The sequence below is a fragment of the Athene noctua genome, chromosome Z (assembly GCF_965140245.1).
Source record: "Athene noctua chromosome Z, bAthNoc1.hap1.1, whole genome shotgun sequence".
In the NCBI taxonomy this organism is placed as follows: domain Eukaryota; kingdom Metazoa; phylum Chordata; class Aves; order Strigiformes; family Strigidae; genus Athene; species Athene noctua.
This window is the reverse complement of record NC_134077.1, coordinates 45,579,740-45,651,828: the sequence shown is the minus strand read 5'-3', so window position 1 is coordinate 45,651,828 and position 72,089 is coordinate 45,579,740. Positions and strand designations below refer to the sequence as shown.

General features: G+C 41.9%; 1 protein-coding gene across 1 annotated transcript; it reads right to left on the bottom strand.

The window, feature by feature from the left end:
- Positions 1-22,590: 22,590 nt before the first annotated feature.
- Positions 22,591-66,409, bottom strand: RAD23B (RAD23 homolog B, nucleotide excision repair protein). The gene is made up of 10 exons (XM_074932260.1): positions 66,213-66,409; positions 45,096-45,177; positions 42,290-42,369; positions 39,934-40,178; positions 36,374-36,429; positions 32,764-32,891; positions 28,005-28,128; positions 26,777-26,904; positions 26,230-26,406; positions 22,591-24,377 (listed from the first exon to the last, which is right to left on the bottom strand). Exons 1-10 carry the CDS (start codon positions 66,276-66,278, stop codon positions 24,264-24,266), a joined length of 1,200 nt encoding a protein of 399 aa, XP_074788361.1. The 5' UTR covers positions 66,279-66,409; the 3' UTR covers positions 22,591-24,263.
- Between the last annotated feature and the right edge of the window lie 5,680 nt (positions 66,410-72,089).

The window sequence follows — 72,089 nt, the reverse complement described above, 5'->3', positions numbered from 1 at the left end:
CAAGCTCCTGGGCAGCACTGTGACCCATGCAGCCCATGCAATGGCAGAGGGAGGCAGAACTGGTCTTTGTGGCAGGCTTCTGACCATGGTGACTTGCTAATGAGGGTGCCTGCTGAGAAAAAGATCCCCACCTATATTCTTACATCTTTCATTACCCAGGCACCACAAGAATAAGAGAGATTACTTCAACATCCCTCTCTGCTCAGCTGTTTCTGAGGTACATGTTAACTCAGGTCCATGTTTCACAGAGCCATCCCATGAACAGAAGCCCAAGCAAAGATGCCACTGTGGGAACACTTGCATTGAAGCAGTTTCCTACAACTTTGTACCAAATATTCTCATGTGTCTTCCTTTTTTTGAGCTCCTCAAGCATCCCTGGATCCTTTCCCTGTCTCCAGATCCCTTTTGCTATGAAACCATCCCCTTTTTAAACTCCTTTATCCCTCAGGTTAAACAAACAGAAACTGAATCACAGCAGGCATGCTGATTCACTCGCCAGTGGGATAAGAGCCTGTTTCACCAGCCTTTCCACCGCCTCCTGTGAAAAATCAGTTATGATACAGAGTTCACATGTTCTAAGGCCATTTGCTGCTGGGTCACCTGTGGATGCAAATGGATTCAGAAGTTATTCAAAGACAGAGATGGGCAGAGGGGGACAGGCAAGGGGAATGCCTAACCCCTGATTTCCTTAAGAAACCATTTTAAAAATAACTTTGCATCTAGTAAGTACTTTGGTTTTCTAAAGAGCTAAACTCCTGGGAGAATTTGGCCTAAGACGCTGCAAAATGCTGATCTCTGCAATCAGCCAGAAAGAAGATACTGGAAGTCCTGGGGTATCACCACCTACCTACCTTTGCCCTTAATTATGTATCTTACATCACTTATTCCTTGATAAAGAATCACAGAATCATCTAGGTTGGAAAGGACCCTGGAGACCATCTGGTCCAACCATTCTCCTGGCATAGTTCCCACATACAGCATATCCTCTAAATCGACCCTACTCTTGAACACCTCCAGGGGTGGGGACTCCACCACCTCCCTGGGCAGCCCATTCCAACACCCAACAACCCATTCTGTAAAGAAATGCTTCCTAATATCTAGTCTGAACTTTCTCTGGCGCAACTTGGGGCCATTCCCTCTTGTCCTGTTGCTTTCTACTAGGCTAAAGAGGCTCAAACCCAGCTCTCTGCACCCTCCTTTCGGTAGCTGTAGAGGGCGATGAGGTCTCCCCTCAGCCTCCTCTTCTCCAGACTAAACACCCCCAGTTCCCTCAGCTGCTCCTCATAGGACATGTGTTCCAGACCCTGCACCAGCTTCGTTGCCCTTCTCTGGACACGCTCGAGTCATTCAATGTCCTTTTTGTAGTGAGGGGCCCAAAACTGAACACAGGAATCGAGGGGCGGCCTCCCCAGTGCTGAGTACAGGGGTCAGATCCCTTCCCTGTCCCTGCTGGCCACGCTATTGCTGACACAAGCCAGGATGCCATTGGCCTTCTTGGCCCCCTGGGCACACTGCTGGCTCCTGTTCAGCCGGCTGTCAATCAACACCCCCAGGTCCCTCTCTGACTGGCAGCTCTCCAGCCACTCCTCCCCAAGCCTGTAGCCCTGCTGGGGGTTGTTGTGGCCCAAGGGCAGCCCCCGGCACTTGGCCTTATGGAAACTCCTCCAGTTGGCCTCAGCCCATGGCTCCAGCCTGTCCAGGTCTCTCTGCAGAGCCTTCCTACCCTCGAGCACATCAACACTCCCACCCAACCTGGTGTCATCTGCAAACTGACTGAGGGTGCACTCGATCCCCTCGTCCAGATCATCAAGCAAGATGTTAAACAGGAGTGGATACAGGGTCATTACGAATAAAGGAAGGCTGCAGAAAGTGCTCATTTACATTATGCAGACTTCTCCCTCTGTAGTTTGGCTAATCGATGCATGTCATGGTTAGATATCTCACAGGACTCAAAGAGGTTCAGTAAGCACTAGCTGATGAATTGTATTTCCACTTTTTTCCCCCACAGTGGAGCTGGCAAATTACAATTGGAGGAAACTGGAAAACAAACAAGCACAAAAGCACTTCCAACGAAGGCAGCAGAGGAGCCTGAAGCCTGTTTGCTCTGTGAATGTTAAATGTGGCAACACTGACAGCATTAAGTGGGGTTTAACACCTCTTGTGACCTTGCATACATGCACGCAGGTACAGCCTACTGTGAGAGCCTGCAGACGAAGCCCTTCAGCCATCCTCAGGACACGCAGGAGTGTGCTTCACAACCACAGAGCCTTTCACAGATAATCCTACACATTCCATACCTGCAGCATGCACACAGGCACATGCACACATGCCAACTCCCTTGTCACAGAAGCAAGCACAGTGCTTCAGCCGTAAGAGCTCTCAGCAAGCTGATACAGTGCTGGCGTGAGTGACCTCCGGCCAAACAGACTGCTGCTGCCACGCATTAACAACGGGACGTCCTTCCCCCCCACTTAACTGTAGCTGATCGAAGGACATCTGCAGTAGATATGAGTGTCTGTTGTAGGAGTGTTTCTGCTTGCAAGGAATTACAAACATTTCTAGTTCTGGAATAATTTGCAAATGGCCAGCGGATAAAGTGCCACCACTAGCTTCAGACTAATGCCTCTTTCAGGGAGCAAAATAACAATTGCTTCTGGGATATACTGACAAGAGCTTAACCAACATAATTAATACCAGCCAGCATACCTTATGGAGTAAACTTTTTATTTCAATGAGATTACTCTGTTGACTTGATATACTTGAATTTTTCAAAGTATTCTACCTTACAGTCTGTTGTAAGATCTTACATTATGGAAGTTTAAGAGGATAGACATGATGTGAATAAACACTCTCTCCAGTGACAGGTCTTCCAAGTTCTGTGGGTTGCTAATGAGATCATGAGAAATGTGTGGGTCTGTTTTACCAACAGCCCCAGATGCAATCCTTGCTACAATATTGTTTTGTTTGACTACCCGCTATCTAGACAACAATGCCAGATCTTTGCAGGCAAGCTCTGTGGATGACTCAGAGCCTATAGGACAGTAAAGCCTAAGGAGGATGAGTCATCCTTTCAGAATGACCTGAAGCGACCAGTTAATGGTCACAAGACAAAAAACCGTATTTTTGTGGAGCTAAAAACTGTGTACCATCTCTGGGCACAGAGCATAAATCATACTAACAAGGTGGGATGCTATCCTGTGCCTCCTTATAGCTAATCCATGTCTGTCCTCTATCCAAGGAGCTTGAAAGACAAAGATAAGCAAAGAGGGCTCATAACAGGACAGTTACGGAAAAAAGGTGCAGAGGGAGAATGGGAGCCACTGTGACTGAGACACATCTCAGCTCAGATACTGGCACATCAGGTACTAGAGAACACGACATGCTTGCCAACAAGGATAGCTGCTAAAGTGGCTAGCAGCTGAAACTACACAATTCTTAAGATACGGGCTATAAGTTTGCATGTTACCAGCTATCAGTACTGGCCTATTTCACTCTGGAATTCTGAAAACACCACAAATTTCCTTTTTTTTTGCCCACGCATCTCCCAATTTTTTAACAAGCTTGTTAAAATGGTGCTTGAGTTCAGGTGAGGGAAGCACAGAGGGCATTAATACCAGCCAGGACTTGGTGCTGAGAAGAAACATGCATTCGTTATACTTTAAGAAGTAAAAAACCACCCAGACTGTTTATAGATATGAAGAAGAAATTACTTCCTTCTGCAGGTCACGTTGGCACAGCCCCAGCAAACAGGCTGTTTGAACTTTGCAATAAATCACATGGATTGCCAGCACAGATCGTGTGGTTAAGTCTCAGAGATCAAGTCACTGGGACTTCATCTTCTGTGCTTGGCATAATTTAATCTCCTAAAAAGGGTAATACCTTTGTTCAGCCTAAAATTCTTGGCAGGAGACCAGAGGTATTTTATTGCAATGCTGACAGTTTTGCTGGTTTCCAGCTCTGCAGATCTTACTGACAGAGCCTGCATGACAGGACAGCTGGGTGGACATGGAGATTCAGAACAGCCCAGAAGCCCTAAGGACTTACATTTTCAAAAGTAAAGCATGATTTCCAGGAAGTTAAATACACAAGGCCTTAGATTTTCTAGAAAGGTGCCTGGTACCTCCTGGTAAAGTCCATCCAAACAATTTGCTAAATGCACTGCTCCTTCCTGAGAATACGGCCCATTGCATTCTTACTTAGGAACTTCACTCTGTATCATGCAAAATGCTGTCCCCTTTCCCTTCATATGTTTTAAACTGTAACCCCCAACTATGGATTGCAAAGTAACATATCTAGGATGTATCTGTTTTGGAAAAAAGCTTTCAGACTTTCATAGCAAGTGCGATCCTCCAAAAAAACCCTCTATCTAGAAAACAGGTCACAGATGCTTAGATTTTTGTGGTTAGAGTAATTCATTATGCTGTTCAGTCTCACCCCCTACATTGCACAGACTATTGGAAAGAAATGTCAGGCCTCCTGGAAATGTTTCACTGGTTCAGCTCTGGAACTCAAACAACTTACAGATTTCATTTTCTATACAGCACTACGTGGTTTTGCAACTATTTTGAGACCCTAAAGGCCACTGGGCAATAAGCACATGACTGTTCATTCTTTTGAGGAATATACCTCACCCACAATACAAAATCAACAGTTTTCCACTTAAAAAGCATTTGCCTCAGGCTCAGAAACACATCATCAGTCTGTGTGCTAAGAAGGAAGAAGGGCTTACCCAAAAATGCACAGATCAGTAGTGAAGGTAAGCACTGGTATTGCCCCAGCACTGAACCAGTACACTACCTTTAAAACCCAACAGCTCCTCAAATGCTTTGTGTTCACCAGTATGCTCAGATTAGCTTCAAACTCCAATGGTGCTCTAAAGGTGTCTTGCTCTTTACCTGATACAGGCTACAGCCGAGGGCTGCAAGTCCAGCAGTGCATGGAGATGTTTAATTTCACATATGACTACAGCTCCAAGAAGGTGAGGATGGCCAAACCTGCCTCACTAGGGAGGTTCAAGCAAGGGGTTAATCCTAAACTCCCAGCTCTAGGGAGCAGACTGGTGGCTCTGCTCCTCACTCAGAACCCGATGTCAGCCCTTGCAGTATGTGTGAATCCTGCCCTCAGCCACAAGAGAGCAATTAAGACTACATTCACACACATGCTTTGTTGCCTCAGCTTATGAGCTCTCGAGGGGGAAAAAAAAAGAACCTTTTTGGATCAAAACTCTTTTCTGATATGACTTTCCTTCTGAAAAAACTTGGTTACCTAGCATTAAGGCCCTATTTTTCCTCCTCTCTACCTCCCTGCCCATCAAACCTAACAAGTAAGAAGCTTATGAAAAGGAAACCATGCCTCTGCTGCTTCCCACAGGTTAGGTGATATTTTGGTCTCAGTTCCGTATAATATTGTCTCCATTTTGGAGGGGTATTAAAACAGTAAATTAGCTATCTAGCAGTCCTTGTGGATGTCTGGAAGCTTCTAAGGGTTTCCTTTGGGAAGGCTTAAAACTTCACTTTTTCCATACAGTGCCACATCCATATCGTTTGACAAAGGGCATAACACCTTTTGCAGATGGGTTTATTAAGGCTCAGGAAGAACGAGTTGTCTACTGTCAAAGACCTGGAAAAGGTCTTTCAAACAGCAGCATTCCCACTATTTATACTCTCTTTTGGCTCAAAATATTCTTGAGCTTAAGGGCCACAAACCTTCCTTAACCAATGATGGCAGTCCCTGCTTTTTAAACGTTCAATCTCTTCCCTAACACAGCGATTTCTACAGCAAACCTCGGTCACTGCTGTACTCCAGAGATTATTTTAATGATCTCTTCCTGCCTGTCAGCCAAGGTTGCAAGGATATATTCCCATTAATCTTTCAAGCAATCATTCAGCAAAATTCATACGACAGCTATCATTAGCTGACCAGTCACATGCTTATCTCGGAAAACACCAGTCCTTCTCACTGTAGTCTTAGTGACTCAGTTATGCTGCAAAGTGCCCTGAAAGTCTACCAGTGTAACTGAGAAGGAAGTTTGGTCAAAGGGACACATTTTCTATTAAAATAGTGGTGTTTATTATGAAGATGTGCAGTCAGTATCTTCAAACTTTTCTTCTGCTGCTTCTTGCATTCTTACCAACATGCTTTAGTCTGTCCCTCATGTGGTTATGACACACTCGGGAAGTGTTTATATATAATTATTATTATTATACTTTCAACACTCAGAGACTTCAAAGATTCCAGGTGAAACGCTAGGTCTTCACATCTTGGGCCAGGCTTTAATGAGGGACTCCATTTTTGGAGGTACAACTAATTGCTAGCATAACTAATTCCTGTAGTAGGTATATCTGAGCACCTCAGAGCAGCCATAAACCAGGCAAAATCATCTAGGTAAGCTGAGAGCTGGAGGGTTGAGCTGTTTTATCAACAGGCAGTAGGACTTAGTTCTGCAGATCTCTCATCTGTCACATCTTAGTGCCTTCTGTATCATTCCTATATGAAAGAAACAAGTCACTGGGCTGCTTTTAACCTCTGAAAGCTTAGTCCTAGATAATGACTAAACACATAAGGGTCACTCTGTGAGGTTTGAGCCTTGCAAATATTAGTCTGTTTAGATTTCTCTTCAATCATGCAACCAGCTCCCTGAAACAAAACCTGATCACTAAGGAAAGGGAGAGAAGCCCTCAAACACTTAAACATGACCACAGCCACCATCACATACTGCAGAAGAGTGGCTTTTCCATACAGGGCTCCTCCCAGGTGTTTGCTGCTGAGATTTTTGCCTGTAGAGCCAGTGCGTGGTGAAGTCCAAGGCTGAGAAGAGTCTGTATTTCAAAAGAGAGAGCATTCAGAAGCAGATGTGTAACTAATGCCTCTTGAGCTCCTCTGCAACACACATTCCTTGCGACCTTTTTCAAGCTATTTAATGCTGAGTCTTTTCAGGATAGTTATGGGCTTAAAGAATCAGGAACAAAGTGGTAGTTTCTGAAGTTTCTAAATACCTTTGAAAAAATCACACCAGACTGTCATTCACATCTTGAAAATCTGGTCTTTCATTTTTGCCACTTATCCTCAGCTAAAGATGGGAACATGCAGAATAATGTAGACACTATTATTCCCCAGCTTCATCATGCAACAGAAAATAAGAGTACCAGAACAAGACAGAGTAATCTACTGCTGACTGAAGTGCTCAGACATGATGGGGACAAAGACCACAAAAGAAGAACAAAAAGGGATCCAGACCAACCAGTTTCTAGGAAGGAAAGATGAAAGACTCACTCCGACTGACACTGGGGTGGAAAGACTCTCATTGACTTTAATGGAAGTTAGATGAAGTACTTGTTTGTACTTGGATACAAACCTGCAGTAAGGCCTGGGAAGCATCAGAATCAGACATAAAGAAGGGTTCACTGCAAGAGCGGCAAGAACAGGATTTCTAATCCGATTAAAAGGAAAATGCTAGACCCCCAACAGAGCATACAAAGTCACATACTAAACTTCAGTGGGAGTTAATGGAAGCAACATTTGTCTCAACTTTGGTGGAATCTAGAGCATTTAGCACTCAGGACTAACTAGGCTGCATCAGGCAAGATATAGTGCCCCTTGGTTGGGTCACGTGTACCTACTCTCAGAGCTGTACCTGTAAACCAAGTCACTTGAGTCCTCTGAACATAAAAAGCACCAGTTAATATGCTGTACAATCAGGAGTGTTAAACGGGTTTAATTAGCTGTCAGCCCATCGGGCAATTCTACTGACCTCTCCTCCTTCCACTGCCCTGCCCATGCAACTGGACTGGACTAATATCGTGAGAAAAACAGCAGAGGCAGAGAGAAAGCAGATCACTATCAAATTCAGCAGCAGTAAGACACCCTGCCCCTTGCAAACTTGGCTGTGTTAGCCTGGCCTTCTTCAGACACCTGCCTGGGACTGAGAATGTCACCTACACATATAGATGTTGGCTATCCTAGAATGAGACAAGACATCTGTCATGTCTTTGACTTATGACTGACCAGTCTGCATGTTCTGGCAAGAGCATTACCAGCCAGAAACTAATTTCAGTCTTTCTAATCTACTATGTGAAGAAGGGAGAAAAAAAAAAAAAAAAAAAAAAAAAGAGTGAATTGTTTATTAGCAGGTAATGAGATTACACTAGGAATTTCCAGAAGACCGTAGTACCTTAGTCTGGTTTTCAGAATGAAGCACTAGAAATTACACTAGAAGACAGCAACCTAGAAGAGAGAGATGAAAACACAACAGTTCTGCATTTCATTTTGCTCATGTGAGTAACCCCTTTGAAGTCTAAGGACCTGCTTCATGAATATCTGAGCATTTGCAAGAGCAGGGCACTAATTTACACTTTCTTAACACAATTTCATCTGTAAAGGCAGTGATTACAACAGAAAGCCTCATATTTAACAAGACCACCTGCCCATACATTCACATTACTGGTATGAACAGTCACTAGAACCTCATTTCCAAATTAACTACAGAGTGTAAGCTGATTCTGTTTTGTTTTAAAGTAGGCCTTTAATGCCCCATATATCAACCTAAGCAGATTGCTTTTTTTAATGTTGCTTTTTTGTCTCCCTCACTAATAATCACTAATCTATCTCAGTGACACATTCCCAGCTGGGATGAAGGGGTATGAATCCCCTGACCAGTAAAACTATGATAATTTACATCAGCAGATGTTCTGGCCCTTGTAATATCCTTTGTTGCTCTACTGAAAAAAGAAAATAAATGGCTCTGTCAGTCCTCTGTACTCTAAACAGTGTCTGATTCTTATTTACACTTAACCTTCCTTACAGCACTCTGGCTTTGGAAAGAGGTCAGTCAGAGAGGGACCTGGGGGTGTTGATTGACAGCCGGCTGAACAGGAGCCAGCAGTGTGCCCAGGTGGCCAAGAAGGCCAATGGCATCCTGGCTTGTGTCAGCAATAGCGTGGCCAGCAGGGACAGGGAGGGGATCTTACCCCTGTACTCGGCACTGGGGAGGCCGCACCTCGATGCCTGTGTTCAGTTTTGGGCCCCTCACTACAAAAAGGACATTGAATGACTCGAGTGTGTCCAGAGAAGGGCAACGGAGCTGGTGCAGGGTCTGGAGCACAGGTCGTATGGAAAGCGGCTGAGGGAATTGGGGGTGTTTAGTCTGGAGAAGAGGAGGCTGAGGGGAGACCTCATCGCCCTCTACAGCTCCCTGAAACGAAGCTGCTGAGAGCTGGGGATGAGTCTCTGTAACCAAGTAACAAGCGATAGGACAAGAGGGAATGGCCTCAAGCTGCACCAGGGAAGGTTTAGACTGGATATTAGGAAGCATTTCTTTACAGAATGGGTTGTTGGGTGTTGGAATGGGCTGCCCAGGGAGGTGGTGGAGTCCCCATCCCTGGAGGTGTTTAAGAGTCAGGTCGATTTAGAGCTTAAGGATATGCTGTAGGTGGGAACTGTGCTAGGCGAACGGTTGGACGAGATAATCTCCAGGGTCCTTTCCAACCTAGATAATTCTGTGTGATTCTGAGGCCTCCAGGAGAACTGGAAGGAACCTCACAGTCTTTGTTTCAGTTCCTCCTGTTCTGCAAAGGACCTAGAAAAAAATTCATCTGAAACTCATGCAGCAGCTGGCATGCCATTGTGAAGACTGGAACATTTGTAATACTGCTTTCATGGACTGCTGTCAAAACCTGCAGAGGGGTTAATAGGAAACCTGTAAAAGTTTAAAATAAAAAATCCAAAATGTAATTATGCAACACAGAGCATTCCATGCTTTACCCTGAAGGTCACTGCATCTTTATCAGACACTTGAAAATAATAAAGACTTCTTAAAAAAAGTCCTGCTTGGAAGGGAAGTTGGGAAAACTGGAGTAACTGAGATACCCATAAGCAAATAAAAGAACTGTTCAAGAATGGCTATTCATCCAAAAATCTTTGATGGGCTCAGGCATTCAGTGTGGCTGAAAGTGCCCAAAACGGCACACAGGGAACTGATGGTGACAAGTTCATATGTCACTGAGGATTTGGGGCTCAGTTCTAGGGTTTGGAATTTTTGCTCTGTTTCTGAAGAGAGCCTTGTTGCCTGAGCAGCTGTATCAATGAGACTGATATATTCAAGTATGCTGTGGTCATATCTATCATATTAATCCTCCCCCAAACCTAGTCAGCAAATTTGACTGGGACACAGGCTTGCCCCCCTAGGAGGCCAAGCAAAGACAAACTCATCATGCTACAGAAATACAGACTGTTATGCCAACTCATCCATATGCATTTAGAAACCAAAAAATTCAGACAAGTAAAGTTTTCTAAACATCTCAACACAGGGAGAAGTTCTGTGAGGGCTCAGTGTATACTAGGAGCCACAAACTGGCACATAACCAGGCTTTCTGGCACTCAAAGAACTACTTGGGGTGTGTGTGTGTTTGTTATTTGGACAAGGAAAAAAAACCTACTTCCCTAGTTCACCATTTTACTGCAGTATGTGCATTCAACTTAATCAGATCACCACAGACAGCTTGACTTTTCAAAGAAAGACACATTCATGTTCACATGACAAGCAGTCTCAAAACAGGCTGCAGTGTTTTCTGAGAAGGGTAATTATCAGTCTGCCTTGGCTCTAAAGCAGCCTGGTAGTACTCCAGCACTGCCAACTCCTTCAGACAAGTGCAGAGATATGCAGGCTAACCTAGTTATAGGGGTACAGATTGGGCTACGTGTCAGTTGACCTGTTCTTTACAAGTGATCTTGTTCGTTGCTCTAGTTACTAAAAACTCCTGTAAGGGTAATTTCTAATTACACTTCTCAATTTTTTCTTGCTGTGATTGATGAAAGTCACCAGTGCCTTTCACAAATGACCCAGCTGCCAAAAATTCATAGGAGAGGTCCACTTTCAAAAAAATTTTCCAGAGAACTGAAGTCTTTCTGGAAGAAACCAAAACCTCTCACCAAAAGCCCCACAAAAGCTGAGCTGTCACTTGGGCACTGAAAGTCCTCCGCTTTGTATGAAGCATAAAACTCAAACTTCCATTCAAGCTGAGGTGCAATTCAAGTGTGTCATACAGATCCCCACCTAGTTTGGTACCCTACGCAATCCCACTGCAGGTGACAACTATCACAAGCAAGAATACCTACAGATCAGCTTGTTCCTCATGTGAGCAAGACTTCCACAATGATTACAGGAGACTTGCACGGACGATAGGAGATTTCACATAACAGAGGGTCCAGGGTCCTTTATGACACACTGTAGTGCAACAGTTAGGCCAACTGATGTAAATCACCCTTCCATTTTTATTTAGGTGCCACCATCTTTTCCATAAGGCAAGACCAAAATGCAACAGAGAGGTGGTTTGGGGGGCACCAGGGTTATTTTGGATAGGGAGGCTGACAAAAACTTCCTTCTTCCCTTGTTATATCAGGTACACTTTCAAGTCAACACAGACTCTCCATTTGTTGTCAGAGTGATTGTTTCAAAGGCAATCTCCAACACTGGGTCCAGAAGAGATGGAAAAAAGGAAAGCAGTTATCAGTTTTTAAATTTGCTAATACAGTCAGAGATGTGCAGATAACAGGCACCATGCAAACAAGCCACTGCTTTATAGTGTATAAACGTCTAAAAAGCAGACAGGAGTATTTTCAAGCTCTCAGACTGGCATCAAAGAGTAACCTAGTGGTGTGAATGATTTATTCCTGTACTGCCAGAATATCTGGAGTCTTTCACAGCGTTAAGTACATTGTTCTCACACAAACAACAGCAGCATTATCACTATTTGTTTTCTCTGTCAGAAAACCATTTACAATATGATACTGTCTGGTCAGCAGATGGCTCTTTCATTTGCACTGAGTACCCAACCAGTGTGTGGCTTGTTTCTTTCAGTTACCGCCTCCTTCGCAGTTTGCTCAGGCTCAAATTTGGACAGAGGCTGGGTAGGCAGGCACTCAAAATGCAGACCTTCATTCAATAACAGAGAGTACTCTCTTAGCCTGAACATTTATTTCCACATCCACTCCAGAAAGTACTGTTCATTGCTTTGTCAAGACACTTACAGCACACAGGAATGAGCGCAAAGATCTATAGGCTTGAGATAGCTCAGACTGTGCATTAGCAAGAGACACGGGCTTGAGAAGCAAATGCTTTATTCTATCCCTGTTTTCTCCCAGCTAGAAAGGTGCATGATAACTTCAGGACAGATAATGAGGAAGTCCTCTGAAGTGAAATAGTAGACAGACAGTTACAGCACCTCCTTTGGTGCTGTCTCCTGCCCTGTCATTCCAGAACAGGAACCTCTCCTCCTACCCCCAATCTGCTTTTAATTGTTCAGATTATCAGGTGACAGATCCTCTGAGAAGCTTTCACATGAACATACTTTTTCATATTGCCATTCTTCATTGAACAAAGTGCTTTAGTGGCATGGACACCAAAGCAGTTCAAACTTAAAGGATTGGGAGACATTTTAACAAGCATCTCTCAAGAAGTAAATGCATTACTTCTGTGGATGAAAAGGAGTTTTGACCTTCTGGCTACTTAAAGTCTTGATACACACCTCGTGGACTGACAGACTGATTCAGGATAACAAGAACCTAATTTTTCATTGTAGACAGCTGGAATGCTGAAGTTCCAAAGCATAAAAACCTGAAGAGATGTGACAGAAGTAGTCACTGCACAACGGGTAAGGGGTGAAAGACTGATTTTCGTTTCTAAATTTTCAGTACAAGCTGTTACAAGAAGCAGGACAGATTTCCACCTTTTCCCAACTTCCACTCAAAGAGAACTTGTTGACAAAGAAAATTAACCCTGTTTAGAAATGCCACTACGCTACTTCCCCTTCATCATCAATGTTACTAGCTGAATTTAAAGATATCCCAACAAGGTAAATTAACCCATCCTGGCAATCTGTCATGGCAGTCCCAGTCAGAGAATATTAAAGGAAACAACATCTAGCTAGACACCAACCCAAAGCAGAAAACAGGAAAAGAAAGCACTGGCTTGTGCAACTGCTTTGTTCCAGAAAGGTCTGAAAACCTAACATACTGGTACACTGAGAAAGATTACCCTGTTTCTTTTGGCACATAATTTTGAAGCACTCCCTATTACAGTCTACAGGGACTCCGTCCGCTTTGTGATTTTTCCCACCTTATGACAACTCACCCAAGTGACTCAACTGGTTTTCTCCTCAAGGCAAGCCTGGGAGTCTAGGTCACCAAAATCTGTATGATATTTATGATTTATTCTACTCATTTCTTTCTAATCCAGACAGAGTGTACAAGATCATTGAGCTGTATGGCTGATCTGAAAATAGTAAGGGCTTTCTAGCAACATTTTCTAAAATTACTTCAGTCTACACTTGTAGAAAATTCATGTTCTTATTCATCTGAATGATCTGTTTAAAAAAAAACTCACAAAATTAAGGTTTTTGGGAGGGCTTTTACCTCTTGAAAAGAAGCTTTTTCACAAACACTAATAGATGCTTTTAACTGGAAAAGGATAGATGGGAAAGTAAGATCATTGTGAAATCAATGTTTTTTGGAAATAAACAAATGGATAGTTGCTTCCATACCAGGTAAAAAAGGCCAGGCAATTTTACAGTAAATAATACAGAGATGCATAGAGCATTTATACTATACACCATTCAAAAATCTTTTTTTCAGTTTATGATAATGTCACACATCATCAGACAAGAATTGTCAGCTAACTCTACCCAATTCTGCAACTTGTTTTCTTCACACATCAGAACCTAAGAAAGAACTAAATTTAAGCCTAGTCTAACCTGCACTGATATGACTGATGAATTCTTAAAGAATTAACAGTGTCAAACAACCTTGCTTTGTTAATTTCTACGGGTCTGCTTGAAATATGAAGAGACACAGGATGAATGTGGAAAAAACAAAAAAAGGGCAGGATATGGAAATTGAGGGTAAGCCTTTACAGAAATTATGTCCCCATCACCAATCAGGGACCTTGGGAGATCCAAGCAGGTCCAACTTCCTGCATAAAACTGGATCAGCCATAGGATCATACCAGAATGCTCAGGACTTCCACCCATCTGGACTTGGAAACCTCCAAAGACATAGATAGCACAACCACTATGGGCAATCTGTTCCAGCATCTGACTCAAATCTTACTTCATTATATCGAGAACAACGTCCTCCATTACTCAAACTTCAACACAAATGATCCCAAAACCTAAAATAATCCTGTGTGAACAGAACACCCATCTGCCAACCCGACCGTAAAGCTAAGGCTGTCTGTATGAAAAACTAATTCAAATTCCTTCCTTTCATGGTTTACAAACAGTGGTCAAAATGACACAGACTTTCCACTTCATCTGAAGAAGCAGCTTCTAACTGTTATAGGATATTATCCTTCAAGCAGAACAGCCATGAGAACAAGATGACAGAAACTTTATTAGTAGCCTTCACAGATATTTGCTGACAGCAGAGGACAGGCAATGCTCCAGTCTTGGGACTAATTTCCAGAGCTGAACGTGTCATAGCTTGTAATTCATATCCTGTGATCTGCACAGTATCTACAAGCAGTCCCACAAACTGCTACCAAACAGAAATGGAACATCTTGAAATAATACATAAGCAAGGAGAAAAAAGTGAGGAAAAATTGAAATTAATAAAAATGCCATCAAGGGAGAGCTCATTTTACATACTTGTAAATGAAAGATACTGTAGCAGCACAATATAGTCTCATTTACTTTTGTTTGGTTTTAGTCCAAGTAGCTCAAAAACTCTGCCTCTTTTAACCAAAGCCTGATTCCCTGTGCTCCCTTCCTTTCCACATTTCAAGTGTTCTAACTTCTCACAGCAGTCAAGAACAGCCACCTTTCCATGCCTACAATGAACAAGTGGCCTGTGCATGAATGGCAAAATCAGCATAATCAGAATAGGTTAGGTAATTGTTTATGTGCAGACCAGAAACATTATCTTACTACATGCAAGCTCTCAAATTTATTGACATGAGCATGATGGATACAGCCATGACTTTCAGACTTCTTGCATCACAGAAGCTCTGCCTGGGCACTGAACATTGGAAACCAAAAAACCCACAAAACTCAACACTCCATTTTACCTCTTCCTGGCCCCAAGCACACAGGTGAAAAAAAAGAAGGACCACATCCAAGAACTAGATATCTAGATATCTAGTACCTCTGCTCAGTGAACAAATTTGAAAAATTAATGCATTCCCTTTACCCCCAGTATTATTTTCCAAAGCAGCAGAATTGTTTTTATCTGAAACAGGTAAAAACCCCCAAAACCTACACAAAATAAACCAGTCACAGGCAGATACCCAGCATGTAAAGTTTCTTTCCAGATCATTTAAAGGTGAAAAGTTAGAAGGAACTGATCAGAGGATCTTAGAATACAGGATGTAAATCAGAGTTTCAGTTAGTGAAGTTAGCTTTCTAAGTAGTCACAGAATGGCAAGTATTTTGAAAACCCTCATCCCACCTCCTTTGTAATCATTACTTATTTTGAGTGTAACTGTTAATCCTTTACACTAGTTAAGCTACTCAGATCTGCCAAAGATCCTGCACAGTGATCAAGAATAGGACCAAACCCTAGTCTATTTTGTCAAATGACTGTGTTTCCCACCTCTACACTCAAGCTCTCTGAAGTTTTATTTGGTCTCAGATTTACATATTCAGATTTGGGATAACAGACTCCATTAAGAAGTAGCACACATTCTGGCATGATGAGGTTACACTCAGTGTGCATGACAGAAGTCATGCAATTTTGAATAGAAATAACAAGTTGACTCCAACCCTGATACTGCCAGCTGCATATACTTTCATGTCTATAAAACCCCTCAAATCAGCAGAGGTTTCTTCAAGTTATCTACCCTCTCTAGCCACCTTGTTTGCATGTTGTTAGACTTAGACTTAAGTCCCAGCAGAGCTTCACAGACTGTTACAGTAACCTGGTAAACATTTTACCTTCTCTTGTCCCAAATGGAAAATGAGTAACTTTGTCCGTTTCTCCCCTCTTCTCACAGTTATCCTGAAACAAAGAGCTTCACTCAACAGTCAGAGCTGAGTGTAACTGTTGAGCAGGTATTCTTTATTCGCAGCATTGGGCAGCACTGGGGATCGCTCCACCCCAAATGCCACACTTAATAACGAAACACCCTAATATACACAAAAAGCATACACAGTCATCAGATTTCCTGGAAGAGGCAGTCTTATGCTAACGGGTTCTCAGAATTCATTTAAATAGTCTGAGCATGCGTAGTAAAAATAGAGCGAGGGTCTTCTCCCCCTCTTGTGGTCCACAGCCTTCCTCACACTGTCCCTTAGTTAAACTTCAGGTTTCCCGTGTGCATTTATGGACACAGAGTGACCTCATCCGTCCTTCGGCTCTGCTTTGTTCCGAGGAGGTTAGTTTAAACAGCCTTCCAGTCACTTGTCTTGACACTAGCGCCTTTTCAGACACTTGTTTTTTAGGTTCCTGATATTAGAGATATACTCAGGGAGTTTTTCAGATGTCAGTCCAAGGTCTGTCTTGTCTTCACTAGGCAAGGAGTTAAAGGTTTCAAAACGTCTTACAAGTGGGTAATGACTACAGAAGGTAGTTAGGAAAAAGTGTAAGTGAAATTACATACATTGCAGTAAAATACAGGGAAAATAAAAGCTAGTAAAACACAAGTGATGGTTAATGTTAAAACTAAATGTCCTACTTTACAGGTCCCTGTACATTAGCAATTTCAAGTATACTTGTAGCAACTTCCCTTCATCCCCCTAAATCAGTCATACAAGAAGACTGGTCAGGTTTGTGTGACCTCTACCTACACTTCTGTAGCTGCTAGTTTAATTTGACAGCTGAACTGTTCATTCTTCATTTTTATCTGCCAAGTGTAGTTCAATCCCGTTACAAAATCTGATCATTAACATGAAAACAAGCAACACTGTGGCTGAGGTCAGAGGTGAAGGGACAGCAGGATTCAAATTTAAGCAACCTATATTTCCATCTGATTAAGGTCACTGCATAATGACGACCCTGCTACTGTTTCTACTAAAGAAAAAAATTGCAGCTGTTTTCAGGGCACTGGAGTGTCTAAAAACCACACAAGACTGGACATGAGCAGAATCTATCAAAAGGTATGTATGCAGAAAACTTAATTTCATTTGTTTTAGCGTTCTAAATAACTTATTCTCTTCTCACCATAAAGCAAAACTCCCACGGAGAAGCTACATGAGAGGGACAAAACGATCTTCCAGTCACTTGTAAAATACTCTGGTTGTTCCATGCAAGCCATGACGATGATGTGACAGCCAAGTGGTGAAAATTTTTTCAGCTGGAATGAACAGTATGGCAAGCTTGCAGATTCTTCACCTACAATCCACAATCATGCAAGTAACATCTTCCCATTAAGACCTACTTATGTAACCATAGGCTTAATCACTTAGATAGAAGGCATTCAAAAGGCATTATTAGGGCATGTTAAGGCTTAGTAAGGCATAATACAGCAGTTAAAGACACAAACTCCAGCAGTGCAGCAATGAAAAGAAACTGCAGCATCGGTGTCTTCAATTTCATAATCTAAATACACAGAAGATGGCAGAATTCTGCCTATACACTAGAAGCAGCCCCATTAGTCAAACTTTTCTTGCCACGCTAGCTTCCAAGAGGGTATTCTCTCTCATTAAAAACACCACTTTATCTCCGCCACCTGATGGCATGAACACCAGGTAGAGTGCATCAAATGCATGACTTCCAACTTCAGCCTCACTTTGTATCAGTATGCTTAAGTAATGTGACTCTTCCCCAAAAAAGGCTAAGGTCTTATCACTTCATGAGTGACCTTCTCAGTTCTCCTCACTTGCATTCTCAGCTTTCAACTAGCCTCTCCTTTAAGGGGTGTAGGATATACAATTCACAAGTGACAACAAAGATAATGCTTTAATAAACTTGCAAAGCAACAGATCCTTTCCATAATTCTGAAGTGAATTCTGCATTCAGAACACAAGGCTACCCTCATCGCTAGGAGCAGCCAACAAAGCCGCCATGAAATACTATTTGCATGCCTCCCACAGATAGTCATGCCAAACACTTGTATTGAGCAGTAACAGCTCTCCATTCTGCTATCCTGCATGTGAGCAAAATCACCGTTCTTGTTTAGGGAAACAGATTCAGTTTTAGGAATGTCAATTAGCACTGATATTGAACAGCGACCTAGGCACTGCATGCACACTTTAACCAGGTGTAGGAAGTGATCTTTCCTGTATTTTGTTTCCTTAATGTTTGTGTACCAGTGAGCCAGTTACTTCAAGTTCTCAGAAATGTGAAAAACTATATAGTTATGTATTAATTTAGCAACAATTTAATTTCTTACTGCAGCTGAAAAAAAAAAAATGGCTCTGCTGATTTATGGTCTTATTTCATATATTCTAATAGTTTCTCATCTTAACACTGCTGCTTTTCTGAGATTGAGTATTCCCAGTTTTTGTGGCAGCTTCCCACAGGTCAGAGTTTACAATTTAAGACATGTACTCATGGGTCATGAATTAGATTCACACTGAATAAGCATAATCCCACCACAAACAGTTATCCAGATCAATTTTGCAGCACTACTCCATTGGTATGCTGTATAATCCTGCCCTTTGCCAAAGGGCAATTTTATATTTTATATGGAGATACAAATAAAGCAAACAGCAGTATTACTATGAAATGCACACTTTAGGTGGATCACTCATTTCTCTCACTTCAAAGAACAGAGGCTCCTGAAGAAACTCAAAGAGCACATCAGCTCTTAACAATGAAACATGTAGCTAGAAATAAAAATCAAATTCCTTTTTTTCTCCACCTTTAAACAGGAGCACCCCAGTGCAGTTAGACTATCCAAAAGTACATGCTGTTTGTGAGACCTATGCCAAAGTACGAACTGTTTTTCCTTTCTACTGCCCTTCATGTTCTGCAGCCTCTTTCATCACCTCTCAGAGCTGGTTTTAGAAGTGCTAGACAAAGAACCTGTTGGCAGGCTGAAAAGGAACCCATCATTTCTTTGTCTTTGAAGTCTCCTTGAATATGTTAATCCTGTTCCTAACTTCTGTATCAGTAACTCTTGCTTATTTATACATGCAAGCTCCCACCAAAAGCTTGCTCATAAGCTGTCTCTCCATTCAGTCCTGCCACACCACACCCTTCCTTTCAACCTTCAACATACTGCCTTCAACATACTCTTTCAGGCATTCCCTCTTGCAAACACTACTGTTTCTTCCAGGTAGAGTACTCACTTCAAGGTAACCTCCCTGCAGAGGAAATCTCTATCCCAGGTACTCAGCACTCATTGTTTTCTTTCATATCCACAAGACCGACCATTTCCTTATTCAACACCTCAACTCCTGGCTCTGAAATACTGTTCTTCCACTCTAACAGAGGCTGACAGCACTCCCTTTGCAGCTTGTATATTTTCTCCAATAGTGATTAAAAAAAAAAAGAAGATTTAGGGTAAAGACAAGAGGGTGGGGAATGGAAGAAGCATTTTTTCATCTTTGGTTGCTGCACATTTAGTCACATGCTTCCCACTACAAGGATAGCAACAAATCCTTCCCTGAGATGGCAAACAGAGTTGACTGCTAGAATTATCTGGTTACTCCTAGTCTATCACATCTAAAATCCCTATCTCTCTCAAGAATTTAAAGGACGTTGCTCCTTGACTTCTGCAGCACACAGTACTCCCATTAATGTGTTGAGCTATATCAAAATAGAAAAGTACCTGTTCTGAAAGGAAAAAAAACACTGCATTCTAGGTCTCCAGGCACAGCTGCCTAAGTATACACAACACAAAACCTTCACTTAAGTACTACTTTTAGTGCTAGACTTTCAGCAAATGAAAGCATATAGCAGATACTGTTTCGTAAGAGTTCAATGAAGAAAATGCCAAAGCAAAAGGATGAAGTGAGGATCTTCAGAGTCCACTACTATTTTTCCAGACTATTAGTATTATTAAAGACTATGCATGTGTCTTTATTAATTTCACTGCAGTCTGGACAGGAAATATCTTCATAATATGTACTTTGACTAGAAGCAGAGTTAAATTCTGTATTATTAATATTTATTTTTCTTGCCTAGCCAGTAAGTATTTCTCACTATCAGGAAGGAGGAAAGAAGTTGAGTGCTAACAAGAACCAAAAAGGTTAATGACCTTTTCTTCCTTGCAGGTCATATATTCAATGAGGAAATATATAAATACAGCACTGGCATCTGACATTTAGGAGTCAGCAACATCAGCTGCAGATGTGAATTCCAACCATCAGATGGAGTAACTCTACTTTTCTGGATAGTTTAGTGAAGTCACAATATTTTATAATTTGTGGCTTCATAACCTATAGCCATAGTTTTGTTGTAAGGGGTCCCAGACAAGGCAAGCATTACAATTATGAGTAAACGTAGAATGAGAATCCCAAGAAAATTATTGAAAGTTTCAAAAGGGGGAATTGTTGAAAGATGGTTACTAATTTCATCAGCAAGGACAGTTTGTGCCATTTAAGCAAAACAACCGTATCTTGGAAGGTACTTAAGAAAACTCCTCAGAACTAGATGAGTAATCAAGGACTGTAACAAATAGAACCAAGGACCAAGGCAATACCACTTAAGAAAGAAATAGTCAAAGGTTCAGACAAAGCACAAACTAAGTTCCTCTTCTAGAAGAGGACTAACTACCGCCAAAGACCCTCTATCAAGCGCCTGGAGACCCAAGCCAAATGCATAATGACTATGCAGATATGGTAATTAGTCCCTCAAATTCAATGCATATGCATATAACAGAGTGATGTAAGGTTTGGCTGTGGTAACATGCGGTGGACATGTGGAACGATTCCCTCAAGTCCCTGACCAAATAAAGTAATGCCTGCTCATTAATACGAAGCCCGGCATTAAGGAGTTTTACTTCCCGATTTCAGTGAGTTTCAGAACAATGTTTTTCAGAAGACAGTGTGTTGAATACTTTGTTGGCATCCCAAACTAGGCAACAAATAACTAATAATGTTACTGACAAAGATGTTCTCTCTTCACCTTGTTTCCATTGAATTATACAGTATTTTCAAGTGCAGAAACTATGTCAGTTTTTGCACAGAGCTGGGCTTTACAGAAATCAGCAAAAAAAATTAAACATGAACATGCCTGCCTCCAAATCTCTGTAAAATCAACTGAAATATCCAATGAAACCACCAGTGGCATTCTTTGAGGAGTTAAGCTTTGTGTCTACCAGTTTCATTCATTCACGTGTATTTCTGAAGTAAAGCTCAATCTGACACTTCAAAATCACAGCCATAGTTTGACTTCATAAATGATTATCTCACATTCCTAAAAAGTTCTCTTAGTGTGGTAAAAATAAAGCATGTAATCAGTTCAATCTCTTGAGTTTTAGCTAGATTAATGAGGCTTCTTATCGGTTAATGAACCATAGCACTAAAATGCAGCTGTACAGAGGACATAAGAACAGGCAACTGTAGAATGAATACGATTTCTGATTAATTTTTTAAAGTCCAAATTAAAAGTGCATCATGAACAGCTTTTCACTAAGTAGATTCTTAGAAGTTTTACAACAAAGGTAAGGACCCCAGTACCAAAATTTAGGAAGAAATACTTGATTTTCTTAGCTACTGTTCACAAGGCCCTGAAGAGTCTCCTCCCCAAATACCTAAGAGATCTGCAGCAAACAAGCTGAAAAGCACTCAGTGCAGACAGTCCTGGTAGTAGCTGGTAGAAAATGAGGCACAGCACACCTAGGCAACTCATGCAACTTGTTCCGGTCACACGTACCTTCTCAACACCATATGAGTTCCGATTATTCTTCCCTTTCAGTAGCAACTACAAAGAGACACATGATTCTTCGTGGCAAGTATCCCACTACTGAACAGGTAACTGTTTTTGCTACCTTATGAGGTCAGATACTTGTTGTTCATCAGAAGTCACAAAAACACTGTTCCACTGATGAAAAATGGGAACAGAATTACTAGTAAGGCTTCATCCATCCACAGCAGCTATAAACCTCTCAGTCACTCAGCATACACAGTTACTACTAGCTTTTCTTACAAAGACCAAACTCAACAGTCTTTAATTAAAATATTAAGTAAACATTTCAATCAAAATTGGAGGGAGTAGACTGAAACACCCACAGACATTCTTGCTTTAATCTCCATCCTCCTACAGAAGAAACGGTTATTTCCAATAGCAGTTTGATCAGTATATAAAACTCCCACAAACTAAAAGCTTTTGTCTTAGTTCAGTATTAGATATGTACTAAAGTACATTCAAGAAGTCACTCTATCAATTTGGCATTTTTCAAGTACCAGGAAGCTGGCCCTTTTACAGATAACATAGCCCCTTTTTGCAGGCAGAGTGTTAAATCAAAATCCATCTCTTCCAGTCCATAAATATACTGGGAATCCTACTTAGTTAAAGGTACTGTCTGACTTGGGTATTAGCTTCTCTAAAATGAAAGCATCATGAAAGACACATTTTCTATTGAGCGATATCACACCTCCTGCTGACAGATTTGGGTTGTGCTACTGATAACTTAGATGTTATACCCCTATGAAATTTTAAAGGAATAAAATCTGAATAATTAAAATACACAGTATCTGGAAAAACACAACAGATATCTGAAGATAGAAAGAAAAAGCAAAAGGCTTTAATACATTTCACTATTTTGTGCAGATAATTATTTAATAGACTATGGCCAACCAATGAAGAAACAAAATACAAATACAAACATTTCATTCCTTCTTGCTCTCTTTTCTCAAGACACTTGACTCGTACTTTGAGCTTTAGTAGTAGTTAAGTAGTTAATCCACTGATACACAACATAAGCAGAAAATAGTTTCCTAGTTGTCCTACTAAATCATTAATATCATTAGTGGTACAACAGCTCACTGCTGTACCACTAACAATATTTTCTTGGTTACTGTAGAGACAAATTTGTAATCTAGGTAATTGAAGTACAACAGTAAAAACTCAAAACATCCCCAGGCTGTATTCAGGAAATGCTGCACATCATAGCTTTAGATTAAATTAGAATTTGATTTCAGTGCTAGCATTGCAGTAATGAGCAAAATTGTCTCTAAAAGTCAATGTATATTAAAAGGAAGGTTGTTACATTTTATGATGACTACACAAAATAATGACAATTAGGTACCAAGGAGTAAGATTTAACTCTACAACCAGAGCTTATTTTCAACAGAAAGGTATGAGTGCAGATTCTTTTGGGTTGGAATAACTCGATTATTTGATTGATACCTCACGTTATGAGTTTCTCTTCTTCATAAAATGAATAAATCAAAAAAAGTCCTTACTGAACAGAAATAGTTTGATCATTACAATCTACTCAAGAGCAACAGAACACCAGTATGTTCAGACGCTTACAGCTATATTGTAAAAGCTGGTTCAACAAAGGTGAAATTTGGTTTGATAATGTCTCATTACAGCAGACAAAAATGAAGCTTTCGTTTTGTTTGCTGGCAGAAAGAATATTGAATTCACAAGACCACATATAACAAAACCAAACATGCAATCTATTGTTTTTAAAACTTTTACTGCAACGTAACATTGAAGTCAACAGTAATCAGATATCTATTATTTTTCTCAAAAAGAAAACATGTAAACAGAGTAATAATTTTACCTGTATGTATATAGCTTCTCAAATCATTTGAGGGGCACAAAGGAGGGGGTGGTGTTTCTCAATAATTAAGACACTTTTAACTTAAATGGGTTCTCATTTGAAAAAGAAAGACAACATTGTTTTAACCCAGAATGAAACAAAATATGTGCTTCTTGCACTCCTTTAACATATCTGAAAAAGCAAAACAACTACTCATATTTTGGCATTCATGTTTACATTTGCTCAGATCTTTTAGATTTCAAAGCTGCTATCCAGTGTTGCCATGAAATACAGATTGTAGAATCTAGGTAGCACAGGCTACTTCCAATACCAATACTAAATAGAAAGGAACATGAAGCAGGGCATTACACTACACTTCTGAACTAGTACAGTAAAGAGTGAAAACCTAGAAAAAGTTAACCTACAGTTTATAGAAGGAACTAGTTATCTGCAGAAGCTGATTTTTGGTTGTATATTATTTTACACTGTGATTTTTCTGCATCTGCTAATTTAAAGCAGACATACTTGCTGCTTTCTTTGCTTTGTTTCTTATATTCTCCCCCCCTCCCCATATACCATACACCAAGCATCATGAATATAAGCCCAAATATCCCAGACAATCCAGTGAACAAAGTTAGTGTAATGCACTGGTGTGAGTTGTGAAATAAAAAAATGTCTCTCAATCTTCATCAAAGTTCTGTTGTAGAAGAAAGTTGGCAGCCAAGTTTTCATTCTTCTCACAAGCAAAATATGCCTGTATCACAAGTCCTTCAGGAAATCCTAATGCCTTTAACTGAAGAAAAGAAACACATTTAGAAAGAACATTTTGTATTATTAAGATTCTTTGTATGCCTAGTACCTTGAGATGACACTTAAGCAATTACTGCCTTCTTGAAACAAATATTGCTGCCTAGCTCAATACAGCCTTCAGTGAGCAAGGAATAAAAAGGCATTGCCTCTGTCTTTAGTAAACAGAATCCTCACTTGAAAAAGTGATTTGAAGGAATCTCATGAAGCACCATAAAACGTTACTTTTCTTTCACTGCTACAGGAAGTCACTAAAGCAGACTTGGGTCACAGTAATGTCAGAAAGTAATGGCACATGGTATTGTTGCAGAAAAAGCCCTCAAGCAATGCCCATTTTAAACTATTAATTATAGAAGCTTAGGACTTTCAACAAAAGTTGTCTGGAACAAAAGCTTCCAGCTTGTGATCACTATTAGGTAGACCAACACATCACATTAAGCCATACTTTCAATTGTTCTAACTGGACTTTCAACTCAAAAAAACCCCTGATTACACACTGCAGCCATGAGAAGTAAATTGAGAGCAATCTGTTTTTCAGAAGTCAAGGAATTAATTAATGTCTGGGACACAACAACAACAGGGGATGAGAATACTAGAGAAGAGCTTATTACTGTGCTGAGGGAGAAAGCTTTAGCCTGAATTTAAAAACACACAGCAAACCAATCTCTTGTTTTAGCCAAAGGCAAGTACATACAACCATTAGGCGATTTTCTTAAAATCCTCACAGCACCTGCAAGGCAATTTAAATACCAGGCAGATCCCATCTCTGCGAGAAACTGTGTCCTATTATCCCTTATCCACCATTCTTAGATTTAAATTCATGCTTAAAAAGAACATGAATGTGTTAGCTGTAATACTAAGATACCTAAATTCTGAAGTGTGTCTTTCATGGAAAGAGGAAGAAGCACACAGGTCTCTGCTGGGGTTTGGAAGAGGTTGTAGGGGTGATACTCTACTGCATAAATGGTTTTAAAAGGAAATGCAGCAGATTAGAGAGGATGATCTGTGAAGGAGTACACAGGCAGTTTTATTAGACTAATTTTATTAATTGCCCATTTCCATGGATCTAGAGAATTGACACCTATATTACAATTGTTCTTTTCTGATGATCCTTACATAACCTTTTGCTTTGCCAGTTGAAAAACAGTATCTTCCATACACAAAAGCGCTACTGCAGTATGACACAAATCTCTGCAATTTGCTCTACAAAAAATCTGAGGCATTGCCACCTATGCAAATCCATGTTTACTCATGGTTACAAACAGTATTTATGAATGCAATATACCTACCCCAGTATGTTTTTATACACATGTTTACCTGTATGTTTAGAAAGCTGTAATTAACGAATTCTCACTGATAGACAAACAACTGGGTTAAGCAGTGACTTCAACTAATCTGCTTAACTATGAGAGCTCTTACTATCCAAGTACTTTTTGAACAGTGCTCATGCAGACGTACCTCTGTACCTGAAAACCTAACACACGATCTATAATAGTACTGTATGAGGCTTTTGCAAGAGGAATTACTGCTTGAGTTCCCATTCCTGAGGGAAGCCCATCCAATCATCAATTATTACAGACAACCTCTAATCACTTAAAAAGCTCTGCATCTCCTCAGTAAGGCAGATTCAAGAGATTTTAGACTCAATTGCCGTAAGGCAGAAGAGATGTGATTTGAAACAAGACTACAACAGCTATGCTATATCAAATATCAAGGATCCAAAATGATGCAGAAGCACTGAACATAAAGAAGTTTAAGTTAAGGCACGTCTTAAGCATGCACTGGAGTCAACATCCTACAGAAACAGCCAAGCAACACTGCAAAGAAGGAAGGCTCACCCTTTCTATAGCTTCTTTTTCCTGAGGTGTTACTTGAATGTAGTTCATATGACCACTTCCAGCTTCCGCTACTCCTCCAGTGCTGGCACCATCATCACTGCCACTTAAACCTTGGCGAGACTCTAGAACTGGTTCATTCAGCATATGAATAAAATGTTCCTGGTGTTGGCTTATTTGCTGTGATGTATGAGAGAATAAAAAAAATATGAAAGAAACCATATTTAGGCCTGCCAACAGGCAAGTAGGAATCTTTCTTTTCAGGGAATTGAGTAGTCAAAAGAATATGTAAAAAGTGCACAGAGAAAAATTATTACATCTGACCATAAGAAATACAATTTCATGTTTCAGTTCAATTGCAGTGATACTTCCCTCTTCCTGATGCTCTTTGCACCTCTTAGAGACTCAGGCTCATTTCTAATATCATAGAAAATGTATTCTGTACAGAAGTAACTGCCGTTAACACACTATCCCAAATAACATCAACATATCCCTTTCATGTAAAGCTAAATCAAAATTAGCAACATTATTTTGTTGTTTTCAGATTCACCTGCAGTAGTTGAGGGTTTTCCCGTCCAATCTGCTGCAACAATGCTGGTAACAGAGAAGGATTTTGCTGAATGATTTGTCTCATCTGCTGGAACTGCGGCTGATTTCGTAAAAACTCAAGTGGATGTCCTGGAAACCAATGAGATAACATGCTTTTTCCAAAGTTACCAAGATTCTTAATTAAATACATATCTACACTGTAACTGTAGATAGAAACAGGACATGAAAGTGGACAGTACATCCCTCACTGAAGAGAAGAGCTTGCTTCCTTCGCGCTACTCTAACTTTAAGCAAGAACTCTATATACTGAGGTTGAAAATGCATCTCCTTTTGCCCCAGCCTTGTCTTAAGATCCAACAGCCTTCTGTCCTCGATCTCCAGCACATTCCTCTTTACATCTCTGAGCAACCTCAATTCAGAGACACCTACCCAGCCTACCATCTTGTCTCTACGCCTACAGAGTTCTCCACCTCCTGCAATAGGTCAGTTCTGTCCTTCGCAGGTGAGTCTCATCTTTCCACATATCCTATACTGTTAGGTACTACCTCGAATGCAGCAGTGGCTAAAGTGCTTTGAAATATCCCATTCCTCTTCCCCATCCTCTCTTTATAGATGATGTCATACGTGCCTGTCACTACTAGCTGTACATTTAACACTCTAACAAGGCTTCCAACTGGAACACCACCTCTGCCACAGCCTAAGACAGACCTTTCCTACTCCTTGATTATGTTCTTTTCACCCATCTACTTCCCTTTAAGACGACTTTTATTCAGCAGGCATACCCACTCTGTCCATGTACTACACGGCTGAGTGGGGAATCCTAGGTCATGGATAAGTCCCGCAAGTGCTACACCTCATGGCCTTATTGCATATTTCTCCCTTGATATTCCAACTTCCAAGCAGTGAATGCATCAGTACAGTCACCATCAACAGTGCAGTTAGCCACAGCCGTAGGAAGCCAGAGTTTTAAGTAAGAGAAAACACTGCCCCCTCCACATTTGTATTCTTAAGTCCAGAACATTGAATCAAAGGAATTATGCAAGTTTGCAGCATTTTTAGAATGCCAGATATATCCACATACAACAAGCCATTTGTTCCAAGGAAGTACCACAATTGGAATTTCAGTGTTACAGATCTTATTCAATTCACTTGGATGAGTTCGCAAGCACCAGGATCTTAAAATTCACTGTGTCTGTTTATCACATCCTTGCAAATCTAGCCTTTCTTACCTGCTAATGAACTAGTAGTCGTTGGTATAGTTGCTACTGCTGCTGCCACTGCTGAAGGCTGAGAGGTGCCAGTGCTTGCTGCTTGAGGGGGTTCAGTCATACCCTGATTATCTCCCGGTATACCCTAATGCCATAAAAGTTCACATAATTACCTACAGAATGCTAAAAGATATTTGTTTTATTGCACACATTATTTAGTTTTCAGAACAAAAGGAAAAAGCTATCACTTTCCCTGCAAATACAGGGAAATACATGTGATAGGCATGCATTTACAACTGGAAGAGAATACTGTGAAAAGAGTAACTTATTTTTTGACACAAAAAAAACCCTATGTGGTTTGTATAGCAAAGTAGTAAAGTATGTGCTGCATCAGTTTAAAATACATTTCATCCCATAAATAAATAGTTGCTTTGAATCCTGTTCTAAGATATTTGATATGAAAAAAAGTTAAACTAAATAGACTGTTACAATATGGTATAGTGTTATGCAAATGAAGTTATATTACAGCAACAGAACTGTAGTACAAAGTGTTAACAGTGAGATTATAGGTGCTATGCATCTGACAAGAAATAAAGAGGAGAGAGAAGAACATGGCTCTTTGGACTGTCCTCAATGCAACAGCATGACAACTGTCATTTACTGTATCTTAAATATGAAAAGGCCTGTATGTTATCAAATTTTAGCAGTTAAAAAACAGTTAACTTGCATATTGTTGCCACTTGCAAACAACTTGATATAGGAACTAATTGCTCAGAGGAATGAAATCGATGAATCTAATAAAAGAGTAAATTAGAATGTGGGTTACACAACTGAGACAGACCTTACCCTATTACCCTTCTCCTGCATAGGACCCCTTCCAGCTTCCCACCCTAACCATGCTTTCCCCACTGCCTCTGAACTCCTGCACCACATCTGGCCTTTCCATCCTTCTCCCTGAAGCCTAGCAAGTTAGGCAGCTTGGCATGGGACATACACCAGAAAGATTCCTACATGACTACAAGACCTGGTAGTACAGGCAAGGGAAGGTGCCCGACAGGAACCCAAAAGAGGCAGACTCCACAGAACAGTAAACACACAGAGTAACAGCGGGGGGAGCTTTATTAAACCAAACCCTGAAGAGGCACAATCCTCTACCTCACGACACCAGTTTCCAGGGTATCAGAACATTCTGTTTTTCTTCAGTCTTCCAGCGTATTTAATCCAGGTAAGTCTGAGAAGCCAGGAGCACTGGTATAACAATGTATTTCACTTGCCTCAAATGAGGAAGGCACCCTTCACTTTGGGAACCACAAAACTTAAGGAAAAGGGTGGATGGAAATAATCACAGAACTTCAGTGTAACCAGACAATGAAGAGATTTGGCAAACCTACCATAGAAATCACTGGTAGGTAATGTAGATTAAAAATCCTGCTACAACATGTTCTTCACATGATACAGGCATTGCTATAGCTGAACAGAAAGGACACAGCTAATATAAAGGCCACCATCTAGAAAGGGAGAACTGGACAGTGCTCCAGACAAAGCTTTGCCTTACCTGTGAGGTAAGCAGCACATCAGGGTATAAATCACCTAATCATCAAGTCCACGTTTAGGCAAGTCAGAGGAATGAATGCAAGTTTTCTCTGTCCCACACTTCATTACGATTATATGGCTGGGTCAGCTTGCTACACATCTCTCCCTCCACAGAGGGGGAAGAAAATTCCGTTCATGAAATACTTCTGAGTTACCTCTCTTACCAGTGCCTTGCAGAGCACTGCTGAAATATCTTTTCCCATCAAATCAGTCATTTCTGGAAGTTTAAGTATAATGTAGGAACTTGGGTTAATCTTATAAAATTACTGATTGATTTCACCTATTCACAGGCATATTCACTGCAATCTGTGCCCTGATCCAACAGCATATGCTTGTTTAAACCTTGTTTGCTCTTGAATGGCAGCACTATAGAAACTAGTCTAACTAAATTTACTTAGAGATGATTTGTCATCTTGAACACCATCTTAACTCTTAAATACAACCTTGAAGTATCACTCTCCAAATAACCAAGACTGGGTACAATTGTTATCAGACCAGACTAGTAAGGTGTATGCACCTTGTTCATACAACCGTTCAACAAAGTGTAAGTATGCTATCAATTCACGTACAATTAATTTTGAATGCAAACATTGCTTGGATAGCAAATTGGTCATTTTTGCCTCATGGTGGGTTAAACAATTGTTTACTGTTAAATTGAGCACCAGAGCAGTTTTTAGCTGACATTGTTCTCCACAGGATAATAATAATTGCATCAGGCCCAGCCCAAGGAATGTTCACATTTAGAACAGAATAGTTCCTGTTGGAAGGGGCCTACAAAAATCATGTAGTCCAACTGCCTGACCACTTCAGAGCTGACCAAAAGTTAAAGCATGTTATTAAGGGCATTGTTCAAATGATTCAAACACTGATAGGAATGGGGCACCAACCCCCTCTCCCCTCTCCACGAAGCCTGCTCAGTGTTTGACTACCCTCATGGTAAAGAAATGTTTCCTAAAAATTTTCAGGCTAAGAGGCTGCAACCAACTGTCTGGTTGTTGAGGGAAAGACAGGACTCCTTCCTAATTATGGGTTGGAAACCCTTGTGTCAAAGAGATCTGAATCTAAATGCCTCCAAAGATGAGTCTGTGGCATAGAAAAAGAAATAGCATTTTTTTGAATTTATATCTCCTTTCATGACCACAGTCCAAGGATAGAGGATTACATCTAGATCCTCAGACATGAAGCTGTAAAAACTGCACAGCTTGTCATGTGAACCATGGGCAGCAAGTGGAATCTTCAGGGCTCATTTACGGAACAGCTACTCTTTAAGCAGATACTCTCTTGTCACTATCTTTCCAACACTCTATGGATACTTTTGGTGTACTGGTTCTTTAAACCAGGACAAAGGTATACACTTAGAGCTCTCAACAGCCTAATCCTACCCTGCAGATTATACAAAAGATAACACTGATGACAGCTTGAAGGCAGGTAAAGTAGAGGGTCAAAGAACAGTGTCATCAATGGACTGGTGTTAACTAAAAAGCTTTTTTTATGCAGCAGGATGGTAAGGAACATGTTTAGACCCCATCAGATCAAGAACAGTTAGAAAGACCATTTGCAGCAACAGGATTCTTACAGAAGGAAGTCAAGAAGTCTGCCAGCTAATATGGTCTCTACAAGCAACACTGTGCCTCGCCACTCCCTTTTCCAGCAGGAAGAAGAGGAAGAACAAAGAAAATATATTCTCAGTAAAGGAGAAAATGAAACAGAAAGGGACCACCTTCTATAACAGAAGGACCCATTTTAAACACAGGACCTGCAGAAGAAGTAGAAATTAACTGCTCAGGCCAGTCAGACTTAAGTCTATTTGGCAGATGTGCCATGTGTTGAACTCCATCACAGGTATGCTCTGTTTCTATTCAGGACTTCCTGAACGGAAATAAACTAGAGTATGGAAATACCAGACTGAGTGTACAAGCACTGCACTCTGTACATGGCTGGCACAAGCACAGCAAGCCCAACACTTACAGGAGGCACTAGATTTATGGTATATGTAGATAATTAATGAACAGTAAAATCAACACTTTTAAGGCATGGAAAACAAACATCTGAGATTCTGGACTTCTGGCAGAGAGATGGGAGCCACTGCATTCACCCTCAGGGCAAGATAGTATTTATCACTTTTAGCTGGCCTAATACTAGATGAGAACTGAACTTTTTACATTTATGTACTCAAAACATTTGTTGTCTGTTTAAAAGCTGCAGGTTACAAAGTCTGGGTATCATTAATGTAAGTAGCAAGCACGCCAGTGACTTGTAGCTACTGAAGAAAAACTTACATTAACAAAAGGAAAGTTTTGTAACTGGAGGTAGAGAGTCAATTTTCTTATCAATTATCAAAAATTCAACCTGCGTATATTTTGCAAGGACTGGTTCAAGATATCCAGCTTCAAGATTTTAATAAAAAAGGTATGCTAGAGTGAAAACTAAACACACTGGAAATACTGATTAAGCAACAAGTTCCCAGACAGATTCTCTGGTGGTTACAATTCACCTGTCAGATTAAGGTAAACAATGAGAAGTAATCCAAAAAGCCTCTAAAACAACTCACAAGATTTCCATTAAAGTGAAGCTACTCTTCTGTTTCCTCTCATCCTAACGAAGTTCATTTCACCCTTCAAAATGTATTTACCAAATGAGAAATTGTCTCTTCTCCAAAACACTGCTGAAATTACACCAACCAGCTAAATTAAGCACACACTTCAAAAAACTCTCAAACCTTTCTGTTTGGAAAGTATATTATTAAGAACACTGTGCACTACTGCTAAAAACAATGAACTGGAACTTAGAAAAAAAAAAAAGCACCTTTGTGACACTATAGATACTAATACAAAAATACAGCTAATGCTGTCACTAAGATGCGACACAGAATCATTCCTTGAGCCACATGCTGGCAGTTAAAAGTACCACTGTTACTGGACATATTTCATATACATACCATACAAATCAACAAAGAATAAAAGCAAAGTAGTGATAGAAGTAGTTAGGGATGACTTCAGTATTTTCTGTAACAGATTACGACCTCAAAATCCGTATCTCAGCCTTCCAGATGCTCTGCTAAGAGATGTTGTTCCTCTGGGAACATGCATTACTCTCACTGATTGATCATATTCAAGTAAACCATATTCTTTAGTGAGGACAAAATAAAAATTGAAAGAACAAGGTGTAGGTAAAATAAACTGCTCACCATTAAAAGGTATTCCACTGCTCTGTCAGGGTTGTTGAAGCTGGCCCTCAGCGCCGCAATTACTTGCTCTCGTTCATAGCCCATTGACATGATCTCAGTCACCATATTCTCATAGGACTGACCTGTCACTAGAAGTAACATGACCACCATTTTATGGCAATAAGGCAAAAAGAGCACAAAAAAGTTTCAGCGGGTAAATTTCATTTCTATCCAAATTTGAGTCATTCATTGAAGGGTAAAAGAATAGCTCATATTAAACTTGCCATGGTTCTCTTGCTTTACCTCCCGATATATTCTGGTGATTTCCTTACGCATTTGACTGGAATAGTAGAGTGTAAGGAACACAATGCAATCTCCTACTGAAAAAAGTAGCACTTGTGATACTTCTGTACTCGTAATGGAAATAATATTCCCTCTTTATGCTTTCATCTAAGGTCAAGGGCATCCTCACAGCTAATACACATCAATCACATCAACCCCCCCACCTCTTATAGCATAAATGGACTAAAACTGGAGCACATCTATAGCCATCAAGACAAAAGGGTACACACACTATATATGGAGCAACTTAAGGACAACTGATCAAAGACTAATGGTACCATAAGGAAAATTATTATCTTCTCTCGTAATCCATTTTATTTCCCTTCCTTAAAAGTAGACAGCAGGTTTAACAATTAAAAAAAAATCCTATTCTGTTATAAGTTGTAATTGAGCAACATCTTAAAGGTTATCTTCTTCCCACACAAAAAGAAAAAATCCAAACCCAGCCAGTAAAATACCATCTCCTTCCTTGGATAAAGGTATTCCTGATTCTCAGTGGAACACTGATACTGACTCTGTAACACTAACAAGGCAGGAGAGTTAAATCATAAACAGTCATTATAAAAAACAACAGATTAAACAAAGTAAAGGAAACAAATAATCCTGGAACTACTATGTTAAGACAAGTAAGTCACAGTTAAAAAGAACCAAAGAAAATACCAAATTTTACTCCCTTGGGGAGAAGGTGTTTAACTCAAGTCAACACAACCACATTGCTTGATTTTTAAAGAATGCTTTTAAATAATCAGTGGATATATGACTGAGGGCATCATACTCAAGAACAACTAATACAACAACTCTAGCCCAAGGATACCTGTGCATTATCCATAGAGATATATACTGGATTTACAACCCTTGACTCAATTGAGTATTTGTTGTTTGGACTTCAAAATAACAGTGCTAACCTGAATTTAAAGAATGGTAAGATCATGTCTTCATATACAACTACCAGATCAAACATTTTGCATCTACCATCCCTTTTTCAAAGCCATTTAAAAAAAAAAAAAATCACAAACTTTTCTCCAATGATCCATATTTCTGTACATATCTTCAGAGAAGCAAAATACCCAACAATTGTCCCAACACATCGATTCTGCCAAACTTACTGCTCATGTTCTTTCTTACAAAGCACTAGTTTACCCTCACTATTGCTAACAAACTAATCAAGGTAAACAGCAGGCAGAACACCTTTTGATCTAATTAGTTACTACTAAAACATTTCTTTAGTAGTCTTTCAATATAAGCTTGGTAGAGGCTAGAACAGCATGAGAGATTTTGTACAGAAAAGAAAGATGTAAGAAGGTTGACTTTGGACAGATTGGTACATAAGCCGTAATTAAAAGCCAAGGAAGGAAACAGCATTACTGCAAATTTAGGCACACATATTCCATATACAGTCTACTTACACAAGCTGTGCAAAAGTAAGACCAAGAATTATAATTGAGGAATTGCACACCAGCAGTGTCATGATACAGAGTCAGGCCTATCTCTAAATAACACTACTGGGAATATAGGAGGTCAGTGCTTAACTGATTCTGCTCTTCGCTTTTGTCTTTCAAATAATATTTTAAAGCTGGATTAACCTTCAAATCCAGTTCATCACACTCCCCACAACAGTTCTCATCCCATGCCCTAAAGAAAGCTTAGGCTGCTCCGATGAAAGATACGGTCGCACAGGAACTGCAGAACACGCAGATCTTCATTGTAGCACACAAAGCCACATTGGTTTTCAGTCAGCATATCTAACTGAAAACAAAACCAAATCAGTAGAAACCAATCCCTGTTTTTAAAGTGAAGTCAATTATCTTCTGACTGAGAAGCCACAGGAAGAACATGCCTAGGATCCTACTTAGGATGTAAAAACATACCACATGAATTTGTGACAGTAAATTCCTTTTAAGACAGCTTCTAAACAGGAAGAACCACAGAGATCATGCTCGATGCCTTTGAAATTTTTTCAGCATATAACCCTTGCAGTATGCTTACCCAGATAGTACACTCAATGCCTGTTATTTCCAAACATGGGACTTGTGGATTTACTATATGAAATACTAACCAAAGAACTCTCTTATAAAATGGATAGTGAGGTAATGCTCTCCTGCTACATTGAAATAAGATTTTTTTTTTCCCAATTCTGAACATAACTGAATCAAGACCACCATCTTAACATGTTGGTCACTACTGTTAACGTTGAGTATTTGTGATGATTTACATCTAGGCCACTAATGTATAATAAATTGTTAACGAAGCCTGCAGCACCTTTGGTAGCAGTAGTCACTTAAAATGTAACAGAACTCAACTGGTTGTCTCCTACAGCACCTTTCATCTCTTTCAGCTCACACAGTTCTTCAGCCTAAAACAGTATGTTATAACATAAAGCCTAAACTGCAGTTAGCCAGACTAAGCCTGGTGACTACCACCAATACACATAAGACATTACCACTGCTCCTACATCACCTTGGGCTGCTTAATCTCAACACCTGGCTCCAATAAATCCACACACCTCTAGACAAAAATGTAAGTGAAACTCTCCAATTAATTTGACTTTTTGTACCAAAATTGCAGCCTAATGTTTACAGAGGTAAGCCAAAATAAAAATCCCACCTCTCCCTTACTTCTTTGCATTAATTTGCTACATTCTAAAAAAAGAGTAAAACCCCTTAAAAAAATTTAAGTAGGAGTAAGGAGTTGTGGGTTTGCCTTGTAATTTCCTAGTTACCAGTATCAGCATAAATGAGGAGCAGAACTTCCTACTGTTTTTACCCTAGTTATTCCACTGAGAAACAAAGACATTTAACTGTCAAAAGAAAAGTGAATTGACTATAAGTATACGGAGGCATCAACCCAGACAGCAGCAGATTTGGTGAATTCATCTAATCTAAAAATGTGTAAAGACAGTACTGTCAGAGCTGGAACACAGGAGTAATACAGGCAGCCATTTTATCAGGCCTGCAGACTGGGAAGCAAAGGTGAAGAGAAAAGCATATACATAGCTACGTCCAGCCACTTTAAACTGAACAGTCAGAAAAGAAATTAAGGCAAATGGGGGAAAAAACCAGGAATGATAAGGATCTTCCTTTTACACAGTAAAAATATATGAAGTGAAATATTCTTCAGTAAAGAAGTTCTTGATGCTGGTTCTAAGATACCAACTTCAGGTCTTAGAGAAGAGTATTTGATTATAACTTTAACAATGACAGATACAGAAGAGAATGTCAACATCTGCTAATCCGTCATTTGTTTCTGCTGCATCAAAATAATGTCTACATTAAAAAAACACTCCACTTACCAAGTGCACTTATAGCATCCTCAAAAAGATTTGATCGAGATGTATCACCTGTTGTACTGTAAGATGAAGACAAGTGCAATGGTAATTACAAAACTTTGGAAATTTTCCTGTTTTTCAAAAAAAGCAGCAGCAGCTCTAACTCTAATAGCCCCTTCTGTTTCTAAAAAACCAACAGAGCTTTCTAAAGAGCTCCTTTGGTCTTATAGTGAGACCAGATTTCACCACCTTACAATGCTACCAGTTTTAACACAAGGCCAACCTTCCCCCCTACCCCCCAATAGTTTGGCTCTTGCCCATCTGCTCAGGGATTAGCCATCTGCTTGCTTGAATGCTTTAAAGGGTGGGAGAACAAGGTGGATTTTCAAGAGCACACAGCAGTCTCACCAACTGCTTCCCCACAGTCACTGGTTTGATGTCAGTGAGGACTCAAGGAATTCAGTGGTAAGCACTTACTAAAATCCCTGTATTCCTGGGAAAGCAGGATACTAACTGCTGACATTTGCAATGTCAGTCTGTTGTCAGAGACATTGTCAGTCTCAATCTCAAATTATCAAAACTGTTAAATTACAGGATTAAAGGCTCACCTCCATGAACACCACACAGGCACACCACCAGGCAGAGGAGCACCAGTTAACTCAGCCAGAGCCAATGGTGCCCCTTTTCTGGCTCCTCCCAGGGCTGCAACTTAAAGAAAGCACTGGGCCTCCTGGTCTCAGAGTGACAGCCCTTATGGGTCAATGGGAGAGGCTCTCCAGGTCTCCTTACACATCAAGGGCATTTCTGCCAAGAGGGTGCTGCAACTCACCATGGGGTGCCAGGAAAAAGCGTTTGGGGATTGTGCAAGACTAATTATGGGATATCTAGGGGAAGAACCAAGGTCAGGGAAAAGGAAGCATCAAGGCATGCCACAGATGAAAAGCACGGGTAGAGAGCAAAAAGACAAGAAAAAGGGCCAGTCATGTAAACAGCACCTGCCTGGCCATGCCTTGCACCTGATCACCAGTCCATCCTGTTTTCTAATTAAATTCCATTTCCAACTATTTTTCAGTTGGGAGGGCCTCTACTCTATATTCATGTGTGTGTACAGAGGTCTGAGAGCACACAACTGGACAGGGAAACACGAGACATGAGTCACAGGGATCCACATGTCCGTGGAGCCAGCAACGGCAGAGACCAGACACTGTGGAAGCTGCAGTGCCAGCAACTGGAGAAGGGGCCACAGGGGTGCATGTACCTGGGGTGTCGCCAGCTGAGGAGACTAGAAGTGCATGCATATTCTATGTGGGTGCATATGCTGGCATGTGTGTAATCACCAGCAAACATCAAAGCTTTACTACTGTGAGGAGGGCAAGATGCATAAAGCTGGGTATTGAATGGCTGCAAGTCAGACTCAGCTGCTGGAGATACCAGAGGGTCTGAGAGAAAAGCTGCTGGAAAGACTCTCACGTCTTGGGGTCAGCTACTAGTAAGATCATAAGCGTCAACCATCTAGTGGAAAGACCTGTTCATGTGTCCATGTACGAGGCAACTGGGAGATGAGATACTAGGTTCAGTGCATGTCCACAGCCAGTTCCTGGATGGACCCTCTGCGTGTGTGCATATGACTATGTGTGCAAAGGGAATCTGAGTATCAGCAACTGGAGCAGGGTTGCAGGGCTTGGGCACATACCTAGGTACCCAAAACTTAGAAGACAGAGATCTAAGGGCCAGCTATGGGAATAGACTGTCTAAGGAGAGCTACCAGAGAAATCGGTATTGTTCATTTGTATATTTGTACATATGTATTTTGCACAATTGGCTTTGCCCTGAGTAGCCAGAGGGGAACAAGATGTGACTGCTGGTGTCATATGGTTGCTCAAGTGCTCTTTTTTCCTGCCTGTGTTGACCTATGCAGCCAGTTGTACATACAGGTATATACATACTGCGTGTAGGTGCTGGGAATACATGTTTCATCTTAATACCTGATACCGACCTGGGGACATAGTGCTGCAGCAGCCTCACATCTATCAGGCTACCAGAGTCAGCAACTCTTATCAGAAGTAAAAGATCATCAGATTAATCTGGATCAGTTTTCAGAAGATGCACTAAAACTCTAACAAGGCATTTACAGAGATGCATTATTTTATATAAGAAACAATTTGTTCCAACAAGAATGCTTCACTACTATCTATGCCTAGTACAATTTAAAACTGAAAAAGATCCAAGCTGAAACAGGACACCAGCTTGCTTGGCCATGGCTCAATAAATCTTCAACAGCCTTAGTAATTTAACTTCTAAAGCAAATCAGAAACAAGCAGTACTCACTGATATCAAGGCGGGTGGTAACTACAATGTATTTGTTAAATTATTCTCTTGCTTCCTGTCAAGTATGTACACTGAGGCTCCCTTACTGCAGTTTTACAACACCACAATCTGTACAGGGAAAACCTGGAAAGCACTGTTTCAAAGATTTAATCTAATCTTTCATCCTGTTGGACAAACTGAGCAGCAAAAAAACTCCACCCATTCACACTAAAAAAAAAAAACACCCTAAGTTTTTTATCAACTGATAAATGCTTCCTTTTGTATTCCATTTTTAAAAGACATCCATTTCTCATAATTGCAAAATTAAATCATCAATTAGGATATTCAGTGCAAGAAATTTGTGATGACATTTTCAAGATATTAGGCAATTCCAAGTTTTGTGTCCTTATCATTAAATCAGTATTTGATGGTGTTTAAATACAATCACTTCAGAAATTAATGGCTTGTGCCCTCATATTCACATAAATAACACACAAATAATTGAAAGCCAGTGTATGAAGAATGAAGACTTGATGCTATGCATCACTTCAAGGGCCATTACAGTTAACAACATTTTTATCTCATTAAATACTTAAGCAACTTAAAGTGAGAAATAAAAGGCCACAGTATACAACAAATCTCTAATTTCTATTTTATTTTCTTAAATGTAGATAATGCAGGTCAAAAGCTATCTCAGCTCCCACAGCTATCTGCAAATGGGTCAAGGGGCATTCAGAACAAACAAGCCTGTAGCTTTAAGACATTACACGATTAAGAGCAATACTATATCCTACATTTTGGAAGGAAAAGCCCTTTCCAGAAATTAAGACACTCTCACAGCAATAAAGAACTTACAGTTCAAATCTAACCAACAGGGTTCAAAACAATTGGAGGCCTATGAACAGGTCAGGACAGGACACAACCCTCTGAAGTGTTTAAGAGTTTTGTGAACAGTATGGGATCCCCACGCAGATGAATAACCTCCGCCTGAAAAAAAACCTGCACCACACTAACTCTGAAATTTAACTCTCCACTCCGTAGGTTTAATCCCAAGAGCACAATTCCCAGAGGAAAAAGCGTAAGAGGGGAGGGGCACTTCTTACCATTAGTAACGTTATACCTGAGCCAGTGACTGAAGGTACAGTAAAGAAAGGAAAAGATTACAAATAGCTGAGAAAATGACTGGACTAACACTGTAACAGAAAATTCAACTTAAAAATCAAAACTAGAAGCAACAGAAATGGGCATGGAAGCCATTTTTGGAGGCTTATTCATACCTGTCAGTTGATGATGGGCTGACAGCAGCTGGTGCCTCAGATGGTTTTTCTTCTGGCGTTTCTTTAGGAGCACTCACAGGTCCAGATTCACAAGCAACTGCATCTGGTGCTGGTGGTGGAAGGACAGGAGCTGGCACAGAGGCAGCAACAGGGATTGATGCAGTGACTGCTGTGGGAGCTGCAGTTGTCAGGCTAATAGCAGTAGTAGCACTTGACTGCTGAGTCGCTGCAGCTGCTGCTTTGGGCTATACAGAGGACAACAGAATTCAGACACAGCACAAAGCTCCTAAATCCATGCTTTCTACAGTCAACACATTGATTAAACTCTGTTAAGAACATGTGGTCTGACACTGCTGTCTCAACATGAAGGATAACATTAGAACATTGCAAGACATTAAATCTATAATGCCTTTTATTGTGTTTAAACAGACAACTGACAGCGGCACTGGAATACTTATTTAGACACCTCGGCAGTCATACTATTTGAGTATGAGGTGAAATGCAAAGGTAAGATGTTAATATTTATGGACTACAATATTCTAAATGAGAATACCATCTTGTGTTTTACAAAAGCACATTTTTCAGAAGAAACTAAAGCAGTTGTCAAAATACACCTGACAAGCGCAATAAGCATTAGGTTTTCTCACCACTCAAATTTCGAAAAAAGTGACAAAGACAGAAATCACATTGCCCTATGAATGCTATTTGCTGGAAAGTGAAATGCTAAAAAATTTAAAATGAACCTGCAACAAGTTTTACCTATGCATTCTCTACGTTCAAAGCACCACATAAAAGTCAAGTACTTGAGCTCTGCAGTGAGCACCAAACATCCAGCAGAATCAGGGACTACCAAATCTACAGCAACAAATGTAGAGCGGGTAATACTTGCATATAATCTTCACAATTATATCGGAAACATGAATTTTGCTTGGATGTAGTATTAATCCCATTATACAGAAATTACATTTTTCATAATGCACACATCTTCCAGCTAAGGTATGGAATTACTTTTTTGAAAGCTGTATCACTGTAGTCCCTTACCTGTGAATATTCTTAAGGACTGACAAGGCTGACCCCCCCTCTCTGCTCTACTGAGAGAAACAGCTGAACTTTTAATAAAACATAACTACTTATTCATGGTGAATCTCTTTTTCAGACAATGCTTGCTTAAACTGGGAAAAATGGATTTCCTCCTCTTGTCTGAAAGGAAGGGAAAGGTTGGGAACAAACAGCTTCCAACATGGCAGGCAAAATAAAGAACATTTTAAGAAGCATTCCGTGAAAAACACTGGAACATGTCTGAGCATCAAAGTTAGTGGTTGTGCTTACATGACAGGGCATGTATTACCCAGAAAAGAATCAAGAAAAGGGAAACTGAACTTAGAAGAGTTAGCAAAAGGACCATAATACTAAAGAAATGCCCAGCTCCAAACCACAGGTCCTTTAATATAAGGAGGTATCACATTTAGCAGTTCTTCATGGAGGTCTGTGTTTGTTCTGCTATAAACAAAAAAAGCTGTATTCTGAAATCCCATCTGCACCTGTCCTCTTGTACTGATAAATGCCTCCTCTCCAGGCAAGTCACAGACCAGAATGTTGTTTGTTAATGAAGACAGCAGTAACAGTTATGTTCAAACAGAGCATCTACTGAGCCAATACCAGGCAAAAGTGAAGGGAAAGTGAAGCTAGGTTTTGTCAGAAGGAGGACATCCAACTCCAAAATTAACTTTACATCTCAAGACAGACAAGCAGCCAGTTTTATTCAGATCCCAAGGGTCTGGAATGCCTAGAAAAAATCAGTGGCTTGATTCCAAGAAGCAATCTGGTGACTGATTAAGAGGAAAGATACTTCAAATACATGTCACAGTCATTCCTTTTAATTTGCCATTGCAGTCACTCAAAACTCATGGGTTCGTTGATTGGCATATGTATCCTTTCTCTACTCGTTTAAGCTGCTGAGCTCAACAAAAGAAACCAACATGAATTTTGAAGAGCACCATGGCAAGACTGGAAGAGTTCTGTACAGAGGATTTAATAACAAACTATCTAGGTTCCCTTCTTCCTTGTAATAATATCTCTCTGGAGAAATAACACAGAGAGACAAGAAGGAAAAAACAGTAAAATCAGCCACTGACAATTTTTTTCCCTGATGTAAAATTCAGCATAGAACAGCAAAAACAATCAGCATAGGCAGTATTTTGTGTCTACTCGCACAGCATTTATTTTTACTCTTGACCAAAACCTTTACGTGATCAAAATCCACTGGTTTTATGAACAGGCATATACAATCACTCATCGCAATGAAAAAAAGAATGAAACAATTGCAATTTCCTTTTTAAAAATAATGACTACTCACTTTTGTCACCATAACCACCACAAAGTTCTTCTCATCTATTTTGTATTCTTTAAGAGCAGTATCATCATTAAGAATTTTACCTGGCAAATTAAACAGATACAAATTAAGAAGATGTTATTTAACAGATCACTAGATAATCTTGGGATTGCCTCATATAAATGCAGTTCCAAACAAAACATAAAAACACATTTTATGCCCATTTATAAACATTAGTAATCCTACAAGAAGTGTTTAGCTATTAAGTTTTGGTAGTAGAGCTACAAGCAGTTCTCCTACGATGTCCACAGTACCAGTTAGCTTGAAGGCTGTTGCTTAAGTGTTGAAAATGCTTCAAATCATTTGAAACAGAAGTATTAAATCTAGAAGATTTATTGGACCTTTATCACAGATAGGAGTAGAGGAAAGGCTTTAGCATACAATAAGACTGAATAACCTACACCTGCTTATACACTCTAGACACTAGGAAAATTCCTTCCTGCTTATCTTGTTTGCCCTTGAGATATAGTATAGCTACAGTTCCTGCCATAGACTAAGGTTATCTGCATTAGGTAAGTTTGTGACTTTGCAACTTTAACAATTTGTTCTTAAAAGAAGGCTAAAGCATTAGAAAAAGCTAGAACCATTCTGTATCCTGCTACCTTGACAGAAGGAGGAAAAAAAATCCCAACTGATCAGACAAAGCCAGAAACATGTTTGTCATACTACCACTTTCAATGTTTCATAAGCAGAGACCGTACTGTGGCAAAGTAGGTTTCCCTCATATCTACAAGAACTCAGAAACACATTAAACACCACTGATTATTTTTTTTAGGATAAGCTCATTTAGAGGTGGTACCACAAATCAGAAAATTAAATATTTATTTCAGCAAGTTGCATAGCACCTACTTCTACTACAGAACTTTCAGGAAATATTTTATAATTTTAATTGATTAATTTTCTGAAGATGTGTCAAGGACCACATCCCTATTTCAAGAGCAAAATACACATTTTCATAACCATTCTCAGTGCTAGTGGAATACACCACTTAACTACAACTAGCAGGACACATCCTTATTCTGATGATTGCAAAGAAATCAAGCAATGCATATGCATTACAGCACCTGGAACACAAATGAGGTGGCACTGCCCTACTTTGGACTTGTTCGACTAGTCTTGCGGGTCAAATACTCAAGAAAGTATAATATGGACTGTAGTAATACCCGTAGCAGATGGTGCAGCATCTGACTCAGAACCTGCACAGGTTTACTTACGATTTTCTGCTTTATAGGCACTTCAGGCTAAAAAGCCTGCACAATGTATATATTCAGACATCCTATCTTCTCAGGACACGCAACTGTGAGGGTTTGTAGACTCTACCCTAATACAGATAACACAACCGAACTACCTCACCGCTGAGTAGCATAACCTTTTTTTAAAAAAATTTGCAAGCATTTTTAATAACAAATGCTATACTTTTAATTGGGTTCAGTTGGGATATCACTCTGCTTAACCAAACCATGAAATTCTGAAGCTCATTTTAATCAAAGTAAAAATGTCATGAACACACCTTTGTCGTATCTCCTGTTCAAGAAAAAATACAATCAATCTCTGGATCTAAATCTTATTTCTTCCATTTCTAATGCTTTTGAGAATTATACAATGCTGCAGGTAAGTTCTGGCTTCCAAAAATACTCAAGTCAGCATCATAGGATCTTACCCAACCCTTGATTTTTTTAATCACAGGAACATAACATTAAGAGTGTCATGCAATTACACATATTGCACAAGGCCATCTGCCTCGTTCATATTTCTTTATTATACACATGACTTTGACCTTCATGTTCTTGATGTGCCTGCCCTTCACTGAAGTACAAGGGACATAAAACTTGCTAAGAAACACAGCCCTGAGGATTCCATATAAACAACAGAGAGACTCTCAACTTCTCTGCCATTAACATCTCTCTGCTGTGATCAGTAGCTTTAGCCACTTATGGTCCTTTTACCACTCATTAGAAGTGGAAAACTACTACTGTTTACAAAGCAGTACACCAAAGAAGTAAAAATACCACCAAAGTTTCCTTCAAGCACAGTTTGAGAGGAAAAAGCACTAAAGTCAGTATTAGAACTTTTTAAGTTCTGAAATTAAATTAAACCAAAAAACTGAATCTGTGTACTAGTGCAAGTATGGACAAGTCAGGTAGAAAACTGTAAAAAAAATATTGCCAAAAAAAAATCAAACTGTGTTGGCTCAAATAAAGTAACTTCATGTCTTTATCTGACATTAACCTGCTTTTTGCTAGTACATAATACACATTTCTAATGACAAGCTTAAAAGTATTGAAAGTACCTTTCTTTGTGTAGCATGGATTTGCTGGTGGTTTTTTTTTTTGTCAACACATAAGAAATAATCTGATTTTTAGTTCTCTGAGGTATATGTAGGAATGCTTCAGCTATACACAGCATAAACTAAACAAAAGACAAGAGTTTAACACAGAACATCAGATGTGAACTGCTTAACTCCCTATTTCTTGTAACAAAAGCTTTTTATACTTCACCTAGTATACCCTGTCCAGGACTAATGTTGTTAGCATATCATGTAATAAGAGAAAGATAACAAGACACATATGTATTAAAACCTGAAAAATTCTGATTCAAAGTTGAGTTCCCTTGTTTCCAAGAGTCTCTCTTGTTGATTTGTTTTTCTGTTTGTGTTTTGGTTTTTAACCTGTTTGTATTTCAGTACTTACAATTCTTAGAAGATTAACATTCACATCAAACTTAAAAAATAAGCTAGATTCAGATACAGTATCTTCAGAATATGCATTACCTGCATAAATTAGTTTTTGGCCAGCTACTGGAAAAACATCTTTTCCCCTTTCTGATTCAATCTTCTCTTTCAGTGCCTTCACCTAAAGCACAGAAACAGTCGTAATGAAAAAAAAAAATTCACCACACAAACCTAATTAAGTACACTTTGTTTGAAGTTTTAAATACTAAAAGTTTTCAGTCATATCTTGATTATGTCAAGTACACCTGTCTTCCAAAGACATCACTGTAACCACTTGCAGAGCAACATGTTCCCTTCCCAAATAACTCTCGTGCTTAATCAAATTAGGTAAGTGATTTCTCCATGAGAAGTCTTTAAGTACGAGATTACAACACACTGAAAAAATCAGACATTTGGGCAAAAAATGCTTTTATCTACTGACCCCTTTCCCTTCTTCCCCTCCCTTCTCTTTCTCTGAATGCAGGGGGTACATAGCTATGCACAGCTGACTCTTCTTCATAATGACTCTTCAGGGAATGCCAGGTTTTTTGGTAAGGTCACCATGACATTCGATTTAACTCACTGGAATGACTCAAAGCCTCGATATGCAAATACTTGTGCAAACTGTCCAGTTGTTCATTTTATACAAGTAGTTTTCAACCTATGAATTCTCCCTTTTTGTCCCTCCTCTGTTTTACTCGGGGGGGAAAGCAAGTGACTGGCTGCGTGGTGACTGGCTACCGGCTTCGTTCAAACCATGACACACTCACAATGGCATTGCATCGTTTCAGCAGTATACATAAAAAGAAGTGTTTGTTTCACCAGGCTTCATGATGTAGATGATTAAATCACTAACCACAAAAGGATACAGAACACAATGACTTCCCTCTATGGGGCTACTCCTAAATAGGAAGCCAAGTCTTCTTTTTCCTTAGCAGATGGAAGAAGGATGCTCTCGGTATTAAAATAAACATGCCATGCCAGTCCCTCCTAAAAGCTGCAGAATCAGTCAGTCTCCAGCCAACCAGCTGCTTTTTCATGACAAAGCAGCAGCTCACTGACATCCGTAAGTCTTCAGGCAGGGTCAAACCATTACACATTTTAGTAACAATATGCTGATAGGATCATGATTCACATGCACTTACTTTATGAAAATCTGTCCTATCCCTGGATTTACATTTATTTTTAAAGAGTATTTCCTGAAAACTAAGAATCTAATATGTGAATTCCTTGCCAGTTATTATTTAAGGCTGCAAACCACACAACCAAACAGTGTCTTCTGGGCACAGATAAGCCATCAAGCAGTTTCTCCTGAATTTCAAAGTATTAGATACTTCAGACAACTCCAGTTAAGTGTCCTGCACCCACCAGGGCAAATTAAACCCCTGAATCATGTTAAAATCCTGCTATGTTTTCAAATGCCTACTTTTTAAACACACTGCTTACCTGTTAATGACTTGTACTGGGTCTGGCTGAGCTGGAACTGGTTGTCCCCTATAGCAGCCCTCACGGTGCTGTGTTTTGTGCTGGGAGCTGGCAGGGTGTTGGTAGCACCCTGGTGTTGTGGCTGCTGCTGAGCAGTGCTTACACAGCACCAAGGCTCCTTCTGACATTTCCCCTCCAGTGGGATGGGGTGGGCAAGATCTTGGGAGGGGACACAGCCAGGACAGCTGACCCAAACCAACCAAAGGGACATTCCATACTATATGACATCTGCTCAGTATAAAGCTGGGAGAAAGGAGGAAGGGGGTGGGGTCACCCTTGGTCCTCCGAGGCAACGACTAGGCCTGACAGCACCTCTTCATGGGAAGTAGAGAAGAAATCTGTTTTCTTTTTTTTTTTCTTCCACGCACGGACCTTTGCTTCGCTTTGCTTATATTAAAACTGCTTTTGTTTTACCCACAAGGGTTGTTTGGTTTTGGGTTTTTTTTTTCCCCTATCTTATTTTCTTTCCCCTTTTTGCCCTGTAGAGAAAAAAAGGGGGAAGGTGGGGGAAGTGACAGAGCAACTTAGTGGGTACCTGGCATTTAGCCGAGGTCAAACCACCACATATATTTATGCACTTGTACTCATCACTCAAAAGATGATGTTTCAAAGCTTACTCTTTCATTCACAGTCACTGCATTTGTCATGGATTTCTAACAAATATCTCTAATGTGATCAGCTGGTATAATCTATTTTGAGGGAGAAAATTAAGGCTTGTTTCATGCTCACTGCACTCAAATCAAGCTACTGGTTTCAAATGTCTGCTTTGTCTTCCTCATGTTTTACTGTCTGAGTTCTTTTCCAGACTACAGTTTTTCCCACAATTAACAAAACCAAAACCTGTTTTCTCAAATAAGAATGTATGAACAGCTAAATGTGATAGTTTAGGTCAGGACACACTAAATGTATGTGTTAATTACTACACAATAATTGGATCCATGCAAAAAGAAGTTATTTACTGTAGTAAAATATTGATGGTAAAATTCCAATAAACCATCTGCCCTTTCCTGTCCAGCTCACAGGCAGTGCTTCCTCATACTACAAGGTACCCCCTTCCAAAACCTGAGGTATAAGTCTGCAACAAACAACAGGGCTATGCTTTCATCCCTTTGGCAGGTGGCACTCCTCTCCAGACACTGGCAAACTGCCGTTTACACTGTGGGGTCAAGGGAATTGAGAAAAAAATGTTATGACGATGGCTAAACACAAGCAGCATTCACAGAACAGTTTGGACTGGAAGGGACCTTTCATGGTCATCTAGTCCAATGTCCCCTGCAATGAGCAGGGATATCTTCAACTAGATCAGGTTGCTCAAAGCCCCATCCAACCTGAGCTTGAATATTTTCATGGATGGGACATCTACTACCTCTCTGGGCAACCTGTTCCAGCATTTCACCACCCTCAAAGTAAAAAACTTCTTCCTTACACCTAGCCTGAATACACCCTTTTTTAGATTAAAACCATTACCCCTTGTCCTATCCTAACAAGTCTGTCCCCACCCTTCTTTTAAGCCCCCTTTAACTATAGAAAAGCTACAGTGAGGTATCCCTGAAGCCCTTTTCTCGAGGCTGAACAACTCCAACCCTCTGTCTTTCCTCGTAGAAGTGTTCCACCCCTCCGATCATTTTTCTGTCCCCCTCTGGACCCACTGCAACACGTCCACGTCTTTCCTGTGCTGAGGACACCAGAGCTGGACACAGCACTCCAGGTGGGCTCTCACCAGAGCAGAGTAAGAGGGGCAGAATCACCTCCCTCAACCTGCTGGCCATGCTTCTTGTTATGCAGCCCACGATATGGTTAACCTTCTGGGCTGCAAGCACACATTGCTGACTCATGTCCAGCCTTTCATCCATCAGTATGACCAAGTCCTTCTTCACAGGGCTGCACTCAATCCCTTCATCCCTCAGCCTGTACTGATACTGATCCAGGTGCACGACCTTGCACTTCATGAATTTCATGAGGTTTGCATGGGCCCACCTCTCAAGCCTGTCCAGGTCCCTCTGGATGGCATCCCATCCCTCGGGTGTGTCAACTACACCACTCAGCTTGGTGTTGTCTGCAAACTTGCTGAGGGTGCACTCAATCCCACTGTCTATGTCATTTATCAAATCCATATCTCCAATTAAGAGAGACTAATGTGACAAAGGCCTTACAGAAGTCCAGATAGATGACATCTGTAGCTCTTCCCTTGTTCACTGATGTAGTCACTCCATTACAGTAGGCTGGGTTGGTCAGGCAAGACTTGCCCTTGGTGAAGCCGTGATGGTTATCTCGAATCACCTCCCTGTCCTCCATGTGCCTTAGCATAGATTCTAGGGGGATCTTCTCCATGATCTTCCCAGACACAAGGGTAAGGCTGACAGGTCAGTAGTTCCCATGGTCCTCTCTTTTCTACCCTTTTTAAATATGGGTGAAATGTTTCCCTTTTGCCAGTCATTGGGGACTCCACCTAACTGCCATGACTTTTCATCATGGAGAGTGGCCTGACAACTACGTCAGCCAATTTCTTCAGGACTCTGGGATATATCTCGTCAGGTTCCTTAGATTTATGTATGTTCAGGTTCCTGAGGTTGTCACAAACCTGATCTGCTCTTACAGGGGGAAGGACTTTGCTCCCTCATCCCCCGTCTTGCAGTCTATCCACTCAAGAGGTGTGGGAAGAGAGATTGCCAGTGAAGACTGAGGCAAAGAAGTTGAGTACCTCTCAGTCTTCTCCTCATCTGTTGTTAACAGTTTGCCAGTTGTGTTCACCAGTGGGGGGTACACTTTCTTTGACCTTCCTTTTCCAGCTGACATACTTAGAGAAGCCCTTCTTATTCTTTACATCTCTTGCTAAATTCAGCTTCAGCCACAACTGTGCCTTCCTGACCCCATCCCCACACAACTGGGCAGCATCTCCACAGTCTTCCCAGGATACCTGTCTGTGCTTCCACTGTCTGTGCATTTCCTTCTTGCCCTTCAGTTTGACCAACAGGTCCTCACTCATCTATGTCCTCCTCTTGCCCGCCTTTCCTCATTTCTTACAGCTGGGGATTGAGAGCTCTTGTGCTCTGTGGAAAGCAACCTTAAAGATCTGCCAGTCCTCTTCTGCTCCCTTGTCCCTGAGGGCAGTTTCGCAGAAGGTCTTATTGACTAACGCCTTGAAGAGCTGCAATATTGCTTTCCTAAAATTCAGAGTCCTGACTTTTAATCTCTCAGAGCTGCAAACTCCACCAGTGCAGGACCACTGCAGACCAGACTGCCTCCAATCTTGATGTCACCAATTAGCTCCCTTGCCTTGGTGACCATCAGGTCCAGTATCGCATATCCTCTGGCAGGGCTGTCTATTACCTGAATTGCTTATGGCATGCCATGCTACTTTTCCAGCAGATGCCAGGGTGGTTGAAGTCCCCCAGCAAGACAAGAGCCTGTGAGCACGATCCCTCCTGTAGTTGGAGTAAGAAGGCTTTGTCAGTAAGCTCCCCTTGATAGGGCAGTCTGTAGTAAATACCAACCACAAGATTGCCTTTGCTACTTCAGTCTTTAATTTCCACCCAAAGGTTTCAACTTGCTTGTGGCTATTCTTCAGAGACAGCTCTTCACAATCTACATATTGCTTGACATAGAGGGCAACCCCTCTGCACCTCCTTCCTCATCTGTCCCTTCTGAAAAGCCTGTAGCCATCGACAGCTTCATTACAGTCATGGGATTTGTCCCATCAAGTTTCAGTAATGGCATCTAGGTCATGGCTTTCTAGCAGCATGGTGGCTTCCAATTCCTTCTGTTTGTTGTCCATGCTGTGCACATTGGTGTAGAGGCACTTCAGCTGGGCTGTTGGCCATGATCTTCTTAGAGGAACACACCTTAATTCCTTTGATGTATTTCACAAGTGTTTCCCTGTTGGTTCCAATTATCTCAGGAGCCCCTGGAAGTAAGACTTCCAAGTGTGCTGCAGTGTACCCAGCATGTCTCAGAGCAACACACTGAGGGTCCTCACTGGCACCATGTCCCTCTAACCTTGGCATGTTGTCACAAGCAAGCCTGGTATTATCGCCCTCCTCCAAGTCTAGTTTAAAGCTCTATCAGTGAGCTCCACTAGCTTGTGAGCAAAGTCTCTCTTCCCCCTTTGAGAAACATGAATTCCATACAACACCAGCAGGCCTGGTACTCTATAGACCATCCCATTACCGAAAAAAATGAAGTTGTAGCAGTGACACCAGCCACAGAGCCATGTATTAATAGCCTGGGTCCGTCTATTTCTTTCAGTGTCACTGTCTGCAACTGGAAGGACAGAGGAAAAAGTTATCTGTGCTCCAGATTCCCTTACCAACCATCCCAAGGCCCTGAAGCCTCTTTTGATTGCCTTTGGACAACATGTTGTGGCTTCATCATCACCTGCATGTAAGAGTAATAATGTCTAATAGTCTCAGGGCTGTTCGAGGCTAGGAAGCTTCCTAGAGAAGTCCTTAACCCGGGCCCCAGTGAGGCAGCAGACTTCCCCAAGAGGAGGGTCTGTCTGGCATATTGGACTCTCTTCCACTCAGAAGGGAGTCACCTACAACTATAACTCATCTTTTCTTCCTCACTGGGATGGTCCTGATACGTTTGCTTGCCACCCCAAGCATGGACTTGCTTCCATTCTCTCCTTTCCTTTAAGCTACTGCCTTATGCCTGGTGAGGGGAAGATATAGGATCCCCTTGATTTTGTTTTTTTTCTGGTGGCTGTTCCTGTTTCTGTCTCAGGGAGGGCAAAGCATGCTTCCACTAGTCTAGCTCTATCTCAGACTCACAGATGTTGGGGGAGGTAGCGGGTCTGCCACGAGCCTGATTGAAGAAGAGTTTCGCCTTGATAAGATTCCAGTGTACCCTTGAAAAGGAGGAATGTCTGCTTAATAAACAACATAAGAAGAACAATGAAAAAGGAAGCAGGATGTAAGAGCTACAGTCTCAACACCTATTGAGGAGCAGATTAGAAGAGTACAGATTAACTGATAGCAATGCTAATGTTAAAAGACAACTATGTGACCAATCAAATGAGCACACGGTTTTGTAAAACAGATATAAAAGAAGGGTTTGGAAAATAAAGATAGACATTTTGCCTGCAACATTCGTTTGTTGTGTCCATCTCTACCGTGACACACAGATGCTCCTTAAACCTTTATACTTCCTCTTGTAGCTCTGCCACCAGGCTGAGCAGATCATTCACTTGGTCACATATCACACAGCTGTTCTTACTACTGCATTACCAGTGAAAGGTGCTGGCAAACCCTGCAGCCTGAGACATGGATGGCTGCATGTCTTTGTGGGAGCTCTGTCTGGGTTGCTACATCCATTCTGGCGAGTGCAGAGAACTTCGCTTTCTGCTGGGTGGATACCATAGCTAAGCTCCTTCTGAGATGATGACAACCATGAACTCAACCCACATCTTGAGCTGGTAGGGTGACGACACCCTTCCTGGGTGCCCTTCTGAATGAACTGCCATGCAAACTGACACACCATGTTCCGTTCACCCACTCTGGTCACATTGCTTCTGGTCACGCCTGCTCCCTAGGCTGCTTTTTAGCAAGGCAGGGGGGCTGCCATTGCTCTGGAAATGCCCAGGCCTCGTCAGTGTCTCCTGTGAGAGCTGTCAGCTCCTGGAAGGTCTCTCTGCTGCCCTGGCATTTCCCCACCTCAGGAAATCCTGCTGCACATCAAAGTCTGCCACTCGGCTGCAGATCAGACCAGGTCCAGAGCAGCCCCCCTCAGTATCAAGTTTATACTGCAGTTCTAGCACACCTGGTACAGGCACACTGTAGGGCAATTACCTCACACTCAGAGCTCAATAGTAAACAATTAACTTCCAATCCCCGCTGGGTTTTCACACAAGTTAGACATGGATGTTGAAGAGTGAATGAATTCATACAACCACTCCTTGACTTTCTAGTTCTTTGGTATGACCATGTATGGGACAAAGTTTATCTCTGTCCCAGAGGTCGAGGACAGAGATAAACTTTGTCCCATACATGGTCGAGGATTGTAATCAGTGCTCTGAGTTGCAGCCAGCATTAATCAAAGTGATAACTGCAATTCTACTATGAATGCACCTTCTAAGAGGTCAGGCAGTTGAGGTATCAAAGGGGTATCATTACTCATTTCCACATTAACAATGCCAAATATTTAATGTCCTTATGTATCTTTAAGATATCCATTCCTCAAAAAAGTCAGTGCCCAAGATGCAAAGATAAGTCCCATTACAACAACATCATGAGGTTTACAGTTTCCTCTAGTGAGACCGAATTGAGCTTCTACTACATGAAGCTTATGCTGGCCTATACAGAGATAATGTTAACTTACCTGTAAATTACTGTTATCCCACGTACATCAGTAACACACAAGCTCCAGTAGGAGGACTGCCTGCTAGACCCATAACCTGAGCATGAACCCTCAGGTTCCACAAGATTACACCCAGGAAAACTAACTCAGCAGCCACAGGCAGTCATGGACACTCAAGAGACTACATGTCAGCTGTAGAAACCCCTTCCACAATCCAAAAGCTCACTTTGGATCCCATTCTTGACATCATTTTTATTAATGTTGTGGTTTGGGACCAGACAAACTAAACACATACATTAATTACTGTGCAATAACTGGATTCATGTGAAGCAGCTTGGTATTTATTGTTTTGGTGAAGTAGTTCTTATTAATGCAAATAACACAACAAAGTTACATGAAAGGAGTGATCTCTGCCTCCCCTTTGCTTTCTGACAGGAGCAGGGCTGCGAGCAGTCAGGAGGAACAGTGTGCTGTTTTGGTGGTGCCAGCTGCCTTACTTGGAGCACGGTGACTCCAGCTGTGCAAGCTTGGCCCCAGGCACTCCTAGAGGGCCTCCACAGCCAGGTGTCACAAACTACAGTGGTACTGAACATAAGAACAAACTACGCATTTGCTTCTCAAAGAATGAAGGCAATCTTTGGCCAAACCCTGCCAATACAGTGGCCATGACTAGCTGCTTAAAGGAATTTGAAAAAATGAAAATGCTGAACAGAGAACGCCATTACAGTTTGCAGTACTGGTCATCTTTATTCTCTGTACTTGCCATATATGTCAGTCCATTTAAGAACAGATCATATACTAAAGTCAAACACAAATTACTTCAGTTCTCAGCTACATTTCTCCAGCTAACAGTTTACAAAAATCTAAAACAAATTTAAGCTTAACATAGCTCAACTAACTTACAGTATTTTGCTAACTGTATCCATAGACACACTGCCACTTATAAAGGCAAAGATCATTAACAGAGGCGTTATTTAAATGAGCTCTATTATTCACTCTACTATGAACTTTTGCCAAAGATAATCTGTATGTTATAGTGACTGACAGTAACAACACTAGAATCATAGAACAGTTTGGATTAGAAAGGACCTTAAAGATCATCTAGTTCCATTCCCCCTGCCACAGGCAGGGACACCTTCCACTACACCAGGCTGCTCAAAGGTCTGTCCAGCCTGGCCTTGAACACTGCCAGGGAGGGAGGGGGTAGCCACAACTTCTCTGGGCAACCTGTTCCAGTGTCCCACCACTCCAACACTGGAGAATTTCTGCCTTACATCTAACCTAAATCTACCCTCTTTCAGTTTAAAACCATTATCCCTTGTCCTATCACTACATTCCCTGATAAAGAGTCCCACCCTATCTTTCCTTTAGGCCCCCTTTAAGTACTGGAAGGCTGCTATAAGATTTCCCCAGAGACTTCTCCAGGCTGAAAAACTCCAACTCTCTCAGCCTGTCCTCATAGGGGAGGTGCTCCAGCACCCTCATCATCTTCATGACCCTCCACTGGACCCACTCCAACATGTCCAGGTCCTTCTTATACTGTGGGTCACAGAGCTCAACACAGTACTCCCAGTGGTGTTTCACAAGAGCGGAGTAGACAGGCAGAATCACCTCCCTCGACCTGCCAGCCATGGTTCTCTGGATGCAGCCCAGGACACAGCTGGCCTTCTGGGCTGTGAGTGCACATTGCTGGCTCACAGTCAGTTTTCCATCCACTAATAACCCAAAGTCCTTCTCTGCAGGGCTGCTCTCAATTCACTGATCACCCAGACTGTGTTTGTGCTTGGGATTGCCCTGACCCATGTGCAGGACCTTGCACTTGGCCCTGTTGAACTTCATGAGGTTTGCACAGTCCCAACTCTCCAGCCTGTCCAGGTCCCTCTGGATGGCACATCCCTTCCCTCCAGCATGTTGACCACATCACACAGCTTGGTGTCATCAGCAAACTTGCTGAGAGTGCACTCAATCCCACTGCCAAGTGGGACATTAAAAGCCAACAAAGACATTAAACATCATATGCTCCAAATTATTAATTAAAAACTCCATAATGTAGTTCAAGTTGTTCCTATAAAACTGAAAAAACATTAAATGGTCAAGTAACTTCCACAAAATACATTTCAGAACACTGTTTAAGTGTTTTATACAGAATAGTAATTTACATAAGGGAATTTGTCATATCTCAAATGAATTCACTTAAGTGATCATACCTACTCTAAGGAGCAAATTTAAATACTATAACTTGAATCTGAAAGAGAATGCAGTCAGCTGCAAATGTCAGCATTCTCCTGTTAGAAGCAGAAGTTCCATAAACACACAGGCTAAAAGAAGTTATTATAAACAGTGCCTGCCTGTTCTTTTGGCTTTCATCACCACCTAGCCTAAGAGGCCAGAAACACTTCATTTGCAGAGGATATAATACTAATTCTCAGAATAAAAAAGTAATAAATAACATCAGATACATCCAATTTAACAGTAACATGCTAGTGGCATATATTTCCTCTTTCAATTCTAACCAGAGTGATGGAAGACTTAGCACCCACTAATGAGAAGATACTCATTCCCTTAATTCTGCCAACAGAAAAGAATATACGAGCTCTTTTTAAACAACCCGTGTGTGGGACACAGTAGTCTGAACCGCCTTGATTTAAACTGTAAAAGCTACTTTTTTGGGGAGACAAAACAAAAAAGTCCTCTCACTGCTCTTCAGAAAGGCAGCAGCATTTTCCAACTAGTGGTACAGTAAACTGCTGAAAAGAGCAACATCCTGGACTCTGACTCTAGAAAATTAGTTTGCAAAAAAATCTGGACTCAGCATCACCATCAATTTAGGGTTATTAAGTGAAAATTCGTTTCAGTAAAACACACCCAGCACACTGATCTGTCAAAACTTAGAAAACAGGTTTAAGATACACAGTCCACCTCTGCATTCATAACATTATGACATATTTTTCCTCAGAAATACAGACCCATAAACCAAACCTTCAGACCAGATAGCTTTATTCCACCTGATCAGAGTTCAAAATACATTTCAGTCCTTAGAGATTCCCATTTTTCTTCTGCTCTAATAAATTTTGCAGCAGAATAAAGGGAACCTATACTTTATGACAATACTCTTAAGAAGAGCATCAATTCATCTGCAAAGACTTATTCTAAAGATTCAGAATTGCACACTTATACACTACAGTGGGTACCTTACAAGACGATTTTATTCAGCCCCCTATGAATTGTCATTATAATTGAAGACGAAGTGGTCAGAGACCTGCTACACCACTTGGATGCACACAAATCTGTGGGACTGGATGGGTTACACCCAAGGGTGCTCAAAGAGTTGGCAGATGTGCTCGCCAGGCCACTGTGCATGATTTACCTGAAGTCATGGCTAACTGGGGAGGTCCCACTGGACTGGAGGGTGGCAAATGTGACACCCATCTACAAGAGAGGCAGAAAGGAGGATTCAGGAAACTATAGACCTGTCAGTCTGACCCCGGTGCCAGGGAAGGTCATGGAGCAGGTCATCTCGAGTGCCATTACAAGTCATATAATGGACAACCAGGGGATCAGGCCCAGTCAGCACGGGGTTACGAAAGGCAGGTCCTGCCTGACAAACCTGATGTCCTTCTATGGCAAGATGACCCAACTGTTGGATGAGGGAGAGGCTGTGGATATTGTCTACCTGGATTTTCGAAAAGCATTTGACACGGTTTCCCATAGAATTCTCATAGAAAAACTGGCTGCTCGTGGCCTGGATGAGCGAATGGTCTGCTGGGTCAAGCACTGGCTGGATGGACGGTCCCAGAGAGTGGTGGTCAGTGGAGCTAAATCCAGCTGGTGGCCTGTCACAAGTGGTGACCTCAGGGCTCGGTGTTGGGACCACTTCTGTTCAACATCTTTATTGATGGTCTTGATAAGGACATAATGTGTATCATTGGTAAATTCACAGATGACACCAAGTGAAGCAGGAGTGTCGATCTGCATGAGGACAGGGAGGCTCTGCAGAGAGACTTGGATACATTGGATCAGTGGGCCAACGTTAATGGGATGAGCTTCAACAAGGCCAAGTGCCAGGTCCTGCACTTGGGCCACAACAACCCCCTGCATGGCTACAGGCTTGGGGAGGTGTGGCTGGAGCTGTCTGGGAGAGAAGGATCTGGGGTTCTAACTGGCAAGCAGCTGAACACGAGCCAGCAGTGTGCCCGGGTGGCCAAGAAAGCCAACGGCATCCTGGCTTGTGTCAGAAACAGTGTGACCAGCAGAAGTAGGGAAGTGACAGTCCCCCTGTGCTCTGCACTGGTGAGGCCACACCTGGAGTGTTGTGTCCAGTTTTGGGCACCTCAATACAAGAGAGATATCGAGGTGCTGGAGCAAGTGCAGAGGAGGGCAGTGAAGCTGATGAAAGGCCTGGAGAATAAATCCTGTGAGGAGCGACAGAAGGAGCTGGGACTGTTCAGTCTGAGGAGAGACCTCATCACTCTCTACAGCTACCTGAAAGGACACTGTAGAGAGGTTGGTGCTGGTCTCTTCTCACAGGTGGTTAGTGACAGAACAAGAGGGAATGGCTTTAAACTGCAACAGGGGAGGTTCAGACTGGACATGAGGAAAAAACTTTTTCACAGAAGGAGTGGTCAGACAGTGGAATAGGCTGCCCAGGGAGGTGGTGGAGTCCCCATCCCTGGATGTGTTTAAGATGGTTTAGATGAGATGTTGGGGGATATGGTGTAGGGGAGAACTTTGTAGAATAGGGCTGATGGTTGGACTCGATGATCCCAAGGGTCTTTTCCAACATGAATGATTCTGTGAATTCAGACGTGAAATTCTCCCTACTATTCAGAGAGTGTACTGAACACAATGTCCTCAAGAACAGATGCCATGCAATCTATTTAATTAAGAGTCAGAGTTGATTGACTCCTAACTGAAAAACTGAAGTCTTCCAAAGAAATACCAGCCCCTAACTATATCCTAGCTAGGCACCCTAAAAGCAGGCTACATGAAACTGCTAATACTAAGCTGCCCAGTTGCTCTCTATGGTTATTTTAGTCAGCTAAGTAAGCAGGGCAAGCTGGGTTCCACCTAGGCAAGCAGTTCCCACAGTTCAGTACATTGAGCAAAGTCCCTACCTTCCCTCTCACACATCAATTTCCATTTCTCTTTCCTTATATACTACACTGAAACAGGAAAATAAAACCCAGCTGATTCAAAGACACCATTCATAATTCCTAACAAAACAGCAAACAGTATACTTCCATCAATTAGAATTTATAATTGCACAGGCTGTACAACACAGGCAAAATAAGTTTCAGATTTTCTTGAGATCTGTGAGAAACTGAATATAAAACTGAAAAGGACCCCTTCTGACATCAAGCCACTAACCCACCTTCCACACCACAATCTCCATCAGGAATCTGATCCACCTTCACCTATAGACAATTTAGGTCATTTGTTATTTCTTCTACCACAAGGCTGCTACAATGTTTATTCTGATGCTGGAAGCCTTTTCCTAATTTCCAGCCCAAATTAATTCATAGATTATCAATACTCACTTGTTCTTACGCTGATGTTATAATTCACACATGAACAGCCTTCCCACCTGCCATGGTACTTACCACTGTATCTATACAGTATTATAAAATCTTCCTCCCAGCTTGTGAGCTAAGCTAGCCAGGGCCCTTTAGTTTCCTTTCACATGGGAGTCTCAGTCTTCCATACCTTCCTAGGCACCCTTTCTTTCTTCCACCTGCTCTCATGGAAATTCACTACCCCTGGGAACAGGTGACCAGCACACATGTAGTAGAGTGACATCACTTATCTCACTGCAAGTTCCAGGATCTATGAGCTTCAGGGTTTCATCTTGTAGTGAATCCAACTCATTAATCTATGCTGCTTACTGGACAGCCATTTCCAAAAGACTGACCCTCAATCAAGCAGCCAAGTACAAACGTTAAACTTTGCGTTCTTCAATGCCATCATGTTTCCATCAATTTGTCCACAAAATTATCAAATAAATAAAACAAATAGGAAGAGATGGATCCAAATATTAACTCCAAAAGACCTTCACTACCAACCAACCTACATCTGAATTGTTTTTCTCTTTTCAAGAAGAAACTTCAAGCAGAGGGGTTTTTTTAATCTACCTTGTAATTCTCTACCAATCTCCATCTCTTCCGTGATCGACTAGCAGGTTTCCCCCAGGCTTTGAGAAAAGCCATCATTTAGACAAAGACAAAGGCTTTCACAGTCCAAAGGGCTTTGCTCTCCTCCTTCTCTCTGAGGGAAGGACATGCTAGTCTAAACACATCTGTTTGGAATTTAGGCTTAATATTCCTGAGTTTTCCCACCCACTGCCCTTGAAAACATATTTACCACACATTATACTGCCATACAGACATTGCTCAAAGTCAGGTGAGGACAATGCAGGTGTTATCAGACAATACACCTAGTGAAGCAACAAACTGCCCAGTGCAACAGGTTTTACTACCCTTTATCAAACTTCACGATCAACAACAGATTAATTGCATATATTATGCCTACTAGGGAAAGGTCCAGAGGATAAGAAGCTACTTAGCTCATCAGTAAAGCTACTATAAAGCATTTACTTATAAGAACTCATTTGGTTCTAGCTACTTCCTTCTACAAATAACAAAACCAGATTTTGCTAGCACAAACCTACATATACAGTAATTTCTTGTATTGTCTTCCTAAACAGGATGCTCCTCCTATTTAATCAGGAGACCACCTTGACAGTTGCATGAACAGACTACTGCCCTACTTTGGATCCAAAGGCATAACAAATAAGAACCACAGGAGAGGAATAATCTTGTGAATTCAGTCGGGTTTATGAGACTACTGAGTGACTGGGGAAAAAAAACCATTTGTACTCAACTAAACAAGGCATTTAAAATTATTCCAGTATTTAAAAACAGCCTCACAGACAGTGTAAAGCATTCATAAACTTCTGTATTTACTGTATGGATTTACTGTGACAAAGTTGGTATACAAAGAAAGAAGCAGCATTGTCTGGAAGATAAATACTCTGGAATCAGCAAGGTACAAATCCAAGTTTAGTTCTGGCATTTACTTCCTGAGCAATTACCTCTACGTTTCTGACTTCCTCTCCATAATTGAGCTCATCTACACCTAGGTGAAGTTTATCAGTTGCTGTTATACATTGCCCAGAGATCAACAAAATGAATTTCCAATCTCAGAGTTGGCCTCTATGAACTGCTACCCTGCATTTCAAAATTCATCTAAGTCCTGTTGAAAAGGAGGCCAGTTTTCGGATGCTAAATAGTGGCAAAAAGAGCTGCATACATGCAACTTTGTACTAACACAGGAACACACAGATTTCAACATAAAGCAGAGCTTTAAGCAGCAGGGGAAAAAAAGCTCAGCTACCTGCACTTTTCAGAAAAAGAAAAAGATGTGATTACTGACAGCTCTGAGTACTCCTATGAAGTCACAACAGCTTAAGGAGAAAGCTTACATTCTGAGTGGTGACTACTGCATGGCCATGTTGATTAGCATAAATAACCCTCCAGTACCATTAAACTGACAATTTTCACAAGGATATTCTCCACAAACTGATTTACAACAAGTGTAAAAGCAATATAGTGGCTTGAAGATTAACAAAATTGACAGGAGATTTTAAGTAATTACAAAAAGACACTTTAAAAAACCCCAACTTTCCCAATACTGATACTGACAAACCAGTTGGAGGAGTAAAACAAGTTTTATTTAGATATGCGTTAATGGCCTTCATTTAGATAAGCAAATAAAAAACAAGTTAGAAATACAAGGTGTGAAGCTCAGACATTCAAGTTGGCAGGGATGGGGATAAGGATTTCAACCCCAGTTCTGCTAGAAATACAAGTCTACATTTTTCTTGCCGACAGCTGAACTGGGCATGAACTTTCCAAATAAAACAGTTGGAAAATGATGGTCATAGCCATTTTTCAAATGCATTGGCTCTAACGTGTGAAAACATATTCTAATACAAATAAAATTAGCTGTATTTATAATTTATGCTATCTTAATTTTTCCTTTATTAAATTTTAAAGAGTGTGTGTCTTCCCCCCAAAGTTCTTTGGAAATTATGTTAGAACACTCACTGAAATTTAAGGAAAATATTCCTGAATATGTAAAAGCCTAGCCTTCTTCAGCTAAGAATAAGAACAACTTCCCTTGCTTGAAAATCCTAACTCTGACAAGGAAACAGGGAAAAAGACTAAATACCAAAGACAAACACTAGCAAAAAACCTTCCACATTTAATAAAATAAACATGAATTATCAGAGAAGATAACTTGAAAATGCTACAGTCTGCAAAAGAAGTATAAAAATAATGGAAAAAAAAAAAAGCAAATACTCCCCGACACTCTTATTCTGGTAATCTCTGAAGCTACTATTTTTGCAGAGTCATTTATCAAACTTCAAGCAGCAACTACGCTCCCTTCAAATTCACACCTCCTCTGACTCTGTATGCAAGTACATACACTCACCAATAAAATCCTAGGGGATGCAAGAGCAACATAACAATCCTCTAGAATGGGAGAAAGATACCCACTGTAAAACCAAAGAAGAATGAGAGAAAAATATCCAGACTTGAAAGAGAAAGACATCTTTAACCTAGAAGGGTATTTCTGGGTTTTGAACAGGATCCTGAGAGCACTCACCCTCTAACCACCAAGACTAAAAACTTTCAGAGAAATACAAAAATTATCCTCTTATCAGCAACTGCTGCAGGATTAACCTGCACTGAAACACACACGGGAGGAAAGTCAGAGTTAAATGCTTACTTCCACATATGTAACAAGACTCCAAGTCAGACTTTACCATTTCACCCACCAATATTCTCTCGCTCGAACTGTTTCTAAAGTTATTTCTTCCGACAAATATAGTAACTACAGCAAAACTAAAGTGACCAAAACTAAATCTATTACTTTTATATCTTTTTATATCAGAAACAACAAAAAAAATATCACTTTATGAGGTAAATGTACTACTATTTACAATTCATTCCCTTATATGCTCAATTGTGTTAACCCTTATTCTTCACTCATACTGCTAGATCAGGAGGTGTTTTTCCAACAGAAGCCCATGGTTTACCAGATCTCCAAGAAATATGATCGATATCTTTTACAACAACCCGTTCTTTTGTTTCCATGCATCTTTCCTAGCCTCAGACAGAAGTGATACAAATTCTGCTGTAAAATTGCATAAGCTTCCAACAGTCATCTCTTTTTTTATCAGATGCTTTAGTATACCTCTCAATATACCAAACAGGTACAGATGTCACCAATACAATTTCATGGGTTCACAAGTAGTATTCACTTTCGTATGGGTTCACAAACCATACTCTATCCATCCAGACAATAGTCTGCACCAATTCAGAAATTTATCACTGCACTCTCTGAAGAGAATTAAAGCAGCTTGCCATTTTATCACAGACACCCCCACGTTCATATTAAGTACCATCTTCCTAATATGTACCACGTCACTGTTGCTACATAGCCAAAATGGTTTTTATACCCTCTACAAATCAGAAAATAGAAATTCTTTGCTATGACATCATATTTTGAAAGATGAGAGTGGATCTCTTCTTCCCTATAGTATACCTATTTTATCTGGAAAAATTAAGTGAAAAACCTCACTTTTTCCTTATTACATACCCTTTGGATCCTGCTTCAATTTTGCTGAAGCACACTCCCCACACATTTAATACAGCTTTGGTTAGTATCTAGCCTAAATTTCTCACCTTAAAAACCAGGAGCTTCTAGCACCAAAGGGGCATAATGTTAGCATCCAAAAATCCCCATACACGTTTAACAATAAAGCATAAACACACAGAAGTTCAAACTTCCACAACTAAGTGTCCTGTCCACACAGTGTTAAACAAGCGGGCACTTCCTGCGTGTTCAAACATTGTGGCAGAACAGTGAAATGTGAAGGCCCATATTATGTGACACAGAGACCACAGCCAAATGACTACTGACATCCTGAATATTCCTTGCACTTCTCTGCATTTTGACAGTTGCGGTTTTAGGTTAACAGCACAGGGAAGCTGAAAAAGCACACACTTACTTTCAACTGGTATCTCACTTCGAAAGAAAAAGTTAAGAATGTTTGTTAAGATTTTTTAAGAGCCTATTTCATGTCTACATAGTGACAACTACAACAGAAGCGCTAGATTTAGAAGCCTGCAAAGTCATCTCTGTCACCTCAGACAAGAAATGTGGCTACACAGGTCCACGTCAGTTTCAGACCGGGCTTATTATTTGCTCCTAACACAACCCTTAACATACTTACTCTCTCACAGTCAACAAACACAAGAAGCAGCTTGTACAGATAAATGCATGCTTTGGTTAAGTCCAAATGCTCAAATACTGAACTGCCTCGCTCAGAACACTTAGAGCGATTACGAGTAAATCCAGCCCTCTACAGAGCATGATGAGTACAACATTGGTTCCCATGCACTCCAAATGTCTTTCCCCCCAAACTGAACAAAACCAGACATGCCTGCAAAATTTTCTTCATTTGATAAGCTTTTTCAAATAACAGGGCCCAAGGCTACATCTTTCCAACTTTTTTAGCCAAAGCATTCGACAGTCTTCATCTAGCACTTTCACACAAACACTCCATGCTTCAAGTCTAATTTTTATTCAGCCAAAACTGTCAGTGGGCCAATACTTTCAAACACAACTAAAGCAAAATTAAAGTCATATGTTTAAAAGCATGTTTTGAACTTTGAAATGCAACTGTCTGATTTAGCAGAGAAAAAAAAGAAATCATTTTCTTGTGTAAAAGGTGTAACAAGCCCAATTAGTTGCTAGGAAGTGTGTTGCTTCAAATTCTTACTGGCAGGTTTGTTTAAATATTCCTTACTATTAATGACAGCTTTCAGTTACAAGCATAAACCCTTGTTAGAGCACTACCTCACACTGTAACATCAAGTCTCTTCGAATTAGTTTTGTATGGAGAGTAAGGGGAGAAATTGCTAGAACCAGAATCCAATTTTAGAGCAACAAGTCTCCTGAGCCTATCAAAACCAGATAATTTTTGGCCTTGTCACGGTATAGGGCACAGCTCCAAGTAAACAAGCCTACCTCTAGCAGAGAGACACACTCCTACAGTTCAAAGACTGAAAGTAATGTTTCCTGAACTCAACAAAACAGCACATTTGTTTCAAGATGTTAGAAAATTAATCTGAGAAAGCAGTGCACTTAGCTAAAATTAGTATTTTTCAAAATCAGACTGAGAACTTTCAAACATACACTTGTGAAACACTAGTTTAACAGATTACATTTGAAAGCATTTTCCAATTTTAAAAGGTTTGGTTTCCAACTGAAGGCTCAGAAGTGCTCAGAAGTGTTCTCTTTTTTTAAGGCTACAATTTACACTTTCAACAGGAACTTCCCCACATTTCCCTAAAAAGTAGACCAATACATTTTTCACCTCCACACCTCTAGAGCCAACAGGATCAAGGCTTCACCCTGCTGACTTTAAAACAAGGTTCTCCTCAAATCCTACTTGCATTCCCTCTATTCTACCACCCATTCCTAGTCAAAACCTGAAGCATCATGCCCACGAGAAGCATTATTGTTTCAGTTACTGAGCTACTGCAGCAACTACATTTATAAACAGAGAGCACAGTCTAATTTCCCATAATCCAACTTCTAGCTAATGCATTTTGCTGTCTCATAACCTGGTGACAGTTTTGACTGGCAACATTTCTTCGGTCCTCCCCTTGATTCCAACCTTACTGAATACAGAGAACAGGAGAAAAGATAAAAAGAGTGCTTTTCTCAGTAACAAGACTCATGTTTTAAATCCTTGTAAAGTTTCTAGGTTGAGCTAGACATTTGCCATCTCTCTCTGCCACACTGTTCAACCACATGAACTCCAGGTCCAACTGGAATGGTTATCCTTTACCTTCCTTAAGATGGAAGTGGAAGAGGGTAAACCAATAGACTTTATAAAAGCAGGTGCAACGCTACAGTTTCCAGAGTTTTGTTGCTCAGATGTCACATGAAAGGCTGCTGCAGACACACCTTCAGATGCTAAACTCCCCAAATCTTTCAGAAGGCCACAAGGATGTCTGGACCTGGCTATCAGAGGCAACCATCCTTGCTCAGGCAAGTGACAAGGCAACTTCCAACCCTGCAAAATCATTTAAGGCCCTACCTCTCGTCTCAGAATACTGTATTTCCCCAAGGATTTTTTGGCAGACTCCCATCTGCCAATAGAAAACATTCACCTGTAACTAAAGCACGCCCTCCCCCCCCCCCCCCCCCCCAGTCGTTTAAGTACAAAGATACCCAGCCACTGCAAACCAGCCAATAAGGGAGACTACCTCTATTATAAACCTCACCACATACTCAAATGCTGGCTCTGCAGGAGACACCAATACTCACCCTACAGCAGTTAGCAGAACCTCACATGCACTCCCTCGCCTCATAAGCACAGGTTAATCGCTGGAGCTCACAATGTAGGCAAAACAATAATGCCTCCCCAGAACCACCATCCTTCAAACACAATATACACTTGTCTAAGAGTACAGGGATGCGTCTAAGAGCAAACACCCACTTCAAAGAGCCCTACACCTCTCTCGGCATGGCATTGCCTTTCTAGGCAGGAATCTGTAGAGAACAAGCACCACATCTCCTTTCTGCCGCACTACGCCCCCCGCAAGAGGTCACGCACCACTCCCAGTCGCTCCGGTATAACACAGCAGAGACTACTACTTTGCCTCGCTACCCACCAATCCACGGGTGCGGGCCCCTACATTCCTCAAAGAATAAAGTTTAGCTTCCTTCAGGCCTCTCGCTCCTCTCCTCCAGAGTACACGGTAAAAGATTCCCCTTCCGCCTTCTGGGCATTATTCTCCAAAATAACGAGGAAAGTCCATCCGCTGGCGGACTGGCCGCAACAAGCCCCTTTCCTCCCGCTACGAAAAGTCACTCTCACTCAGCAGGAGCCTCCTGTGCATCCCGAGGAAACGCCGGCACCCCACGACCCCCCGCGCCACCCAAAAGGGGACCGCATCACCCTCGCCCCCCTCGCTGAGGCGCCCCGCTCCTCTCCCCCACGGTGGAGCTCACAACCCCCACCCGCCGGCCGACCCCGTTCCCCCGCCCCGCCCCGCCACACTCCTCCCGGGAGGCCGTCAGACGGCCCCCGCACAACCCCGACCCCAGGCCCTCACAGGAGCTCCGCCGACCCCTCCCGTCGCAGACGCTGCCCGCCCGCCGAGCGGCCCGTCCTTCCCTCCTCCCCAGCCTGCCCCGGCCCCGGCGTCAGGCCGCGGCCCAGGCCCAGGCCGCGCTCTCTCTTGCGGGAAGGGGGAGCGAAGCCTGAGCCCGGCAGGGGACGGAGCGCGGCCCTCCCCCCGCCGCCGCGCGGGCCCGCACCGTCTCCTCGGGGTCGATGTCGATGCGGAAGGTCTGCTGCTGCAGCGTTTTCAGCGTGATCTGCATGGTGGCGGCTGCCGCCGGCCCGCCGGTCCGCCCGCCGCCGCGCTGCTGCCCCCGCGTCCCCCGCAGCGCCGCGGGACAGGCCGGGAGGAGACGGCGGAGGAAGCGGAGGAGGCGGAGCAGCGGCTCACCCTGTGCCGCGCAGCCCCGGGGCGCCAGGCGCACTCACAGCGGGGCGGGGCGGAGACGCGGGGAGCGGCGGGGACGCGCGCCGGAGGCGGGAGGGAGGGGCGGGGCGGGGAGGGGCGGGGCGGTCAGCGTGAGCCTGAGCGAGCTCGGCGCGTCTCTGCCGCCCGCCGCGAGCCGGGCCGGGGGCGGGGCCGCGCATGCGCAGACGGCCGCCGGGTGGTGCCCGCCGCCCCCACGTCACCGCGGTGCCGCCCGCAGCATCCCTCGTGCACGACGGGGACCTACGCGGCGGGGCCGGGCGTCACTGCGCAGGCGCGGGGGCGGGCCTCTGGGTCTGAGGCGGCGCGGGGTTAGGGTTCCGTGTGTGCCCATCCATACGCCGCTTGTACGCCGTTGTTACAGGTTTATTAATACACAGGGACGTGTTTGCAGGCGCCTGAAGGCTGCAGGCTCCGCGGGGCGGCTGCGGCTGGTGCCGGGTGACGGGGCCGTGCAGCGTGTATCCGCCTGGCCGCCCTGCGGGGCCGAGCGGGGGCTGTGCAGGGCCCTGTGCTGGCATGTCACTGTGAGGTCCTTGCTGCCGAGCGAGCCGGCGCCTCACCGCAGCACACCGAAGGGTGCGGGCTGCTCTGTTGGCCTGTGTAAGCGCAGTGCCCAGTAACATTTCCTTCCCAGGCCCCCCACAGCAGCGCTGTAAGGTGCGCTGTTCAACGTGGGCACAATTTGTTAGCACCGTTGATTGGTGTGCAGAAGCCTCAAATAACACCTTGGGAAAGATGCTTATCTGTCACCAGAGCAAATCTCTGTTTCAGCATGGTGTAAGACTTTCCTTGAAAGGAAGAGTCTTCTGAAAGGCTACAATATCCTCAGAATTGTGGCAAGCCTTACAGTGCACCTACTGGGATCATGCTGCGAAGGCCGGGTGCTATAAAGCTTTTCAATACGTTTTAACTGCTGTTAAAGTACTTTGTCCGACAGCATCTCCTTCTGAGAGTGGTTGACCAATGAAGAATGAGATGTGGAATGCCAGCCCCTGTACCACCAAATGAAACAACTTCTCTTTTTTTTTTTTTTCTTTTTTTTTTTTTCTTCAGATTCATCAGAAGAATCAGAAACATTAGAGCAGCTAACATCTTCCACAGGTGTGGAGGAGGGAGTGTCAATGCAAGATGTTATGCTCACAGATACCGCTTTGGAATACGTTAATGGTTTTATCTAACATGAACTGAACAATAGCACCGTTACCTGGTTTGATACAAACCTCTTTACCTGATAAAAATATTGGTTTATTGTTAAGGCAAGGTTTCCTGTTTCTTTTGAATTGTACAGTTAATGCTTCAAGCTATTTAGCTGGGGCAAGCACCATGGGCTAGTAAATGTCACCTAGTAATGGACTCTGATGTCCCAGAACAACAGATAGTGACCACATGTCCCTCACTGCTTAAATTCAGGCACCAAGTCTCACCCAGCTGGCTTGTGCTCAAACTTCAGCTGAGCAAGGCTGCAAGGCTGGACTGTTGAGCAAGGACTTTGGTGCTGGTGTCATGCTCGGGGAGTTCATTGCAGCTCTCCATGCCTGACCCCAGAGCCATCAAAGGATTTTCTCTGGCCCTGCTAGGTGCAGGCAGCTGGGGCACCCAGGAGGTACGCTTGCAGGAGCAAAGCTGTCCAAGAAGACCTCACCCTGGGGGCCTGGGATTTCCTTCTTGAGAGACCTGGGCGTTTCTTCCATACCTCCCTGGACCAGCCACTGACTGTGGCCCCTCTTCCTTTTTTAGCGTGACACCAGCTGCTGCAGCACCAGTGAGAGGGAGCAGTTCATCATCCCCAGCTCCCCCCAGCCCACCGCAGCACATGCAGAGCATGGGCATGGAGCTGGACAGCCGCTGCCCCATCTGCCTGGAACGCTGGGAGGAGGCCAGCTACGTGATGCCATGTCTGCACCAGTCCTGTTACAACTGCATCCTGCAGTGGGCTGACACCAAGCCTGCATGCCCCCTCTGCAAGAGCAGCATCACCTCTGTCTTGCATTTCGTACAGGCAGATGACAATTTTGAGGATCTTGTTGTCATGCCATCTGTAGCACCACCCGTTGTTGCCATCCTGACAGCAGGAGCTGGCCATCCAGCCACCAACAGTCTCCACTGCCCTGCAGCATCGCAGCCACCAGCTGCGAGGCCAGTGAGCAGGGCTCCTGTGGCTGGCCTCTACCCCCACAACTGGGCCTTCTTCTGGGAGCACCCAGCTCTGCTTCAGCACCTGCTGCCCTGGCTGCAAGAGGAACTGAAGACAGTCTTTGAAGGTGGCCGCTGGGAGTCTGAGGCAGCACACAGACATGACCTGTCCAACCTGGAGCTTTTTTGGCATGATCAAGGAAATACTGTTCTGGCTGCTGCAAGCTACCTTGGGCTGGCACACGAGGATCTTTCTCTGGCAGCAGACTGAAACCATCGCGCCCCGGTGCAGCAAGGAGCTCCGACGTCTGACGGGCCTGCAGGACGCCCCTGCTGCCCAGGAGCAGGAAGGCAGCCACGCAGCTGCCTCCGGGCTCACTGCCTCCCACAGTCGTTCTCCTGCCCCCAGGTCAGCCCTTCGTGGTGGTCCCTCTGCCCCCGTTCCTGGCCGTGGGGAGCAGGAAGAGCCACAGGAGCATCCAGAGGATGCGGCGGGCGGAGGAAGCAAGCAGCCGATTCAATGTGAATGATAGAGCAAGCTTCAACTTTATTGACAGAAATCACACCTTATATAAGCACTCTACAATAATCATGCATACTACTCACAAATCTATTGGATACATGTAAAAGGCTACATTATAATATCCCAGCCCCCTGTGGCATCTCAGACATGTCACAACATCTTCCCTCTTCTGGCCTGCCTCCTTTCCCAAGGTTGTTTTTACCATCAAGGCCATTGTGTACCTCAGTTTCTCTCTTTGTTAACATAACAGTCTGTTGTTTGGCATAACTGTACCCTGGGTTTTTTCCTTTGTTTACCTCAGATGGCTGCAATCAGCTTCTGCAGAGACCCATGGCCTTGCTCTCTGCAAGCCGTTCTCCAACAATTCCCCCTTTTTCTTTTTATGCAGGCTGCACAAGCATAAATTTACTAATATTTGTCATTATACAAATATATGCTATTTTAATAATTACTACAATCAATAGTACTATTCCTAATCACCGCAATCCTTCTTGTAACAGACCTTGTAGCCATAGGGACAGACCAAACACAGATTGTAACCATTTGTCTCAAGGACTGGCAACCACTTGTGTTTTTTGTAAACGTTGCTTCATCCATTGTAATTGGTTTTGAATTAATTGACTGTGGTCGGATAGATTAAAACAACACATCCCATCAAAATCTTTACATCCATGCCCCTGGGCAAGCAAAAGAAAGTGTATGGCAGCTCGACTCTGTAACACAGCACGCCTTAAACTGTTGAAGGTACCTTATCAAGTACAAAGCATCCCACATACTATCGAAGAGCAATCACATGAAAGCAAACAAACTATGATTGGTTCTATACTACTGTCCACAAGCCTTCACGCCCTCTATGGTTGGTCCCGTTATGGTGTTCACACGTAGTTCTTCTGTTAGGCAAACATTTTATTTCCCACAGTCCAGCATCCTTATTTCTTTGCTACTCACACAGTTTCTCATCCTCTTGGCCTTGCCGGTGTTCTTCCCAACAGCTACAGCCTGATTACAGTGATGCCACTCAGTCTGGATCACTCATAACATGTCCGCTGTTTCCCAGGCATTCCACAAATCCCCCTTTTTGTTTTTGAGTGATCCAGACCCCTTTTATTGTTCAGTCCATCGTTCTCATAAAACACTTCCACACACAGGTTAATATCATTAAAAGGATTACAATGACAATTTAAACTGTTATTCCATGTAAAAACAAAAGAATTTTTTAACCATCTAATAATTGGTAACCTTTTAGTCAATTCATTATTAAACCCTCTTCCTTCTTCAAGATGTAAATTCATTGTATAAACATCACTACAAAACCTAGTGCTATTCACCGGTACTGCTGAAGGAGTCACATCTTGCCATCTCAGCCAGATTGTCTGATTATACCAACCATAATGACCAGTACAAATGGCATACCAAACAGGTCTGAGATGGGTCGGCAGCAGTTGCTAAGCCCAGGCAAAATGCCTACTGTCCTGATTGATCTTTCCCTGCCACCTTGGCACAACTCTGCAGTTTCTTATCTATCTTATGAGGCCTGTTCTTCATCAAAGCTTAGCTGTTTATCAGAAGCTGTGTGAGACCGATGCCTTCCAGCCCTCCCTTTTCTTTGTTTTGCTGTGGCACCTGCAAGACTTGTTTGAGAGCTGTATCAATTAAGGGTTAGACAAACTTCAAAACACAGCATACTTAGAATAGTTCTAATTAAAAAGAGTAGACTAATTTCACTATCCATATTTAAGGGATATGACTAAATAGTACAAAAATAAACAGTAAGGAAAATACGGTACTAACATTCAGATCCGCAATTGCTAGGGAACCCTGGATGCAGCGAGAATTTAGAGTGCCCTTCCTCACAAACTGGAAACCCTACGTGATGCGTCCATCCGTAGGTGAGACATCCAAAGTCGCTGCAAGCAGGTCCAGCCTTTAAAGTAACAGGCCAAAATATCTGGCAACTTTCTTTGAGCGGAAACATCTGATTTCATCCTCCTGTTGGGTTCCACCTGGAGCCTGGCCAGTACTCCAGGGGGAAAACCAAGGGAGTTTCTAAATAAGGTTAAACACTTGAGCTCTTAATTCTTAATATTACTAAACAAAGCAAGTGGAATACATACATTCTTACAGCATCTTATTATTAACTATATTTTATCTAAACTACATTTTGCACAAGTGACTAGTAAGCCTAGATATTTCATAAAGGAGTTACAATTACTGTTAGCATTTTCTCTTAAAAGAATTGGCAACTGTAGTGTAGTTTGTTCTGTTGCAGTAGCAAACATTACTCAGACATTCTGCTTAAAAGATCAGTCGAAGAGACCGCAAACTGTCGGCACAGGGGCACTCACAGCACCCACAGCTGGATCCTGAGTGCTGGCTGCCTCTCACCCTCAGGTGTGGTTGCACACACCTTGCTGGTGACCATTGGAGACTGAGACCTGTGGAGACACAAGCATAACCTCTTCCCCAGGTTAAGGTTATTAAAGAAAATGGTCCTTCCCAGTTACCCCTTTCTAGGTTTTTGTTAACACTTGAGCTTTGCGCTGGACTTCTTGTTGATCCGGTATCTGTGATGAAAAATGACACAATATTGGTGACACCTGTAACACAGGGGAGATGTTTAAAAGGTTTGAAGAGATAGAGTCTTTCTGGTATTCAGGGCAAGTTGCAGTGATGTTTTTAGCTGGATGCCTTGATAAAGAAAACTGTTTTTGTGTTGCTCTGACATTCTGGTGGAAGAAATGCATGCGTTTCACAGCAGAGCAAATGGTTGACCTGGAGCCAAGATCTCTCCCCCCTTTTGTTTTTGCAAAAGCACTTTCAAGGTCTGGTGCGCTCTTTCTACGATGGTTTGTCCTGTGGGGGAATGAAGTATACTTGCGATGCTTATTAGCTATATGGTGAAGATCTTGTTTTGCTTTTTCTGTAAGTACTTTGGGTGATGTCAGTGAAGGATCTTTTCACAAAATATCAAAAAGGCTATGCAGATGA

Bases quoted from the DNA above. Each gene is read 5' to 3' on its own strand.
- RAD23B (XM_074932260.1), bottom strand. From the start codon at position 66,278: ATGCAGATCACGCTGAAAACGCTGCAGCAGCAGACCTTCCGCATCGAC. The intron at 36,430-39,933 runs GTATGAATAAGC...TTCATCTTACAG, and splicing joins AGCCCATCATCAACTGACAG to TACAACAGGTGATACATCTC. The intron at 32,892-36,373 runs GTAAGTGGAGTG...TGTTACTTCTAG, and splicing joins GGATGCTATAAGTGCACTTG to TGACAGGTCAGTCCTATGAG.